Here is a 72,089-nt window from a genome sequence, read left to right as displayed (position 1 = left end):
TGTGCATTTACCGTTGTACTGGCAGAAATAGCAGACTGCCATTGAAACCCACCAGCAAACACTTGCAAGTCCTGACAACCACAGGCTTCAAGCCATGTCACGGTTGTTGGAAGCAGATGTCAGTCACAAGCACACATGACGTCTGTCTATGTTGTCGTTGGGTGAAATACAATTCTAAGTCCTGAGACAAATGCTTCAGACTTCACCCAAAGATGATCAGAAAATGGGAGGCCATGGCTGAACATAAGAAACAAAGCCCATCCCATTCTAGGTTGCCTTTGTTAGGTAAGTAAAAGTCGAAGGAGTAGTTAAAAAAAACAACAGAAGAAACACAAACAAGATTCCTTGACTTTTGGTGCTCCGATTTGTGGAGCTCTCTTCCATCTTCATCTTCTTCAGATCCCATTCAGAATCTCGAGCCAATCCGGGTTTCCTGAGCCATCTTCAGCTTTGCAGAAAATGGCGGCCTTGAAGGAGGCCATGCTGCCACTCTTTAACTTTGCTCTGGTTCTCTCTAATGCAACTTTTGGCCCCACAAAACCATCAGGACCTCCAGACACACCAGTGGGCCTGCACTCACTACCAACTGACCCGGATAGGAGTCAACCCGTTCCACTGCCAGTGCAAGGCCATGCTTCTACTCCTCTACTCAAGGCCCCACTGAACGTTCCTCCATCTGCACCACCACTGTCTGCACTGACGTCAATGATGATCAGTCTGTGATTCAGAACCTTTGTTTGCCTGCAAGAGTCTACCCCATACCTCTATATACAGTAACTACTGCACAGCCCTGTGCAGAAGATGACTAATCATTGGCTCCTTTTTGTGCAATGCCAGCGCTTTGCTTTGAAGGAAGCCATTTTTATTTCGGACTCCGATGCCATTCTGATGCATTACTTAGTTCTATAGGATGACAACTATGATGAGGAGGCAGACAACTTAATCCCTCTGCATAATACTGATGCTTGCCTTTATCTGGACTTACAGAATGTCGGTGGCCTTGACACATTTTCTAATGTAGCACTTGCTTGTCATATGGGTCACCTACAGAGGAGAGTGCTTTATCCATTATTTAGTCCATTATCGGAGACTCAGTTTAGTTCGTTATGGATATTCTCTACCCGGGGCCTTTATTTGAGTGTATCTTTTGCTTTTCAGTGAGCTATTGGTTGATAATTTCTTGCCTGCATGCTAAGGCCTTTTCAACCCTGGCTGTTTATTTTATTTATTTATTACATTTATATGGCGCAACAGCTACCCTGGGGGTTTCCCAGCGCCTTGGATCTGAGTTGGATTAAGATGGATAAAAATTGCAATAGGAGTGTGGAATCTATTGATTAAATAGCCAAGTTTGGATACCCTTTCGGAATTGAGGGTAGCTAGATTCAAGACTTAGTTCGAGCGGCAGTGAGTTCCACAGAACCGGGGCCAGGTAGGCAAATGAGCGCCCGCCCAATCGTGCGCATTTGAATCTAGGGACAGAAAATCTGGCCTGATGCATTTCTAGAGGGTAGGTATTTATTTATTTATTTATTTTTTATGTGCCAGTTTACATAGATAGGCAGGAGCTTCCCCTGTGCCAATCCTGAACATGTAGCACAAGGCTTTGAATTTAACTCTATTGGCTATCTTCAGCCAATGCAATTTCTTAAGATGTTCCGTAACACTTGTTTGCCTCGGAAGATGGAGAAGCAGCCTTGCGGCTGCATTTTGAACGACCTGGAGTCGATTGATGATGGCTTTATTGGCTCCTACATATAAAATATTTCCATAGTCAAGTCTGGAGCCAATACGGGCCTGTAAAATTGTTCTCTGCGCCCCTTCTGGAAGTTGCCAGAGGATTTTCCGCAGCCATTTAAGGATGGCAAGACAAGTTGAGGCAGTTTTAGCTGTTTGGGCAGACATAGACAGTTTTTCATCAATTATCACCCCCAAGTTACAAGCGGATTAGACCGCTACCGGGGTAGGGCTCAATCCCGTCGGCCAATGAGTAGAACCCTAGAGTTCTTTATGTTCCCCAAAAATAATGAGCTCCGTTTTGTCCCCATTAAGTGTCAGTTTCTTGGTATACAGTCATTCTGCCATTCTCAGTAGCCCGCTGCGAAGGGAGAAGGTGTTAGACTTATCGGTGGTCGATAGGGAGAACACTAATTGCTCATCATCCGCATAGGAATACATAATGAGACCCATTTCTTCTGCTATTTTGGCCAGCGGGGTCACATAAATATTAAACAGCAGCTGGCTCAGTATGGAACCCTGTGGGACCCCCATAAGGGGAGTTCAAGACATCGGAGGTATTGTTTTTAGAAAAGACCTGGAAGGTACGATGGGAAAGAAATTGTTTCAACCATTCCAGTGCAATGCCTCTTACCCCTATGTCCTCCAGGGCCTGAGCCAGGGCTTTATGTGAGATGGTGTCGAATGCGGCACTCAAATCTAAAAGAATGAGTGCCACCATGCCACCACTGTCCAATCCCTTGCGGATCGCTTCAGTTACCCCTAGTAGGGTAGACTCAGTAGAGTGGCCCCTTCTAAAACCCAATTGAGAGGGGTGTATTAACTTGTTGCTGTTAACAAAATTCGCTAGCAGTTTGTTTACATGTTTTTCCAGGATTTTGGAAAGAATTGGCAGAAGCTATATTGGGCGAAAGTTGGAAAAAACCTCTGGGTCTCCATTAGCCTTTTTCAGCAGAGGTACCACCATAGCATGCTTCCAGTCCCCTGGCACATCTGCTTCCGTTAGGGAAGTATTCAGCAGGGTTCTAATTATATCCAGAATGTAAGGATCTAGCTTTTTCAGGACGCGTGCTGGCATTGGGTCCAGAGGAGAACCTGAGGTGATGCTGTTTAGGATTTCCCTAAAAGTAGTGGTGTCTAATGGTGGCCAGGCAGTGAGTAAACACTCAGGGGTATTGTCCCTATTGTCAGATTCCCTTGGATTGGGGGTTGACCATGGGGTGGCTGTATCATCACAACCTGCATTGAAATTAGAATAGATCTTGTCTATTTTCTCATTAAAAAAGTTAGCAACAAGATTGCATTGTGTGGTAGACAGTGTTGGGGGTTCAGGTTGGAGTGCAGCTCCTGCCAGGTCCTTTAGGACTTTAAAAAGAGTGCTGGGGTTACCTTGGGTTTCTAAAATTGTATTTTTAGTGTGTTCTCCTTTAGCTATTTTACAAGACAAGTGATAAGCATTGAGCGCCAGCTTATAGACTTCCTTGCTGGCTATGTCGTACTTTCTCCTCCACTGCCTCTCTAGCTTCTTGCAGTTGCATTTCTCTTCCTTTAGTTTATCCGTAAACCACGGGACTGGAGGATTGCAAGATTTCCATTGACTCAAGGTGAGCGCAATAGCCATTTAATAATCTCTTTGTGGTCACTAATTTTGAGCTCACTGAGGTTAATATCAGGTTTAGACTGTATTAGTTGCGAATTGAGCTCAGTTATATCCAATTTTTTCCAATTCCTGAACCAGGCTGCAGTTCTATTCACATGATCTTTTGTAAAGGGCACCCAGATTTTAAAATGTATTATATACTGGTCAGACCAGGGAATAGGAGATGCGGGCTCGCACCTTAAATTGTTAAAATGTGCAAAGATCGGATCCAGTAGGTGACCTGCTACGTGTGTATGGCCTTCGTTCCATAACTGGATGTTAAGTGCTTCTAAGTCTGAAAGAAGGTTAAGGATCATGGGGCAATTACGATCCTCCAGGTGCAAGTTGAGGTCACTGTTGGCCAAAATGGTTTGCCACCCCATTGCCAGATGCCACGAATTGACACCTGGGGGCCTAAAGTTCCTGATTCAGACATATGCCTGAGAGACTGGTAATGCAAACCTCTACTTGTAAAGATAACAAAAACTCATTTTCTTCCACTCCTCTGGACAAGGAGCCGAAATGAATTGATGTTTTGGGCAAGAAAGTCTTGTCTTCTAGCATCTTGGCGCTGCATTGCTTGAATGTTTATTTTCTTCAGGCTCGCTATTGACACAACCATTGGGAGATCAAGCAATCAACCAATCAACATTTGTACGGCGCAGCAATGACACCCCTAGGGGTTTCTGGGTGCTGAGCATGCCAGGTCTAAGTCGAAAAGCCAGGTCTTGAGTTTATTTCTGAAGACCACAAGGGAAGATTCTGTTTGGAGGTGGAGTGACAGGGCCTTCTAGGTCTTGGCAGCGATGTAGGAGAAGGAGCAGCTCCTGTTGCAGGTGTGTCGGATGCAAGGGTGTGTGTGAGGGCGAGAGTGGAGGAGCGCTAGTGTCTTGTGGGTAGGTGGAAGTTCATTTGATGGTTGATGTAGGATGGTCTTTGGTTGTGTAGAGCTTTGTAGGCGTGTGTGAAGATCATGAACTGGCATCTCTTCTGGATGGAGAGTCATTGGAGGTTTCTGAGGTGGCAGGTGATATGGGTTAATTTGGGGAGGCCCAGGATGAGTCTGGCTGCCACATTCTGTCTGGTATGGAGTCTTTAGAGGAGCTAGGAGGAGATATCTGAGTAGAGAGCGTTGCCGTAATCGAGGTGGCTGGTGACGAGGGCCTGGGTGATGGCTTTTCTGGGGTTGACTGGGATCCATCCGAAGATTCTGCAGAGCAAGCAAAGGGTGTGGAAGTAGGAGGAGGCGACTGCGTTCACTTGTCATTTTATGGTTAGTTCGCTGTTGAGGATGATGCAAAGGTTTCATATTTCATATGGGTGTGGGAGTTGGTCCGAGTTCTGATGGCCACCATCTGTAGTCCCAAGCAAAGGGGCCAGGGCCGGACTGGGAACCACCACCGGCCCTGGCAAAGTGCTCGGCCGCCCCCCCTTCCCAATCGGGGGGGGCGAGAGGGGGTTGGGGGTGCAGCCGAGCTCTTTGCCGGGGCCGGCAGCGGCTCTAAACCGGCCCCCACCTGTGCAGCGCACCGGGGGATTGCCCGGTGCCTGCTATGGCCTGTCTGGCCCTGAAAGGGGCTATCCCCAACAAGCAGTACTTCTGTCTTGTCGGAGTTGAGTTTGAGGCAATTGTCTCTCAGTTGGTTATGGCGTCGGAGGGGTCCCCAGTGAGTGAGAGGATTAGTTGAGTATTGTCAGCATAGGAGATTTTGTTGAGTCCTGAGTTCAGATGATGTCTGAGAGGGGGGATCATGTAGGAGATGAACAGGGTGGGGCTGGGGGAGTATCCTTGGGGTATGCTGCATATGATCTCCTTGGGTTCGGAGGTGAAGGGAGGCCGCCGGATCATCTGAGTGCGTCCTGAGAGGAAGGAAGTGATCCACTTGAGGGTGTTTTGCTGTATGCCGATGTTGTAGAGACTGTCAATGAGGGTGTGGTGTGAGAGGGTGTCAAATGGAGTGGAGAGGTTGAGGCGGATAAGGGCCATAATTTCGCCATGGTCAAGGAGGGACCTGATGTCGTCTGTGGCAGCGGTCAGCGGTGTGGTTGGCCCGAGAACTGATTTTGAGGCATTAAGGTAGGTGGTTTTGTTCCAGGTGTTCGGTAAGTTGTAGGTTGATGGCTTTCTCGAGTGCTTTGGCTGGGTAGGGGGAGCAGGGTAATCGGTCAATCATTTTTAAGATCGCTGGAGTCAGTGGAGGGTACTTTGGGAGGGGTCTGACTTCTACATTAATGTTTCTGCTGGAGTTACTAAAGTATTTAACAACAAGGGGTGGTGATGGACAGAGTTTCTGAATTAAGCAGAATACTCTCACCCAGTCAAGTGATCAGGGCTAGATCCAACACCGTTTTTTAGCTCACTGCACCATCCCATCTCAGAACCTGGCTATATGCAAACTAGTCTGTTCCTGTCCCAGTGCATGATGGGAACAGGGCAAACCAAACTACCAAGCCAATTCTTACACTGGGAAGGAAACAAGCTTCCGGGGACCAGTTTCTGGCATTTCAGCCGTCGTCGGCCCGGCTTGCTTGAATCCTGATGGTGCAATGAGCAAGGGACTCACATCTGAGTATACCCTGCCACGCTTATGGTGGACAAAATATTTAACAACAAGGGGTGGTGATGGACAGAGTTTCTGAATTAAGCAGAATACTCTCACCCAGTCAAGAGATCAGCGCTAGATCCAACACCGTTTTTTAGTTCACTGCACCATCCCAGCTCAGAACCTGGCTATATGCAAATTAGTCTGTTCCTGTCCCAGTGCATGATGGGAACAGGGCAAACCAAACTACCAAGCCAATTCTTACACTGGGAAGGAAACAAGCTTCCGGGGACCGGTTTCTGGCATTTCAGCCGTCGTCGGCCCGGCTTGCTTGAATCCTGATGGTGCAATGAGCAAGGGACTTACATCTGAGTATACCCTTCCACGCTTATGGTGGACAAAATATTTAACAACAAGGGGTTGTGATGGACAGAGTTTCTGAATTAGGCAGAATACTCTCACCCAGTCAAGAGATCAGGGCTAGCTCCAACACCGTTTTTTAGCTCACTGCACCATCCCAGCTCAGAACCAGGCTATATGCAAATTTGTCTGTTCCTGCCCCAGTGCATGATGGGAACAGGGCAAACCAAACTACCAAGCCAATTCTTACACTGGGAAGGAAACAAGCTTCCGGGGACCGGTTTCTGGCATTTCAGCCGTCGTCGGCCCGGCTTGCTTGAATCCTGATGGTGCAATGAGCAAGGGACTCACATCTGAGTATACCCTTCCACGCTTATGGTGGACAAAATATTTAACAACAAGGGGTGGTGATGTACAGAGTTTCTGAATTAAGCAGAATACTCTCACCCAGTCAAGAGATCAGGGCTAGATCCAACACTGTTTTTTGGCTCACTGCACCATCCCAGCTCAGAACCTGGCTATATGCAAATTAGTCTGTTCCTGTCCCAGTGCATGATGGGAACAGGGCAAACCAAACTACCAAGCCAATTCTTACACTGGGAAGGAAACAAGCTTCCGGGGACCGGTTTCTGGCATTTCAGCCGTCGTCGGCCCGGCTTGCTTGAATCCTGAGGTGCAATGAGCAAGGGACTCACATCTGAGTATACCCTTCCACACTTATGGTGGACAAAATATTTAACAACAAGGGGTGGTGATGGACAGAGTTTCTGAATTAAGCAGAATACTCTCGCCCAGTCAAGTGATCAGGGCTAGATCCAACACCGTTTTTTAGCTCACTGCACCATCCCAGCTCAGAACCTGGCTATATGCAAATTAGTCTGTTCCTGTCCCAGTGCATGATGGGAACAGGGCAAACCAAACTACCAAGCCAATTCTTACACTGGGAAGGAAACAAGCTTCCGGGGACCGGTTTCTGGCATTTCAGCCGTCGTCGGCCCGGCTTGCTTGAATCCTGATGGTGCAATGAGCAAGGGACTCACATCTGAGTATACCCTTCCACGCTTATGGTGGACAAAATATTTAACAACAAGGGGTGGTGATGGACAGAGTTTCTGAATTAAGCAGAATACTCTCACCCAGTCAAGAGATCAGGGCTAGATCCAACACGTTTTTTAGCTCACTGCACCATCCCAGCTCAGAACCTGGCTATATGCAAATTAGGCTGTTCCTGTCCCAGTGCATGATGGGAACAGGGCAAACCAAACTACCAAGCCAATTCTTACACTGGGAAGGAAACAAGCTTCCGGGGACCGGTTACTGGCATTTCAGCCGTCGTCGGCCCGGCTTGCTTGAATACTGATGGTGCAATGAGCAAGGGACTCGCATCTGAGTATACCCTTCCACGCTTATGGTCGACAAAATATTTAACAACAAGGGGTGGTGATGGACAGAGTTTCTGAATTAAGCAGAATACTCTCACCCAGTCAAGAGATCAGGGCTAGATCCAACACAGTTTTTTAGCTCACTGCACCATCCCAGCTCAGAACCTGGCTATATGCAAATTAGTCTGTTCCTGTCCCAGTGCATGATGGGAACAGGGTAAACCAAACTACCAAGCCAATTCTTACACTGGGAAGGAAACAAGCTTCCGGGGACCGGTTTCTGGCATTACAGCCGTCGTCGGCCCGGCTTGCTTGAATCCTGATGGTGCAATGAGCAAGGGACTCACATCTGAGTATACCCTTCCACACTTATGGTGGACAACATTTTTAACAACAAGGGGTGGTGATGGACAGAGTTTCTGAATTAAGCAGAATACTCTCACCCAGTCAAGAGATCAGGGCTAGATCCAACACCGATTTTTAGCTTACTGCACCATCCCAGCTCAGAACCTGGCTATATGGAAACTAGTCTGTTCCTGTCCCAGTGCATGATGGGAACAGGGCAAACCAAACTACCAAGCCAATTCTTACACTGGGTAGGAAACAAGCTTCCGGGGACCGGTTTCTGGCATTTCAGCCGTCGTCGGCCCGGCTTGCTTGAATCCTGATGGTGCAATGAGCAAGGGACTCACATCTGAGTATACCCTTCCACGCTTATGGTGGACAAAATATTTAACAACAAGGGGTGGTGATGGACAGAGTTTCTGAATTAGGCAGAATACTCTCACCCAGTCAAGAGATCAGGGCTAGATCCAACACCGTTTTTTAGCTCACTGCACCATCCCAGCTCAGAACCAGGCTATATGCAAATTTGTCTGTTCCTGCCCCAGTGCATGATGGGAACAGGGCAAACCAAACTACCAAGCCAATTCTTACACTGGGAAGGAAACAAGCTTCCGGGGACCGGTTTCTGGCATTTCAGCCGTCGTCGGCCAGGCTTGCTTGAATCCTGATGGTGCAATGAGCAAGGGACTCACATCTGAGTATACCCTTCCACGCTTATGGTGGACAAAATATTTAACAACAAGGGGTGGTGATGTACAGAGTTTCTGAATTAAGCAGAATACTCTCACCCAGTCAAGAGATCAGGGCTAGATCCAACACCGTTTTTTAGCTCACTGCACCATCCCAGCTCAGAACCTGGCTATATGCAAATTAGTCTGTTCCTGTCCCAGTGCATGATGGGAACAGGGCAAACCAAACTACCAAGCCAATTCTTACACTGGGAAGGAAACAAGCTTCCGGGGACCGGTTTCTGGCATTTCAGCCGTCGTCGGCCCGGCTTGCTTGAATCCTGAGGTGCAATGAGCAAGGGACTCACATCTGAGTATACCCTTCCACACTTATGGTGGACAAAATATTTAACAACAAGGGGTGGTGATGGACAGAGTTTCTGAATTAAGCAGAATACTCTCGCCCAGTCAAGTGATCAGGGCTAGATCCAACACCGTTTTTTAGCTCACTGCACCATCCCAGCTCAGAACCTGGCTATATGCAAATTAGTCTGTTCCTGTCCCAGTGCATGATGGGAACAGGGCAAACCAAACTACCAAGCCAATTCTTACACTGGGAAGGAAACAAGCTTCCGGGGACCGGTTTCTGGCATTTCAGCCGTCGTCGGCCCGGCTTGCTTGAATCCTGATGGTGCAATGAGCAAGGGACTCACATCTGAGTATACCCTTCCACGCTTATGGTGGACAAAATATTTAACAACAAGGGGTGGTGATGGACAGAGTTTCTGAATTAAGCAGAATACTCTCACCCAGTCAAGAGATCAGGGCTAGATCCAACACGTTTTTTAGCTCACTGCACCATCCCAGCTCAGAACCTGGCTATATGCAAATTAGGCTGTTCCTGTCCCAGTGCATGATGGGAACAGGGCAAACCAAACTACCAAGCCAATTCTTACACTGGGAAGGAAACAAGCTTCCGGGGACCGGTTACTGGCATTTCAGCCGTCGTCGGCCCGGCTTGCTTGAATACTGATGGTGCAATGAGCAAGGGACTCACATCTGAGTATACCCTTCCACGCTTATGGTCGACAAAATATTTAACAACAAGGGGTGGTGATGGACAGAGTTTCTGAATTAAGCAGAATACTCTCACCCAGTCAAGAGATCAGGGCTAGATCCAACACAGTTTTTTAGCTCACTGCACCATCCCAGCTCAGAACCTGGCTATATGCAAATTAGTCTGTTCCTGTCCCAGTGCATGATGGGAACAGGGCAAACCAAACTACCAAGCCAATTCTTACACTGGGAAGGAAACAAGCTTCCGGGGACCGGTTTCTGGCATTACAGCCGTCGTCGGCCCGGCTTGCTTGAATCCTGATGGTGCAATGAGCAAGGGACTCACATCTGAGTATACCCTTCCACACTTATGGTGGACAAAATTTTTAACAACAAGGGGTGGTGATGGACAGAGTTTCTGAATTAAGCAGAATACTCTCACCCAGTCAAGAGATCAGGGCTAGATCCAACACCGATTTTTAGCTTACTGCACCATCCCAGCTCAGAACCTGGCTATATGGAAACTAGTCTGTTCCTGTCCCAGTGCATGATGGGAACAGGGCAAACCAAACTACCAAGCCAATTCTTACACTGGGTAGGAAACAAGCTTCCGGGGACTGGTTTCTGGCATTTCAGCCGTCGTCGGCCCGGCTTGCTTGAATCCTGATGGTGCAATGAGCAAGGGACTCACATCTGAGTATACCCTTCCACGCTTATGGTGGACAAAATATTTAACAACAAGGGGTGGTGATGGACAGAGTTTCTGAATTAGGCAGAATACTCTCACCCAGTCAAGAGATCAGGGCTAGATCCAACACCGTTTTTTAGCTCACTGCACCATCCCAGCTCAGAACCAGGCTATATGCAAATTTGTCTGTTCCTGCCCCAGTGCATGATGGGAACAGGGCAAACCAAACTACCAAGCCAATTCTTACACTGGGAAGGAAACAAGCTTCCGGGGACCGGTTTCTGGCATTTCAGCCGTCGTCGGCCAGGCTTGCTTGAATCCTGATGGTGCAATGAGCAAGGGACTCACATCTGAGTATACCCTTCCACGCTTATGGTGGACAAAATATTTAACAACAAGGGGTGGTGATGTACAGAGTTTCTGAATTAAGCAGAATACTCTCACCCAGTCAAGAGATCAGGGCTAGATCCAACACCGTTTTTTAGCTCACTGCACCATCCCAGCTCAGAACCTGGCTATATGCAAATTAGTCTGTTCCTGTCCCAGTGCATGATGGGAACAGGGCAAACCAAACTACCAAGCCAATTCTTACACTGGGAAGGAAACAAGCTTCCGGGGACCGGTTTCTGGCATTTCAGCCGTCGTCGGCCCGGCTTGCTTGAATCCTGATGGTGCAATGAGCAAGGGACACACATCTGAGTATACCCTTCCACACTTATGGTGGACAAAATATTTAACAACAAGGGGTGGTGATGGACAGAGTTTCTGAATTAAGCAGAATACTCTCACCCAGTCAAGTGATCAGGGCTAGATCCAATACCGTTTTTTAGCTCACTGCACCATCCCAGCTCAGAACCTGGCTATATGCAAATTAGTCTGTTCCTGTCCCAGTGCATGATGGGAACAGGGCAAACCAAACTACCAAGCCAATTCTTACACTGGGAAGGAAACAAGCTTCCGGGGACCGGTTTCTGGCATTTCAGCCGTCGTCGGCCCGGCTTGCTTGAATCCTGATGGTGCAATGAGCAAGGGACTCACATCTGAGTATACCCTTCCTCGCTTATGGTGGACAAAATATTTAACAACAAGGGGTGGTGATGGACAGAGTTTCTGAATTAAGCAGAATACTCTCACCCAGTCAAGTGATCAGGGCTAGATCCAACACCGTTTTTTAGCTCACTGCACCATCCCAGCTCAGAACCTGGCTATATGCAAATTAGTCTGTTCCTGTCCCAGTGCATGATGGGAACAGGGCAAACCAAACTACCAAGCCAATTCTTACACTGGGAAGGAAACAAGCTTCCGGGGACCGGTTTCTGGCATTTCAGCCGTCGTCGGCCCGGCTTGCTTGAATCCTGATGGTGCAATGAGCAAGGGACTCACATCTGAGTATACCCTTCCTCGCTTATGGTGGACAAAATATTTAACAACAAGGGGTGGTGATGGACAGAGTTTCTGAATTAAGCAGAATACTCTCACCCAGTCAAGAGATCAGGGCTAGATCCAACACCGTTTTTTAGCTCACTGCACCATCCCAGCTCAGAACCTGGCTATATGCAAATTAGGCTGTTCCTGTCCCAGTGCATGATGGGAACAGGGCAAACCAAACTACCAAGCCAATTCTTACACTGGGAAGGAAACAAGCTTCCGGGGACCGGTTTCTGGCATTTCAGCCGTCGTCGGCCCGGCTTGCTTGAATCCTGATGGTGCAATGAGCAAGGGACTCACATCTGAGTATACCCTTCCACGCTTATGGTGGACAAAATATTTAACAACAAGGGGTGGTGATGGACAGAGTTTCTGAATTAAGCAGAATACTCTCACCCAGTCAAGAGATCAGGGCTAGATCCAACACGTTTTTTAGCTCACTGCACCATCCCAGCTCAGAACCTGGCTATATGCAAATTAGGCTGTTCCTGTCCCAGTGCATGATGGGAACAGGGCAAACCAAACTACCAAGCCAATTCTTACACTGGGAAGGAAACAAGCTTCCGGGGACCGGTTACTGGCATTTCAGCCGTCGTCGGCCCGGCTTGCTTGAATACTGATGGTGCAATGAGCAAGGGACTCGCATCTGAGTATACCCTTCCACGCTTATGGTCGACAAAATATTTAACAACAAGGGGTGGTGATGGACAGAGTTTCTGAATTAAGCAGAATACTCTCACCCAGTCAAGAGATCAGGGCTAGATCCAACACAGTTTTTTAGCTCACTGCACCATCCCAGCTCAGAACCTGGCTATATGCAAATTAGTCTGTTCCTGTCCCAGTGCATGATGGGAACAGGGCAAACCAAACTACCAAGCCAATTCTTACACTGGGAAGGAAACAAGCTTCCGGGGACCGGTTTCTGGCATTACAGCCGTCGTTGGCCCGGCTTGCTTGAATCCTGATGGTGCAATGAGCAAGGGACTCACATCTGAGTATACCCTTCCACACTTATGGTGGACAACATTTTTAACAACAAGGGGTGGTGATGGACAGAGTTTCTGAATTAAGCAGAATACTCTCACCCAGTCAAGAGATCAGGGCTAGATCCAACACCGATTTTTAGCTTACTGCACCATCCCAGCTCAGAACCTGGCTATATGGAAACTAGTCTGTTCCTGTCCCAGTGCATGATGGGAACAGGGCAAACCAAACTACCAAGCCAATTCTTACACTGGGTAGGAAACAAGCTTCCGGGGACCGGTTTCTGGCATTTCAGCCGTCGTCGGCCCGGCTTGCTTGAATCCTGATGGTGCAATGAGCAAGGGACTCACATCTGAGTATACCCTTCCACGCTTATGGTGGACAAAATATTTAACAACAAGGGGTGGTGATGGACAGAGTTTCTGAATTAGGCAGAATACTCTCACCCAGTCAAGAGATCAGGGCTAGATCCAACACCGTTTTTTAGCTCACTGCACCATCCCAGCTCAGAACCAGGCTATATGCAAATTTGTCTGTTCCTGCCCCAGTGCATGATGGGAACAGGGCAAACCAAACTACCAAGCCAATTCTTACACTGGGAAGGAAACAAGCTTCCGGGGACCGGTTTCTGGCATTTCAGCCGTCGTCGGCCAGGCTTGCTTGAATCCTGATGGTGCAATGAGCAAGGGACTCACATCTGAGTATACCCTTCCACGCTTATGGTGGACAAAATATTTAACAACAAGGGGTGGTGATGTACAGAGTTTCTGAATTAAGCAGAATACTCTCACCCAGTCAAGAGATCAGGGCTAGATCCAACACCGTTTTTTAGCTCACTGCACCATCCCAGCTCAGAACCTGGCTATATGCAAATTAGTCTGTTCCTGTCCCAGTGCATGATGGGAACAGGGCAAACCAAACTACCAAGCCAATTCTTACACTGGGAAGGAAACAAGCTTCCGGGGACCGGTTTCTGGCATTTCAGCCGTCGTCGGCCCGGCTTGCTTGAATCCTGAGGTGCAATGAGCAAGGGACTCACATCTGAGTATACCCTTCCACACTTATGGTGGACAAAATATTTAACAACAAGGGGTGGTGATGGACAGAGTTTCTGAATTAAGCAGAATACTCTCGCCCAGTCAAGTGATCAGGGCTAGATCCAACACCGTTTTTTAGCTCACTGCACCATCCCAGCTCAGAACCTGGCTATATGCAAATTAGTCTGTTCCTGTCCCAGTGCATGATGGGAACAGGGCAAACCAAACTACCAAGCCAATTCTTACACTGGGAAGGAAACAAGCTTCCGGGGACCGGTTTCTGGCATTTCAGCCGTCGTCGGCCAGGCTTGCTTGAATCCTGATGGTGCAATGAGCAAGGGACTCACATCTGAGTATACCCTTCCACGCTTATGGTGGACAAAATATTTAACAACAAGGGGTGGTGATGGACAGAGTTTCTGAATTAAGCAGAATACTCTCACCCAGTCAAGAGATCAGGGCTAGATCCAACACGTTTTTTAGCTCACTGCACCATCCCAGCTCAGAACCTGGCTATATGCAAATTAGGCTGTTCCTGTCCCAGTGCATGATGGGAACAGGGCAAACCAAACTACCAAGCCAATTCTTACACTGGGAAGGAAACAAGCTTCCGGGGACCGGTTACTGGCATTTCAGCCGTCGTCGGCCCGGCTTGCTTGAATACTGATGGTGCAATGAGCAAGGGACTCACATCTGAGTATACCCTTCCACGCTTATGGTCGACAAAATATTTAACAACAAGGGGTGGTGATGGACAGAGTTTCTGAATTAAGCAGAATACTCTCACCCAGTCAAGAGATCAGGGCTAGATCCAACACAGTTTTTTAGCTCACTGCACCATCCCAGCTCAGAACCTGGCTATATGCAAATTAGTCTGTTCCTGTCCCAGTGCATGATGGGAACAGGGCAAACCAAACTACCAAGCCAATTCTTACACTGGGAAGGAAACAAGCTTCCGGGGACCGGTTTCTGGCATTACAGCCGTCGTCGGCCCGGCTTGCTTGAATCCTGATGGTGCAATGAGCAAGGGACTCACATCTGAGTATACCCTTCCACACTTATGGTGGACAAAATTTTTAACAACAAGGGGTGGTGATGGACAGAGTTTCTGAATTAAGCAGAATACTCTCACCCAGTCAAGAGATCAGGGCTAGATCCAACACCGATTTTTAGCTTACTGCACCATCCCAGCTCAGAACCTGGCTATATGGAAACTAGTCTGTTCCTGTCCCAGTGCATGATGGGAACAGGGCAAACCAAACTACCAAGCCAATTCTTACACTGGGTAGGAAACAAGCTTCCGGGGACTGGTTTCTGGCATTTCAGCCGTCGTCGGCCCGGCTTGCTTGAATCCTGATGGTGCAATGAGCAAGGGACTCACATCTGAGTATACCCTTCCACGCTTATGGTGGACAAAATATTTAACAACAAGGGGTGGTGATGGACAGAGTTTCTGAATTAGGCAGAATACTCTCACCCAGTCAAGAGATCAGGGCTAGATCCAACACCGTTTTTTAGCTCACTGCACCATCCCAGCTCAGAACCAGGCTATATGCAAATTTGTCTGTTCCTGCCCCAGTGCATGATGGGAACAGGGCAAACCAAACTACCAAGCCAATTCTTACACTGGGAAGGAAACAAGCTTCCGGGGACCGGTTTCTGGCATTTCAGCCGTCGTCGGCCAGGCTTGCTTGAATCCTGATGGTGCAATGAGCAAGGGACTCACATCTGAGTATACCCTTCCACGCTTATGGTGGACAAAATATTTAACAACAAGGGGTGGTGATGTACAGAGTTTCTGAATTAAGCAGAATACTCTCACCCAGTCAAGAGATCAGGGCTAGATCCAACACCGTTTTTTAGCTCACTGCACCATCCCAGCTCAGAACCTGGCTATATGCAAATTAGTCTGTTCCTGTCCCAGTGCATGATGGGAACAGGGCAAACCAAACTACCAAGCCAATTCTTACACTGGGAAGGAAACAAGCTTCCGGGGACCGGTTTCTGGCATTTCAGCCGTCGTCGGCCCGGCTTGCTTGAATCCTGATGGTGCAATGAGCAAGGGACACACATCTGAGTATACCCTTCCACACTTATGGTGGACAAAATATTTAACAACAAGGGGTGGTGATGGACAGAGTTTCTGAATTAAGCAGAATACTCTCACCCAGTCAAGTGATCAGGGCTAGATCCAATACCGTTTTTTAGCTCACTGCACCATCCCAGCTCAGAACCTGGCTATATGCAAATTAGTCTGTTCCTGTCCCAGTGCATGATGGGAACAGGGCAAACCAAACTACCAAGCCAATTCTTACACTGGGAAGGAAACAAGCTTCCGGGGACCGGTTTCTGGCATTTCAGCCGTCGTCGGCCCGGCTTGCTTGAATCCTGATGGTGCAATGAGCAAGGGACTCACATCTGAGTATACCCTTCCTCGCTTATGGTGGACAAAATATTTAACAACAAGGGGTGGTGATGGACAGAGTTTCTGAATTAAGCAGAATACTCTCACCCAGTCAAGTGATCAGGGCTAGATCCAACACCGTTTTTTAGCTCACTGCACCATCCCAGCTCAGAACCTGGCTATATGCAAATTAGTCTGTTCCTGTCCCAGTGCATGATGGGAACAGGGCAAACCAAACTACCAAGCCAATTCTTACACTGGGAAGGAAACAAGCTTCCGGGGACCGGTTTCTGGCATTTCAGCCGTCGTCGGCCCGGCTTGCTTGAATCCTGATGGTGCAATGAGCAAGGGACTCACATCTGAGTATACCCTTCCTCGCTTATGGTGGACAAAATATTTAACAACAAGGGGTGGTGATGGACAGAGTTTCTGAATTAAGCAGAATACTCTCACCCAGTCAAGAGATCAGGGCTAGATCCAACACCGTTTTTTAGCTCACTGCACCATCCCAGCTCAGAACCTGGCTATATGCAAATTAGGCTGTTCCTGTCCCAGTGCATGATGGGAACAGGGCAAACCAAACTACCAAGCCAATTCTTACACTGGGAAGGAAACAAGCTTCCGGGGACCGGTTTCTGGCATTTCAGCCGTCGTCGGCCCGGCTTGCTTGAATCCTGATGGTGCAATGAGCAAGGGACTTACATCTGAGTATACCCTTCCACGCTTATGGTGGACAAAATATTTAACAACAAGGGGTGGTGATGGACAGAGTTTCTGAATTAGGCAGAATACTCTTACCCAGTCAAGAGATCAGGGCTAGATCCAACACCGTTTTTTAGCTCACTGCACCATCCCAGCTCAGAACCAGGCTACATGCAAATTTGTCTGTTCCTGCCCCAGTGCATGATGGGAACAGGGCAAACCAAACTACCAAGCCAATTCTTACACTGGGAAGGAAACAAGCTTCCGGGGACCGGTTACTGGCATTTCAGCCGTCGTCGGCCCGGCTTGCTTGAATACTGATGGTGCAATGAGCAAGGGACTCACATCTGAGTATACCCTTCCACGCTTATGGTCGACAAAATATTTAACAACAAGGGGTGGTGATGGACAGAGTTTCTGAATTAAGCAGAATACTCTCACCCAGTCAAGAGATCAGGGCTAGATCCAACACAGTTTTTTAGCTCACTGCACCATCCCAGCTCAGAACCTGGCTATATGCAAATTAGTCTGTTCCTGTCCCAGTGCATGATGGGAACAGGGCAAACCAAACTACCAAGCCAATTCTTACACTGGGAAGGAAACAAGCTTCCGGGGACCGGTTTCTGGCATTACAGCCGTCGTCGGCCCGGCTTGCTTGAATCCTGATGGTGCAATGAGCAAGGGACTCACATCTGAGTATACCCTTCCACGCTTATGGTGGACAAAATATTTAACAACAAGGGGTGGTGATGGACAGAGTTTCTGAATTAGGCAGAATACTCTCACCCAGTCAAGAGATCAGGGCTAGATCCAACACCGTTTTTTAGCTCACTGCACCATCCCAGCTCAGAACCAGGCTATATGCAAATTTGTCTGTTCCTGCCCCAGTGCATGATGGGAACAGGGCAAACCAAACTACCAAGCCAATTCTTACACTGGGAAGGAAACAAGCTTCCGGGGACCGGTTTCTGGCATTTCAGCCGTCGTCGGCCAGGCTTGCTTGAATCCTGATGGTGCAATGAGCAAGGGACTCACATCTGAGTATACCCTTCCACGCTTATGGTGGACAAAATATTTAACAACAAGGGGTGGTGATGTACAGAGTTTCTGAATTAAGCAGAATACTCTCACCCAGTCAAGAGATCAGGGCTAGATCCAACACCGTTTTTTAGCTCACTGCACCATCCCAGCTCAGAACCTAGCTATATGCAAATTAGTCTGTTCCTGTCCCAGTGCATGATGGGAACAGGGCAAACCAAACTACCAAGCCAATTCTTACACTGGGAAGGAAACAAGCTTCCGGGGACCGGTTTCTGGCATTTCAGCCGTCGTCGGCCCGGCTTGCTTGAATCCTGATGGTGCAATGAGCAAGGGACACACATCTGAGTATACCCTTCCACACTTATGGTGGACAAAATATTTAACAACAAGGGGTGGTGATGGACAGAGTTTCTGAATTAAGCAGAATACTCTCACCCAGTCAAGTGATCAGGGCTAGATCCAATACCGTTTTTTAGCTCACTGCACCATCCCAGCTCAGAACCTGGCTATATGCAAATTAGTCTGTTCCTGTCCCAGTGCATGATGGGAACAGGGCAAACCAAACTACCAAGCCAATTCTTACACTGGGAAGGAAACAAGCTTCCGGGGACCGGTTTCTGGCATTTCAGCCGTCGTCGGCCCGGCTTGCTTGAATCCTGATGGTGCAATGAGCAAGGGACTCACATCTGAGTATACCCTTCCTCGCTTATGGTGGACAAAATATTTAACAACAAGGGGTGGTGATGGACAGAGTTTCTGAATTAAGCAGAATACTCTCACCCAGTCAAGTGATCAGGGCTAGATCCAACACCGTTTTTTAGCTCACTGCACCATCCCAGCTCAGAACCTGGCTATATGCAAATTAGTCTGTTCCTGTCCCAGTGCATGATGGGAACAGGGCAAACCAAACTACCAAGCCAATTCTTACACTGGGAAGGAAACAAGCTTCCGGGGACCGGTTTCTGGCATTTCAGCCGTCGTCGGCCCGGCTTGCTTGAATCCTGATGGTGCAATGAGCAAGGGACTCACATCTGAGTATACCCTTCCTCGCTTATGGTGGACAAAATATTTAACAACAAGGGGTGGTGATGGACAGAGTTTCTGAATTAAGCAGAATACTCTCACCCAGTCAAGAGATCAGGGCTAGATCCAACACCGTTTTTTAGCTCACTGCACCATCCCAGCTCAGAACCTGGCTATATGCAAATTAGGCTGTTCCTGTCCCAGTGCATGATGGGAACAGGGCAAACCAAACTACCAAGCCAATTCTTACACTGGGAAGGAAACAAGCTTCCGGGGACCGGTTTCTGGCATTTCAGCCGTCGTCGGCCCGGCTTGCTTGAATCCTGATGGTGCAATGAGCAAGGGACTCACATCTGAGTATACCCTTCCACGCTTATGGTGGACAAAATATTTAACAACAAGGGGTGGTGATGGACAGAGTTTCTGAATTAAGCAGAATACTCTCACCCAGTCAAGAGATCAGGGCTAGATCCAACACGTTTTTTAGCTCACTGCACCATCCCAGCTCAGAACCTGGCTATATGCAAATTAGGCTGTTCCTGTCCCAGTGCATGATGGGAACAGGGCAAACCAAACTACCAAGCCAATTCTTACACTGGGAAGGAAACAAGCTTCCGGGGACCGGTTACTGGCATTTCAGCCGTCGTCGGCCCGGCTTGCTTGAATACTGATGGTGCAATGAGCAAGGGACTCGCATCTGAGTATACCCTTCCACGCTTATGGTCGACAAAATATTTAACAACAAGGGGTGGTGATGGACAGAGTTTCTGAATTAAGCAGAATACTCTCACCCAGTCAAGAGATCAGGGCTAGATCCAACACAGTTTTTTAGCTCACTGCACCATCCCAGCTCAGAACCTGGCTATATGCAAATTAGTCTGTTCCTGTCCCAGTGCATGATGGGAACAGGGCAAACCAAACTACCAAGCCAATTCTTACACTGGGAAGGAAACAAGCTTCCGGGGACCGGTTTCTGGCATTACAGCCGTCGTTGGCCCGGCTTGCTTGAATCCTGATGGTGCAATGAGCAAGGGACTCACATCTGAGTATACCCTTCCACACTTATGGTGGACAACATTTTTAACAACAAGGGGTGGTGATGGACAGAGTTTCTGAATTAAGCAGAATACTCTCACCCAGTCAAGAGATCAGGGCTAGATCCAACACCGATTTTTAGCTTACTGCACCATCCCAGCTCAGAACCTGGCTATATGGAAACTAGTCTGTTCCTGTCCCAGTGCATGATGGGAACAGGGCAAACCAAACTACCAAGCCAATTCTTACACTGGGTAGGAAACAAGCTTCCGGGGACCGGTTTCTGGCATTTCAGCCGTCGTCGGCCCGGCTTGCTTGAATCCTGATGGTGCAATGAGCAAGGGACTCACATCTGAGTATACCCTTCCACGCTTATGGTGGACAAAATATTTAACAACAAGGGGTGGTGATGGACAGAGTTTCTGAATTAGGCAGAATACTCTCACCCAGTCAAGAGATCAGGGCTAGATCCAACACCGTTTTTTAGCTCACTGCACCATCCCAGCTCAGAACCAGGCTATATGCAAATTTGTCTGTTCCTGCCCCAGTGCATGATGGGAACAGGGCAAACCAAACTACCAAGCCAATTCTTACACTGGGAAGGAAACAAGCTTCCGGGGACCGGTTTCTGGCATTTCAGCCGTCGTCGGCCAGGCTTGCTTGAATCCTGATGGTGCAATGAGCAAGGGACTCACATCTGAGTATACCCTTCCACGCTTATGGTGGACAAAATATTTAACAACAAGGGGTGGTGATGTACAGAGTTTCTGAATTAAGCAGAATACTCTCACCCAGTCAAGAGATCAGGGCTAGATCCAACACCGTTTTTTAGCTCACTGCACCATCCCAGCTCAGAACCTGGCTATATGCAAATTAGTCTGTTCCTGTCCCAGTGCATGATGGGAACAGGGCAAACCAAACTACCAAGCCAATTCTTACACTGGGAAGGAAACAAGCTTCCGGGGACCGGTTTCTGGCATTTCAGCCGTCGTCGGCCCGGCTTGCTTGAATCCTGAGGTGCAATGAGCAAGGGACTCACATCTGAGTATACCCTTCCACACTTATGGTGGACAAAATATTTAACAACAAGGGGTGGTGATGGACAGAGTTTCTGAATTAAGCAGAATACTCTCGCCCAGTCAAGTGATCAGGGCTAGATCCAACACCGTTTTTTAGCTCACTGCACCATCCCAGCTCAGAACCTGGCTATATGCAAATTAGTCTGTTCCTGTCCCAGTGCATGATGGGAACAGGGCAAACCAAACTACCAAGCCAATTCTTACACTGGGAAGGAAACAAGCTTCCGGGGACCGGTTTCTGGCATTTCAGCCGTCGTCGGCCAGGCTTGCTTGAATCCTGATGGTGCAATGAGCAAGGGACTCACATCTGAGTATACCCTTCCACGCTTATGGTGGACAAAATATTTAACAACAAGGGGTGGTGATGGACAGAGTTTCTGAATTAAGCAGAATACTCTCACCCAGTCAAGAGATCAGGGCTAGATCCAACACGTTTTTTAGCTCACTGCACCATCCCAGCTCAGAACCTGGCTATATGCAAATTAGGCTGTTCCTGTCCCAGTGCATGATGGGAACAGGGCAAACCAAACTACCAAGCCAATTCTTACACTGGGAAGGAAACAAGCTTCCGGGGACCGGTTACTGGCATTTCAGCCGTCGTCGGCCCGGCTTGCTTGAATACTGATGGTGCAATGAGCAAGGGACTCACATCTGAGTATACCCTTCCACGCTTATGGTCGACAAAATATTTAACAACAAGGGGTGGTGATGGACAGAGTTTCTGAATTAAGCAGAATACTCTCACCCAGTCAAGAGATCAGGGCTAGATCCAACACAGTTTTTTAGCTCACTGCACCATCCCAGCTCAGAACCTGGCTATATGCAAATTAGTCTGTTCCTGTCCCAGTGCATGATGGGAACAGGGCAAACCAAACTACCAAGCCAATTCTTACACTGGGAAGGAAACAAGCTTCCGGGGACCGGTTTCTGGCATTACAGCCGTCGTCGGCCCGGCTTGCTTGAATCCTGATGGTGCAATGAGCAAGGGACTCACATCTGAGTATACCCTTCCACACTTATGGTGGACAAAATTTTTAACAACAAGGGGTGGTGATGGACAGAGTTTCTGAATTAAGCAGAATACTCTCACCCAGTCAAGAGATCAGGGCTAGATCCAACACCGATTTTTAGCTTACTGCACCATCCCAGCTCAGAACCTGGCTATATGGAAACTAGTCTGTTCCTGTCCCAGTGCATGATGGGAACAGGGCAAACCAAACTACCAAGCCAATTCTTACACTGGGTAGGAAACAAGCTTCCGGGGACTGGTTTCTGGCATTTCAGCCGTCGTCGGCCCGGCTTGCTTGAATCCTGATGGTGCAATGAGCAAGGGACTCACATCTGAGTATACCCTTCCACGCTTATGGTGGACAAAATATTTAACAACAAGGGGTGGTGATGGACAGAGTTTCTGAATTAGGCAGAATACTCTCACCCAGTCAAGAGATCAGGGCTAGATCCAACACCGTTTTTTAGCTCACTGCACCATCCCAGCTCAGAACCAGGCTATATGCAAATTTGTCTGTTCCTGCCCCAGTGCATGATGGGAACAGGGCAAACCAAACTACCAAGCCAATTCTTACACTGGGAAGGAAACAAGCTTCCGGGGACCGGTTTCTGGCATTTCAGCCGTCGTCGGCCAGGCTTGCTTGAATCCTGATGGTGCAATGAGCAAGGGACTCACATCTGAGTATACCCTTCCACGCTTATGGTGGACAAAATATTTAACAACAAGGGGTGGTGATGTACAGAGTTTCTGAATTAAGCAGAATACTCTCACCCAGTCAAGAGATCAGGGCTAGATCCAACACCGTTTTTTAGCTCACTGCACCATCCCAGCTCAGAACCTGGCTATATGCAAATTAGTCTGTTCCTGTCCCAGTGCATGATGGGAACAGGGCAAACCAAACTACCAAGCCAATTCTTACACTGGGAAGGAAACAAGCTTCCGGGGACCGGTTTCTGGCATTTCAGCCGTCGTCGGCCCGGCTTGCTTGAATCCTGATGGTGCAATGAGCAAGGGACACACATCTGAGTATACCCTTCCACACTTATGGTGGACAAAATATTTAACAACAAGGGGTGGTGATGGACAGAGTTTCTGAATTAAGCAGAATACTCTCACCCAGTCAAGTGATCAGGGCTAGATCCAATACCGTTTTTTAGCTCACTGCACCATCCCAGCTCAGAACCTGGCTATATGCAAATTAGTCTGTTCCTGTCCCAGTGCATGATGGGAACAGGGCAAACCAAACTACCAAGCCAATTCTTACACTGGGAAGGAAACAAGCTTCCGGGGACCGGTTTCTGGCATTTCAGCCGTCGTCGGCCCGGCTTGCTTGAATCCTGATGGTGCAATGAGCAAGGGACTCACATCTGAGTATACCCTTCCTCGCTTATGGTGGACAAAATATTTAACAACAAGGGGTGGTGATGGACAGAGTTTCTGAATTAAGCAGAATACTCTCACCCAGTCAAGTGATCAGGGCTAGATCCAACACCGTTTTTTAGCTCACTGCACCATCCCAGCTCAGAACCTGGCTATATGCAAATTAGTCTGTTCCTGTCCCAGTGCATGATGGGAACAGGGCAAACCAAACTACCAAGCCAATTCTTACACTGGGAAGGAAACAAGCTTCCGGGGACCGGTTTCTGGCATTTCAGCCGTCGTCGGCCCGGCTTGCTTGAATCCTGATGGTGCAATGAGCAAGGGACTCACATCTGAGTATACCCTTCCTCGCTTATGGTGGACAAAATATTTAACAACAAGGGGTGGTGATGGACAGAGTTTCTGAATTAAGCAGAATACTCTCACCCAGTCAAGAGATCAGGGCTAGATCCAACACCGTTTTTTAGCTCACTGCACCATCCCAGCTCAGAACCTGGCTATATGCAAATTAGGCTGTTCCTGTCCCAGTGCATGATGGGAACAGGGCAAACCAAACTACCAAGCCAATTCTTACACTGGGAAGGAAACAAGCTTCCGGGGACCGGTTTCTGGCATTTCAGCCGTCGTCGGCCCGGCTTGCTTGAATCCTGATGGTGCAATGAGCAAGGGACTTACATCTGAGTATACCCTTCCACGCTTATGGTGGACAAAATATTTAACAACAAGGGGTGGTGATGGACAGAGTTTCTGAATTAGGCAGAATACTCTTACCCAGTCAAGAGATCAGGGCTAGATCCAACACCGTTTTTTAGCTCACTGCACCATCCCAGCTCAGAACCAGGCTACATGCAAATTTGTCTGTTCCTGCCCCAGTGCATGATGGGAACAGGGCAAACCAAACTACCAAGCCAATTCTTACACTGGGAAGGAAACAAGCTTCCGGGGACCGGTTACTGGCATTTCAGCCGTCGTCGGCCCGGCTTGCTTGAATACTGATGGTGCAATGAGCAAGGGACTCACATCTGAGTATACCCTTCCACGCTTATGGTCGACAAAATATTTAACAACAAGGGGTGGTGATGGACAGAGTTTCTGAATTAAGCAGAATACTCTCACCCAGTCAAGAGATCAGGGCTAGATCCAACACAGTTTTTTAGCTCACTGCACCATCCCAGCTCAGAACCTGGCTATATGCAAATTAGTCTGTTCCTGTCCCAGTGCATGATGGGAACAGGGCAAACCAAACTACCAAGCCAATTCTTACACTGGGAAGGAAACAAGCTTCCGGGGACCGGTTTCTGGCATTACAGCCGTCGTCGGCCCGGCTTGCTTGAATCCTGATGGTGCAATGAGCAAGGGACTCACATCTGAGTATACCCTTCCACGCTTATGGTGGACAAAATATTTAACAACAAGGGGTGGTGATGGACAGAGTTTCTGAATTAGGCAGAATACTCTCACCCAGTCAAGAGATCAGGGCTAGATCCAACACCGTTTTTTAGCTCACTGCACCATCCCAGCTCAGAACCAGGCTATATGCAAATTTGTCTGTTCCTGCCCCAGTGCATGATGGGAACAGGGCAAACCAAACTACCAAGCCAATTCTTACACTGGGAAGGAAACAAGCTTCCGGGGACCGGTTTCTGGCATTTCAGCCGTCGTCGGCCAGGCTTGCTTGAATCCTGATGGTGCAATGAGCAAGGGACTCACATCTGAGTATACCCTTCCACGCTTATGGTGGACAAAATATTTAACAACAAGGGGTGGTGATGTACAGAGTTTCTGAATTAAGCAGAATACTCTCACCCAGTCAAGAGATCAGGGCTAGATCCAACACCGTTTTTTAGCTCACTGCACCATCCCAGCTCAGAACCTAGCTATATGCAAATTAGTCTGTTCCTGTCCCAGTGCATGATGGGAACAGGGCAAACCAAACTACCAAGCCAATTCTTACACTGGGAAGGAAACAAGCTTCCGGGGACCGGTTTCTGGCATTTCAGCCGTCGTCGGCCCGGCTTGCTTGAATCCTGATGGTGCAATGAGCAAGGGACACACATCTGAGTATACCCTTCCACACTTATGGTGGACAAAATATTTAACAACAAGGGGTGGTGATGGACAGAGTTTCTGAATTAAGCAGAATACTCTCACCCAGTCAAGTGATCAGGGCTAGATCCAATACCGTTTTTTAGCTCACTGCACCATCCCAGCTCAGAACCTGGCTATATGCAAATTAGTCTGTTCCTGTCCCAGTGCATGATGGGAACAGGGCAAACCAAACTACCAAGCCAATTCTTACACTGGGAAGGAAACAAGCTTCCGGGGACCGGTTTCTGGCATTTCAGCCGTCGTCGGCCCGGCTTGCTTGAATCCTGATGGTGCAATGAGCAAGGGACTCACATCTGAGTATACCCTTCCTCGCTTATGGTGGACAAAATATTTAACAACAAGGGGTGGTGATGGACAGAGTTTCTGAATTAAGCAGAATACTCTCACCCAGTCAAGTGATCAGGGCTAGATCCAACACCGTTTTTTAGCTCACTGCACCATCCCAGCTCAGAACCTGGCTATATGCAAATTAGTCTGTTCCTGTCCCAGTGCATGATGGGAACAGGGCAAACCAAACTACCAAGCCAATTCTTACACTGGGAAGGAAACAAGCTTCCGGGGACCGGTTTCTGGCATTTCAGCCGTCGTCGGCCCGGCTTGCTTGAATCCTGATGGTGCAATGAGCAAGGGACTCACATCTGAGTATACCCTTCCTCGCTTATGGTGGACAAAATATTTAACAACAAGGGGTGGTGATGGACAGAGTTTCTGAATTAAGCAGAATACTCTCACCCAGTCAAGAGATCAGGGCTAGATCCAACACCGTTTTTTAGCTCACTGCACCATCCCAGCTCAGAACCTGGCTATATGCAAATTAGGCTGTTCCTGTCCCAGTGCATGATGGGAACAGGGCAAACCAAACTACCAAGCCAATTCTTACACTGGGAAGGAAACAAGCTTCCGGGGACCGGTTTCTGGCATTTCAGCCGTCGTCGGCCCGGCTTGCTTGAATCCTGATGGTGCAATGAGCAAGGGACATACATCTGAGTATACCCTTCCACGCTTATGGTGGACAAAATATTTAACAACAAGGGGTGGTGATGGACAGAGTTTCTGAATTAGGCAGAATACTCTTACCCAGTCAAGAGATCAGGGCTAGATCCAACACCGTTTTTTAGCTCACTGCACCATCCCAGCTCAGAACCAGGCTACATGCAAATTAGTCTGTTCCTGCCCCAGTGCATGATGGGAACAGGGCAAACCAAACTACCAAGCCAATTCTTACACTGGGAAGGAAACAAGCTTCCGGGGACCGGTTTCTGGCATTTCAGCTGTCGTCGGCCCGGCGTGCTTGAATCCTGATGGTGCAATGAGCAAGGGACTCACATCTGAGTATACCCTTCCACGCTTATGGTGGACAAAATATTTAACAACAAGGGGTGGTGATGTACAGAGTTTCTGAATTAAGCAGAATACTCTCACCCAGTCAAGAGATCAGGGCTAGATCCAACACCGTTTTTTGGCTCACTGCACCATCCCAGCTCAGAACCTGGCTATATGCAAATTAGTCTGTTCCTGTCCCAGTGCATGATGGGAACAGGGCAAACCAAACTACCAAGCCAATTCTTACACTGGGAAGGAAACAAGCTTCCGGGGACCGGTTTCTGGCATTTCAGCCGTCGTCGGCCCGGCTTATTTGAATCCTGAGGTGCAATGAGCAAGGGACTCACATCTGAGTATACCCTTCCACGCTTATGGTGGACAAAATATTAAACAACAAGGGGTGGTGATGGACAGAGTTTCTGAATTAAGCAGAATACTCTCACCCAGTCAAGTGATCAGGGCTAGATCCAACACCGTTTTTTAGCTCACTGCACCATCCCAGCTCAGAACCTGGCTATATGCAAATTAGTCTGTTCCTGTCCCAGTGCATGATGGGAACAGGGCAAACCAAACTACCAAGCCAATTCTTACACTGGGAAGGAAACAAGCTTCCGGGGACCGGTTTCTGGCATTTCAGCCGTCGTCAGCCCGGCTTGCTTGAATCCTGATGGTGCAATGAGCAAGGGACTCACATCTGAGTATACCCTTCCACGCTTATGGTGGACAAAATATTTAACAGCAAGGGGTGGTGATGGACAGAGTTTCTGAATTAAGCAGAATACTCTCACCCAGTCAAGAGATCAGGGCTAGATCCAACACGTTTTTTAGCTCACTGCACCATCCCAGCTCAGAACCTGGCTATATGCAAATTAGGCTGTTCCTGTCCCAGTGCATGATGGGAACAGGGCAAACCAAACTACCAAGCCAATTCTTACACTGGGAAGGAAACAAGCTTCTGGGGACCGGTTACTGGCATTTCAGCCGTCGTCGGCCCGGCTTGCTTGAATACTGATGGTGCAATGAGCAAGGGACTCACATCTGAGTATACCCTTCCACGCTTATGGTCGACAAAATATTTAACAACAAGGGGTGGTGATGGACAGAGTTTCTGAATTAAGCAGAATACTCTCACCCAGTCAAGAGATCAGGGCTAGATCCAACACAGTTTTTTAGCTCACTGCACCATCCCAGCTCAGAACCTGGCTATATGCAAATTAGTCTGTTCCTGTCCCAGTGCATGATGGGAACAGGGCAAACCAAACTACCAAGCCAATTCTTACACTGGGAAGGAAACAAGCTTCCGGGGACCGGTTTCTGGCATTACAGCCGTCGTCGGCCCGGCTTGCTTGAATCCTGATGGTGCAATGAGCAAGGGACTCACATCTGAGTATACCCTTCCACGCTTATGGTGGACAAAATATTTAAAAACAAGGGGTGGTGATGGACAGAGTTTCTGAATTAAGCAGAATACTCTCACCCAGTCAAAAGATCAGGGCTAGATCCAACACCGATTTTTAGCTTACTGCACCATCCCAGCTCAGAACCTGGCTATATGGAAATTAGTCTGTTCCTGTCCCAGTGCATGATGGGAACAGGGCAAACCAAACTACCAAGCCAATTCTTACACTGGGTAGGAAACAAGCTTCCGGGGACCGGTTTCTGGCATTTCAGCCGTCGTCGGCCTGGCTTGCTTGAATCCTGATGGTGCAATGAGCAAGGGACTCACATCTGAGTATACCCTTCCACGCTTATGGTGGACAAAATATTTAACAACAAGGGGTGGTGATGGACAGAGTTTCTGAATTAGGCAGAATACTCTCACCCAGTCAAGAGATCAGGGCTAGATCCAACACCGTTTTTTAGCTCACTGCACCATCCCAGCTCAGAACCAGGCTATATGCAAATTTGTCTGTTCCTGCCCCAGTGCATGATGGGAACACGGCAAACCAAACTACCAAGCCAATTCTTACACTGGGAAGGAAACAAGCTTCCGGGGACCGGTTTCTGGCATTTCAGCCGTCGTCGGCCCGGCTTGCTTGAATCCTGATGGTGCAATGAGCAAGGGACTCACATCTGAGTATACCCTTCCACGCTTATGGTGGACAAAATATTTAACAACAAGGGGTGGTGATGTACAGAGTTTCTGAATTAAGCAGAATACTCTCACCCAGTCAAGAGATCAGGGCTAGATCCAACACCGTTTTTTAGCTCACTGCACCATCCCAGCTCAGAACCTGGTTATATGCAAATTAGTCTGTTCCTGTCCCAGTGCATGATAGGAACAGGGCAAACCAAACTACCAAGCCAATTCTTACACTGGGAAGGAAACAAGCTTCCGGGGACCGGTTTCTGGCATTTCAGCCGTCGTCGGCCCGGCTTGCTTGAATCCTGATGGTGCAATGAGCAAGGGACTCACATCTGAGTATACCCTTCCACACTTATGGTGGACAAAATATTTAACAACAAGGGGTGGTGATGGACAGAGTTTCTGAATTAAGCAGAATACTCTCACCCAGTCAAGTGATCAGGGCTAGATCCAACACCGTTTTTTTAGCTCACTGCACCATCCCAGCTCAGAACCTGGCTATATGCAAATTAGTCTGTTCCTGTCCCAGTGCATGATGGGAACAGGGCAAACCAAACTACCAAGCCAATTCTTACACTGGGAAGGAAACAAGCTTCCGGGGACCGGTTTCTGGCATTTCAGCCGTCGTCGGCCCGGCGTGCTTGAATCCTGATGGTGCAATGAGCAAGGGACTCACATCTGAGTATACCCTTCCACGCTTATGGTGGACAAAATATTTAACAACAAGGGGTGGTGATGTACAGAGTTTCTGAATTAAGCAGAATACTCTCACCCAGTCAAGAGATCAGGGCTAGATCCAACACCGTTTTTTGGCTCACTGCACCATCCCAGCTCAGAACCTGGCTATATGCAAATTAGTCTGTTCCTGTCCCAGTGCATGATGGGAACAGGGCAAACCAAACTACCAAGCCAATTCTTACACTGGGAAGGAAACAAGCTTCCGGGGACCGGTTTCTGGCATTTCAGCCGTCGTCGGCCCGGCTTGCTTGAATCCTGAGGTGCAATGAGCAAGGGACTCACATCTGAGTATACCCTTCCACACTTATGGTGGACAAAATATTTAACAACAAGGGGTGGTGATGGACAGAGTTGCTGAATTAAGCAGAATACTCTCACCCAGTCAAGTGATCAGGGCTAGATCCAACACCGTTTTTTAGCTCACTGCACCATCCCAGCTCAGAACCTGGCTATATGCAAATTAGTCTGTTCCTGTCCCAGTGCATGATGGGAACAGGGCAAACCAAACTACCAAGCCAATTCTTACACTGGGAAGGAAACAAGCTTCCGGGGACCGGTTTCTGGCATTTCAGCCGTCGTCAGCCCGGCTTGCTTGAATCCTGATGGTGCAATGAGCAAGGGACTCACATCTGAGTATACCCTTCCACGCTTATGGTGGACAAAATATTTAACAACAAGGGGTGGTGATGGACAGAGTTTCTGAATTAAGCAGAATACTCTCACCCAGTCAAGAGATCAGGGCTAGATCCAACACGTTTTTTAGCTCACTGCACCATCCCAGCTCAGAACCTGGCTGTATGCAAATTAGGCTGTTCCTGTCCCAGTGCATGATGGGAACAGGGCAAACCAAACTACCAAGCCAATTCTTACACTGGGAAGGAAACAAGCTTCCGGGGACCGGTTACTGGCATTTCAGCCGTCGTCGGCCCGGCTTGCTTGAATACTGATGGTGCAATGAGCAAGGGACTCACATATGAGTATACCCTTCCACGCTTATGGTCGACAAAATATTTAACAACAAGGGGTGGTGATGGACAGAGTTTCTGAATTAAGCAGAATACTCTCACCCAGTCAATAGATCAGGGCTAGATCCAACACCGTTTTTTAGCTCACTGCACCATCCCAGCTCAGAACCTGGCTATATGCAAATTAGTCTGTTCCTGTCCCAGTGCATGATGGGAACAGGGCAAACCAAACTACCAAGCCAATTCTTACACTGGGAAGGAAACAAGCTTCCGGGGACCGGTTTCTGGCATTACAGCCGTCGTCGGCCCGGCTTGCTTGAATCCTGATGGTGCAATGAGCAAGGGACTCACATCTGAGTATACCCTTCCACGCTTATGGTGGACAAAATATTTAAAAACAAGGGGTGGTGATGGACAGAGTTTCTGAATTAAGCAGAATACTCTCACCCAGTCAAGAGATCAGGGCTAGATCCAACACCGATTTTTAGCTTACTGCACCATCCCAGCTCAGAACCTGGCTATATGGAAATTAGTCTGTTCCTGTCCCAGTGCATGATGGGAACAGGGCAAACCAAACTACCAAGCCAATTCTTACACTGGGTAGGAAACAAGCTTCCGGGGACCGGTTTCTGGCATTTCAGCCGTCGTCGGCCTGGCTTGCTTGAATCCTGATGGTGCAATGAGCAAGGGACTCACATCTGAGTATACCCTTCCACGCTTATGGTGGACAAAATATTTAACAACAAGGGGTGGTGATGGACAGAGTTTCTGAATTAGGCAGAATACTCTCACCCAGTCAAGAGATCAGGGCTAGATCCAACACCGTTTTTTAGCTCACTGCACCATCCCAGCTCAGAACCAGGCTATATGCAAATTTGTCTGTTCCTGCCCCAGTGCATGATGGGAACACGGCAAACCAAACTACCAAGCCAATTCTTACACTGGGAAGGAAACAAGCTTCCGGGGACCGGTTTCTGGCATTTCAGCCGTCGTCGGCCCGGCTTGCTTGAATCCTGATGGTGCAATGAGCAAGGGACTCACATCTGAGTATACCCTTCCACGCTTATGGTGGACAAAATATTTAACAACAAGGGGTGGTGATGTACAGAGTTTCTGAATTAAGCAGAATACTCTCACCCAGTCAAGAGATCAGGGCTAGATCCAACACCGTTTTTTAGCTCACTGCACCATCCCAGCTCAGAACCTGGTTATATGCAAATTAGTCTGTTCCTGTCCCAGTGCATGATGGGAACAGGACAAACCAAACTACCAAGCCAATTCTTACACTGGGAAGGAAACAAGCTTCCGGGGACCGGTTTCTGGCATTTCAGCCGTCGTCGGCCCGGCTTGCTTGAATCCTGATGGTGCAATGAGCAAGGGACTCACATCTGAGTATACCCTTCCACACTTATGGTGGACAAAATATTTAACAACAAGGGGTGGTGATGGACAGAGTTTCTGAATTAAGCAGAATACTCTCACCCAGTCAAGTGATCAGGGCTAGATCCAACACCGTTTTTTTAGCTCACTGCACCATCCCAGCTCAGAACCTGGCTATATGCAAATTAGTCTGTTCCTGTCCCAGTGCATGATGGGAACAGGGCAAACCAAACTACCAAGCCAATTCTTACACTGGGAAGGAAACAAGCTTCCGGGGACCGGTTTCTGGCATTTCAGCCGTCGTCGGCCCGGCTTGCTTGAATCCTGATGGTGCAATGAGCAAGGGACTCACATCTGAGTATACCCTTCCTCGCTTATGGTGGACAAAATATTTAACAACAAGGGGTGGTGATGGACAGAGTTTCTCAATTAAGCAGAATACTCTCACCCAGTCAAGTGATCAGGGCTAGATCCAACACCGTTTTTTAGCTCACTGCACCATCCCAGCTCAGAACCTGGCTATATGCAAATTAGTCTGTTCCTGTCCCAGTGCATGATGGGAACAGGGCAAACCAAACTACCAAGCCAATTCTTACACTGGGAAGGAAACAAGCTTCCGGGGACCGGTTTCTGGCATTTCAGCCGTCGTCGGCCCGGCTTGCTTGAATCCTGATGGTGCAATGAGCAAGGGACTCACATCTGAGTATACCCTTCCTCGCTTATGGTGGACAAAATATTTAACAACAAGGGGTGGTGATGGACAGAGTTTCTGAATTAAGCAGAATACTCTCACCCAGTCAAGAGATCAGGGCTAGATCCAACACGTTTTTTAGCTCACTGCACCATCCCAGCTCAGAACCTGGCTATATGCAAATTAGGCTGTTCCTGTCCCAGTGCATGATGGGAACAGGGCAAACCAAACTACCAAGCCAATTCTTACACTGGGAAGGAAACAAGCTTCCGGGGACCGGTTTCTGGCATTACAGCCGTCGTTGGCCCGGCTTGCTTGAATCCTGATGGTGCAATGAGCAAGGGACTCACATCTGAGTATACCCTTCCACGCTTATGGTGGACAAAATATTTAACAACAAGGGGTGGTGATGGACAGAGTTTCTGAATTAAGCAGAATACTCTCACCCAGTCAAGAGATCAGGGCTAGATCCAACACCGTTTTTTAGCTTACTGCACCATCCCAGCTCAGAACCTGGCTATATGGAAATTAGTCTGTTCCTGTCCCAGTGCATGATGGGAACAGGGTAAACCAAACTACCAAGCCAATTCTTACACTGGGTAGGAAACAAGCTTCCGGGGACCGGTTTCTGGCATTTCAGCCGTCGTCGGCCCGGCTTGCTTGAATCCTGATGGTGCAATGAGCAAGGGACTCACATCTGAGTATACTCTTCCACGCTTATGGTGGACAAAATATTTAACAACAAGGGGTGGTGATGGACAGAGTTTCTGAATTAAGCAGAATACTCTCACCCAGTCAAGAGATCAGGGCTAGATCCAACACAGTTTTTTAGCTCACTGCACCATCCCAGCTCAGAACCTGGCTATATGCAAATTAGTCTGTTCCTGTCCCAGTGCATGATGGGAACAGGGCAAACCAAACTACCAAGCCAATTCTTACACTGGGTAGGAAACAAGCTTCCGGGGACCGGTTTCTGGCATTTCAGCCGTCGTCGGCCCGGCTTGCTTGAATCCTGATGGTGCAATGAGCAAGGGACTCACATCTGAGTATACCCTTCCACGCTTATGGTGGACAAAATATTTAACAACAAGGGGTGGTGATGGACAGAGTTTCTGAATTAAGCAGAATACTCTCACCCAGTCAAAAGATCAGGGCTAGATCCAACACCGTGTGCACCATCCTGCTCAGAACCTGGCTATATGCAAATTAGTCTGTTCCTGTCCCAGTGCATTATGGGAACAGGGCAAACCAAACTACCAAGCCAATTCTTACACTGGGTAGGAAACACGCTTCCGGGGACCGGTTTCTGGCATTTCAGCCGTCGTCGGCCCGGCTTGCTTGAATCCTGATGGTGCAATGAGCAAGGGACTCACATCTGAGTATACTCTTCCACGCTTATGGTGGACAAAATATTTAACAACAAGGGGTGGTGATGGACAGAGTTTCTGAATTAAGCAGAATACTCTCACCCAGTCACCCAGTCCAACACCGTTTTTAGCTCACTGCACCATCCCAGCTCAGAACCTGGCTATATGCAAATTAGTCTGTTCCTGTCCCAGTGCATGATGTGAACAGTGCAAACCAAACTACCAAGCCAATTCTTACACTGGGAAGGAAACAAGCTTCCGGGGACCGGTTTCTGGCATTTCAGCCGTCGTCGGCCCGGCGTGCTTGAATCCTGATGGTGCAATGAGCAAGGGACTCACATCTGAGTATACCCTTCCACGCTTATGGTGGACAAAATATGCATGATGCACTGGGCCAGGGACAGACTAATTTGCATGTAGCCAGGTTCTGAGCTGGGATGGTGCAGTGAGCTAAAAAATCGGTGATGGATCAAGCCCTGATCTGTTGACTGGGTAGGAGTGTTCTGCTTAATTCAGAGACTCTGTCCATCACCACCCCCCTTTTCTGAATCTTTTTGTCCACCATAAGCGTGGAAGGGTATGCTCAGACATGAGTCCCTTGCTCACTGCACCATCAGGATTCAAGCAAGCCGGGCCGAAGACGGCTGTAATGCCAGAAACCGGTCCCCGGAAGCTTGTTTCCTTTCCAGTAAAAGAATTGGCTTGGTAGTTTGGTCTGCACTGTTCCCATGATGCACTGGGCCAGGGACAGACTAATTTGCATGTAGCCAGGTTCTGAGCTGGGATGGTGTAGTGAGCTAAAAAACGGTGATGGATCAAGCCCTGATCTGTTGACTGGGTAGGAGTGTTCTGCTTAATTCAGAGACTCTGTCCATCACCACCCCCCTTTTCTGAATCTTTTTGTCCACCATAAGCGTGGAAGGGTATGCTCAGACATGAGTCCCTTGCTCACTGCACCATCAGGATTCAAGCAAGCCGTGCCGAAGACGGCTGTAATGCCAGAAACCGGTCCCCGGAAGCTTGTTTCCTTTCCAGTAAAAGAACTGGGTTGGTAGTTTGGCGTGCCCTGTTCCCATGATGCACTGGGCCAGGGACAGACTAATTTGCATGTAGCCAGGTTCTGAGCTGGGATGGTGCAGTGAGCTAAAAAAACGGTGATGGATCAAGCGCTGATCTGTTGACTGGGTAGGAGTGTTCTGCTTAATTCAGAGACTTTGTCCATCACCACCTCCCTTTTCTGAATCTTTTTGTCCACCATAAGCGTGGAAGGGTATGCTCAGACATGAGTCCCTTGCTCACTGCACCATCAGGATTCAAGCAAGCCGAGCCGAAGACGGCTGTAATGCCAGAAACCGGTCCCCGGAAGCTTTTTTCCTTTCCAGTAAAAGAATTGGCTTGGTAGTTTGGTCTGCCCTGTTCCCATGATGCACTGGGCCAGGGACAGACTAATTTGCATGTAGCCAGGTTCTGAGCTGGGATGGTGCAGTGAGCTAAAAAACGGTGATGGATCAAGCCCTGATCTGTTGACTGGGTAGGAGTGTTCTGCTTAATTCAGAGACTCTGTCCATCACCACCCCCCTTTTCTGAATCTTTTTGTCCACTATAAGCGTGGAAGGGTATGCTCAGACATGAGTCCCTTGCTCACTGCACCATCAGGATTCAAGCAAGCCGGGCCGAAGACGGCTGTAATGCCAGAAACCGGTCCCCGGAAGCTTGTTTTCTTTCCAGTAAAAGAATTGGCTTGGTAGTTTGGTCTGCCCTGTTCCCATGATGCACTGGGCCAGGGACAGACTAATTTGCATGTAGCCAGGTTCTGAGCTGGGATGGTGCAGTGAGCTAAAAAACGGTGATGGATCAAGCCCTGATCTGTTGACTGGGTAGGAGTGTTCTGCTTAATTCAGAGACTCTGTCCATCACCACCCCCCTTTTCTGAATCTTTTTGTCCACCATAAGCGTGGAAGGGTATGCTCAGACATGAGTCCCTTGCTCACTGCACCATCAGGATTCAAGCAAGCCGGGCCGAAGACGGCTGTAATGCCAGAAACCGGTCCCCGGAAGCTTGTTTTCTTTCCAGTAAAAGAATTGGCTTGGTAGTTTGGTCTGCCCTGTTCCCATGATGCACTGGGCCAGGGACAGACTAATTTGCATGTAGCCAGGTTCTGAGCTGGGATGGTGCAGTGAGCTAAAAAACGGTGATGGATCAAGCCCTGATCTGTTGACTGGGTAGGAGTGTTCTGCTTAATTCAGAGACTCTGTCCATCACCACCCCCCTTTTCTGAATCTTTTTGTCCACTATAAGCGTGGAAGGGTATGCTCAGACATGAGTCCCTTGCTCACTGCACCATCAGGATTCAAGCAAGCCGGGCCGAAGACGGCTGTAATGCCAGAAACCGGTCCCCGGAAGCTTGTTTTCTTTCCAGTAAAAGAATTGGCTTGGTAGTTTGGTCTGCCCTGTTCCCATGATGCACTGGGCCAGGGACAGACTAATTTGCATGTAGCCAGGTTCTGAGCTGGGATGGTGCAGTGAGCTAAAAAACGGTGATGGATCAAGCCCTGATCTGTTGACTGGGTAGGAGTGTTCTGCTTAATTCAGAGACTCTGTCCATCACCACCCCCCTTTTCTGAATCTTTTTGTCCACCATAAGCGTGGAAGGGTATGCTCAGACATGAGTCCCTTGCTCACTGCACCATCAGGATTCAAGCAAGCCGGGCCGAAGACGGCTGTAATGCCAGAAATCGGTCCCCGGAAGCTTGTTTCCTTTCCAGTAAAAGAATTGGCTTGGTAGTTTGGTCTGCCCTGTTCCCATGATGCACTGGGCCAGGGACAGACTAATTTGCATGTAGCCAGGTTCTGAGCTGGGATGGTGCAGTGAGCTAAAAAACGGTGATGGATCAAGCCCTGATCTGTTGACTGGGTAGGAGTGTTCTGCTTAATTCAGAGACTCTGTCCATCACCACCCCCCTTTTCTGAATCTTTTTGTCCACTATAAGCGTGGAAGGGTATGCTCAGACATGAGTCCCTTGCTCACTGCACCATCAGGATTCAAGCAAGCCGGGCCGAAGACGGCTGTAATGCCAGAAACCGGTCCCCGGAAGCTTGTTTTCTTTCCAGTAAAAGAATTGGCTTGGTAGTTTGGTCTGCCCTGTTCCCATGATGCACTGGGCCAGGGACAGACTAATTTGCATGTAGCCAGGTTCTGAGCTGGGATGGTGCAGTGAGCTAAAAAACGGTGATGGATCAAGCCCTGATCTGTTGACTGGGTAGGAGTGTTCTGCTTAATTCAGAGACTCTGTCCATCACCACCCCCCTTTTCTGAATCTTTTTGTCCACCATAAGCGTGGAAGGGTATGCTCAGACATGAGTCCCTTGCTCACTGCACCATCAGGATTCAAGCAAGCCGGGCCGAAGACGGCTGTAATGCCAGAAATCGGTCCCCGGAAGCTTGTTTCCTTTCCAGTAAAAGAATTGGCTTGGTAGTTTGGTCTGCCCTGTTCCCATGATGCACTGGGCCAGGGACAGACTAATTTGCATGTAGCCAGGTTCTGAGCTGGGATGGTGCAGTGAGCTAAAAAACGGTGATGGATCAAGCCCTGATCTGTTGAATGGGTAGGAGTGTTCTGCTTAATTCAGAGTCTCTGTCCATCACCACCCCCCTTTTCTGGAGTTACTAAAGGGCCTTAGAACATTGTTTGCCCAAACAGTGTAAGATGTACAAGACACAGGCAGAAAATGTTTTAAATGTTTTCATTCTAGCCTAGGTTCCACAGACTTGGTTGCCCATACTAAGAGAACCTGTGTCATCTTGCTGGTTCCTAACTTTAAGAAGAAAAGACTGGGTGGCATCAGTTATTCAGTTATCTCCCCCAGACTTTTCCATAGAGATAAGATCTGCAGTGTGCTACCCAGCATTTAGGAAATTATTAAAGACTTGGTTATTCAGACAAGCAAAGCAAACACAAGGAGATGATGGACGGAGTGCTGAAACTTTTTAGACACTCACCCCCAGTCACAGATCTGGGTTGAATCGATCATCGTTCTTTAGCTCACTTCACCCCCCAGTTCAGTCACAGCTATATGCAAATCAGGCTTGACCCTGTGCCTCATGGGAACAGTCCAGCCGGAACTGCCAAGCCATGTCTTTCCTGGACCGGAAACAAGCCTCCTGGGACCTTTTCCGGGCTAACAGCCCTCATCAGTTAGGATAGATTGAATACAGTGGGCATACCCAGACAAGCATACAACTAAAATACTGCTTATCCTTACCTAACCTCTGTGTTCCCACCATCGTGCCATGAAACTATGATGTAAGAGCACTTTATAAACTCAGTAACATAACATATCATAACATAACATACTTCTCAGAAATGCCTGGATGCACTGTACGGGATATTCTGGTGTTTTCCAGGCACCCTTGATGGATATGCTTTTCCACAGGGCCTGGCTCTCTGGCAAGAAAGCCAACTTTTCCTAGGAGACATTCAAGAATATCCCTGCAATGGTGCATTCTCTAGGTTGAGCTTCTCCAGTCCATCAAATCCACAAGTAGTATCAAAGTATTAAGGTTATTCAATGCCCTAGTTTTCTCTCAACAATTAAAACCCATCCAGCATCACATGTGACATTTTTGGGCCTTTAGAGGCAGAGGTGGTGCTCAGGATGGAGGTCAAACAAACCACACTAGTTTACCCCCAAGCAGACATAAGCATCCAGTATGAGGTTGGAATCCACATTTCATGTCCCAGTGATGTTCTTTAGCCTCTGACCAGTGGGTCCTGCAAGCTGCCCTAGCTTGCTTATCCCCATAGTAGCCATGGCACAGAAAAGACAAGTTTAACTTGCAGCAATGTGTGAAATATTTATGCAGTACTAAAACAGTAATAAAGTTGAAATGCAAAACAATAAAAACACCAAATCAAATTAGACGAATATAGTAACATTTAAAAAACAAAATGGCAAAAATTCAATAAAGGGAAACCAAGATATGAATTTAAAAAAAAATAGGAATAGGACCAAGAAGCACAAAATGCTAATGCAACTCAAAGGTCATAGTAGACTGGTAACAAGGGCAATTCAGCATATGACCCTTGGAGTCCACCTCCTTGTCCTAGGTGCAAGGGCGAGCAGTTCCAGTTTTTTAGGGCTGCTCTCAGGTCACAGGTCGAGAAAGTGTTCTGAAGTGGGTGCCTGGAGGTGCCACAATTATGCCTGACATGAGCTATTGGGTGGGTATAATTCCTGGACATGTCCTAACCTAAGGGATAAAAGTTCCCAGAGTAAACCCTACACTCTTTAGGCATTTTCAAGAAAGCAAATGTTTTCGGCTGCACTAAACTTGGGCTTTGATAACTAGGGGTGTGTGTGGGGAGAATACTAGGGTAATTGTGGTGCCCCCACCGCCACATCTAACACTAAAATCCAGTTTGGGGCAGCCACCTTCCCCACAAGAAACCCAGAGACAGAAATCTGGCAGAACAAAAGTAAAGGTTTCCAGCAACCAGTCAGTGGATACACAAGAATTGTTTTGGCATCCTGTTTCTCTTCCTTTCAACTGCTCCTCAAAGTGTTAAATGTAACCGAGGGGACCTATCAAGATGGATTTGACATTGAAGCAGAATATGACACTGTAGTGTCAAAAAGGATTCTGACAACCCTCACTCTTCAAATTTTGGAAGGTTCAGATGAATTATCTCTCCCCATTCAGGTCAGCTTATTGTTTGCTCTTGCAAGGCATTTCAGACCTTTTCACACGTATCTAAATGCTAATTACTGGCTAGCAGAAGTGGGAGAGTAACTGCACATTTAGCCTCCAGGAACTTCAGACAGGGAAAAGGTAACTGTAAATGTTGCTTTTGGTATCTATTAAAAATCTGACTTCACCATTGATTGTTAACAACTATTAGGAATAATTGTTTAGTCCCATTTCCGAGATACAGTATTAGGGTTTAAATCTGTTTTCTAGTTTTCTATATTGGACAGATAGGCCTGCCACAGTGAAAACTAGCTTTAGGGTGCTAGACATTATAAGAGCATGCTAACATAACATTTTTACATTTGCCTCTTTTAAATACCATTGAAAACAATGGGGTGAACCCAAATAATCAATAGGACCTGGGTAACAGTAGTTATGTAGAAAAGGTGGTCCTAGATATAAGTTTTAGACACGGCTAGTGATGTAGATGCTATTACTTCATAATCAACAAAGGATCAGAATGAATCTGAATATACAACCACATGGAGATGTAATGCAAGCTTAATTCAATTCAAAAAATGCAATGCATGCAAGTAACCCAACACAACCAATAAATTCAACAAATGCGACTGCAGTTTATTTACAAATTTATAAAATTCAGCAAAGGGAAAAATTGAAAGGAAAAGAAGTTGGTGCTCAAGTGAAGGAAAGTAAAGGGATAGATTTAAGGGTGATTGAGTGCAACAGAAGGATTATTTATACATTGCACACGTAAAGCCTACCCATTTACAATCTATATACAATTTTATATACAGGGGGACAGGGAATTGCCGGTGTAGGCTTGGAAGAAATAATGGGGGGGGGGGATCGTCGACGTTTCGACCCTGGCGCAATATGGGGGAAGTCACGACCTCTGCTGCGGGTCTTCTTCAGGACGGTAGTGGGGGCAAGGGACAGGGAAGCACCAAATAAAATTAGAACGGTGTCACGATTCCAGGTCAGTTGGGCGGTACACCTCTGAATAGTAAATTCAGCTCAGGATTGGGGTTCAGTCAAGAGACAATATGTCCTCAATGGGCACTCGAATTCCTTCGTGCCTAGTCCGATATCATGATGGACATTGTACCAGGTGACTGCAGGCGAATTATAATTCAAGTAAATCTTTGGTATTCGGCTTTCGCTCCAAAAAATTCTCGGGGACAAGAGCAGCAATTTTTTCAGTCGCTCAGACTCGCCCGGCAGCTTCCGTGTCACGCGACCGGTTAACCCCCGGAAGCTGCCGGGCGAGTCTGAGCGACTGAAAAAATTGCTGCTCTTGTCCCCGAGAATTTTTTGGAGCGAAAGCCGAATACCAAAGATTTACTTGAATTATAATTCGCCTGCAGTCACCTGGTACAATGTCCATCATGATATCGGACTAGGCACGAAGGAATTCGAGTGCCCATTGAGGACATATTGTCTCTTGACTGAACCCCAATCCTGAGCTGAATTTACTATTCAGAGGTGTACCGCCCAACTGACCTGGAATCGTGACACCGTTCTAATTTTATTTGGTGCTTCCCTGTCCCTTGCCCCCACTACCGTCCTGAAGAAGACCCGCAGCAGAGGTCGTGACTTCCCCCATATTGCGCCAGGGTCGAAACGTCGACGATCCCCCCCCCCCCATTATTTCTTCCAAGCCTACACCGGCAATTCCCTGTCCCCCTGTATATAAAATTGTATATAGATTGTAAATGGGTAGGCTTTACGTGTGCAATGTATAAATAATCCTTCTGTTGCACTCAATCACCCTTAAATCTATCCCTTTACTTTCCTTCACTTGAGCACCAACTTCTTTTCCTTTCAATTTTTCCCTTTGCTGAATTTTATAAATTTGTAAATAAACTGCAGTCGCATTTGTTGAATTTATTGGTTGTGTTGGGTTACTTGCATGCATTGCATTTTTTGAATTGAATTAAGCTTGCATTACATCTCCATGTGGTTGTATATTCAGATTCATTCTGATCCTTTGTTGATTATGAAGTAATAGCATCTACATCACTAGCCGTGTCTAAAACTTATATCTAGGACCACCTTTTCTACATAACTTCTTTTAAATACCATGCACCCTGGCTGGTGGACCTCAAGGCCTATATAGAGCTGACATGTTAATATTTAAAAGGGAGTTTTTGATATGTTAAAAGGATTTAGTTTCACAGGCTGAATTGCAGTTTTTACATTATTGCAGTCAGGCTACACTGGTAGGTCTGAAACCATGTTTTACTTTGTCATTGTAGTGATGGATCAATAGGTGCTGCAGTCCATGGGTGGCCTTAAATTACAGGGCCGGGGCACATTTTGTTCCTTAAACTAGGGACATATATGTAAGTTAAATGCCAATTAGGAATATGCCAATTTGACCATGTTTAAAGGGGGAGCACAGACACTTTATTGCTGGTTAGCAGGGGTAAAGTGCTAATGCCAGCAAACATATAGGGTCAAGCAAAATGCAAAAAATACGGGGTGACAACGCAGAAAAGGTGGATTTCCTACAGTCACACAACAGGCTATCATGATTTTTCCCAAGTTCATGTCTGTGGTTGCAGCATGCCGTTGTGGGTCAGGAGTACATGTCTTCCCAGACTTCGGTGACTAGTTGTTGAAAGCAAGTTCATGTCAGCTAGTCTTGGACCACCTGCAATACACAATGCCACTGCTGCTTAATTTAGTGATTTCCATCAACAATTCCTAATGCCACCTCTGACACACACAGAGGCTACCCTTTGTTGGAGCCACTTTGTACTTGGTTGCTCTAAAGCCTGTCTGCCTCAGATTCCAGTCCAAGACATTCAGGCTCTGAAACTAATATTTTGTCTGAAAGCTGTTCTTGCAGCCTGTATAGGTGTGAGGCTGCTATGCCAATTAGCTTCCTGCATCCTACTTGTGGCTTTTGCTCACATGGAGTGTATGCAGTGAAATGTACACCTAAAATGAGCCCAGCATTGGGTGTGCCTGTCGGACAAGATCCATATTTTCAAGCAGGTCTCTTTGGATTTCTGCTGGATGTCAGACATCAATCTGACAGGCCACAAACCGCTTTACCCTTCCCCATTAAAGTCAACAGGGTTAAGCATGGGTGGAAAATCCGTTCCGCTCGCGGATTTTGCGGATTTTCGGTAAATTCGCAATCCGCGAACTCTCGCGAATTTACCAAAAATCCGCAAATTTGCACGCAGCGGATTTTTTTTTGGGTGATACAATATTGCGGCGTGCGGCGTTCACTTACTGTCGTTCAGCGTTTGCCGAGTTATTTTTCTCGATATTTTGCGAGTGCTGCGCCATTTTGGATCTTTCTGCGGGATCCCGCGGGAGTTTGGCGACGCATCGCGAGAGTTCGCAATTGCGAACATGTAGGTGCGGCGGGCAGCAACAATCTCGCACTCGCGAAATTACAAAATTTGCAATTCTGCACAAGAAATCCACTAGCAAGCAGCATAGACCTTCTGAAAATGATGATTTTTATCAGAATAACTCCTCAGGTTGACATTTGCCTCCACTTTTTTGGATTTGAGGCCTTTTGACTTTCTTTGGATCACTTTTGGATTAGAAATCAACTTTCATAAGTAAGTTTGTTTGGGGCATTACAGTTGCTGTTCTGCAGAAAAACGAGTTTTGCGAAACTGAAAGCACTCAGCAGGTGCAAAAGTTCACTCATCATTAGTAACCATTCCCTGTAGTACTTCCTGAGGGGCCCCTCCAGAGTTCAGTTGCTAGTTGCAACAATTCTATGACCCTGCTCTGACCCTCACAGCAGGCTCATAGAAAAGTTACAAGTAGTCCACAAAGGTCCTGGAAAATAAATTGCACTGCAACAGAAAGCAAATTACAGATAAGGAAGCAGGTGCCAGACTGGAATTTTGAAACAGTGACACATTAATAAATCAACCCCAAATTAATTCATGTCAGTTGAAGCAGGGCAGGTGTGCTTGCTTTTCCCCCCCATAATCTACAGTGATGAACCAGAGGGTGGCATGGATGTACCAGAGGGTGGCATGGGTGAAACAGGGTGGCAGTGGTGAAACATAGTTGCGACTGTTGCAAGCCGACAAGTAAGTTCGCAATTGCGAACTGGTACAAAACCCTCGCCAACTGGCAGAAACCCTTGCGAACACAAAAAAAAATCCGCAAATTCGCGAGAATTCGCGGATTTTGCGGATTGCGAGTTCACAAATACGCAAATTCGCGAACGCCAGATTCGCAAAATTCACCCATGCTTAAACAGGGTCACTATGGTAACAGATGCATTGTTCCTCAACTGGGGAAGTCATCAGGACAACGCGGAAATCTGTGAATTCTGGTCCTAACGGAACAGTGTCATCAAAAATGTCGATGAGCTGCATGCAGTTTGACTGACCCGCAAGCTGTTTCCGCGATCAGTCAGAGGCAGGTCAATCCAGGTGCTCAGGGACAACACAGCCACCATGTGGTACTGCAACACACAGGGTGATGTAGGCTCTGGTACTCAATGTCTGGAGGTGTTGAGGTTGTGTTGCTGGGTAGATCTCAATGGGACTATGGTGATGGTGACGCACTTAGTCGGATCAGAGCCAGCAAACTCAGCAGTCATCATCTTACTGACGATTGCCGTCTGCATCCAGATGTGGCGCAGGATATTTGTGCCCCATGGGGTACTCCTCTATAAATGCCCAGGGCATGATTCATAAACTACTTTTTTAGTAGGTAAAATAGTACTGCAGTAGTACTACTAACTACAAATGCAATTCACACAGCTACAACTGGAGATCCACCTGTCCTATGTTTTACATGGGGATGATTCCATACACGTAAGTTTACCACTTTTCAGTAAATTTGTAAAGGACCAGGGTAAATGGTAGAAAAATGAGAAATATACCAAATGGGTGGGGTTAGGGAAAGTAAGGACTGGTTTAGAGAAGGATAGGCTATTACAATCACCTACAAAAAAGAAAGCCTATTACAATTTGCAAACAACACTTCTAAAGTTACTACAGAAGTAAAAGTGGTAAACCAGTAATAAATCTACTACAACCCAGCAGTGGGGTGAGATGAGATATATTTATTTTAATTTTCAAATGTTATATAATTATTTTAAAAATCACTTTTATTAAAATGTAATAAACTTAATTTATTTTTTGGTTTCGGCTGCGTTCAAATCAATGACTTTTTGTTGGAAGGATGCTACTTCTCTTTTCCCTTCTATCAAATACCCCTGCCCTGAACCCTAAAAACAGACCCCTACTCGACCAAACCCCATCCCTTAAATCAATTTTATTTATAAACTAAAATCCGCCTTATCTCTCCTCGATGTCTCTTCTCCAAGCTCTTCTAAGGCACAGCGCACGTCATAAAGAGGAAGCGGAAGGATCTTTTTTTTCCTCTAACGACGCCGATAGCCTCCACATCTCTTACAAATAAATGTTTTGTGTCTCTGTGCAAGACATTCCGGTCTCCAAACGAGAGCACCACGCATTCCTTTACAGCGAGTTAAGTTGTAAAAGCATGCTTGATAAAGGCTTTGTGAGGTAAGGTGTTTACCCATCACACACATATCTTTACTACTCATACCTTTACAACTTAATTTGTTGTAAAGGTATGCGTGGTAAAGGCTATGCGTTTTAACCATGCATGCATTGTAATGCATGCATGGTTATGGGTAAGCGTGGAAACAGCTGCGTTGTAGTGGCTGTTTCCTCTTAAATCTACATATATGTACCATGACAATATATGTATCTTCAATGTACATAGATGTGCAGTTAAGAATACTAAATCTATACTTACCTATTTGCACTGACATTCTGAATATCTTGGTTCTTGATATTTTTGACACAATATTCTGTACACATATTTTTTTAATCAGACAACCATAAATTTACACTCAGAAATGGTGAATAGGAAAATGGTGAAGATTTATACCTTGTATATGAATAGAGTTACACATGAGTAAATCTGCACATGTACCGGATCGGGCCACATCAGGTTCTGGTGTTACGTGATCTTCTGATACCACTTTGAGAATCACTGGGTGATTCATTCCGTCTTCAGTGCGGCTTTGGTCTTCTCTGTATGCATGTCCACCATTCCCTCTGATTCCATGTATTCTGAGGAAAATTGAGCAAGATTGGGTACAGGTAATTCCGGATTTGGCTCAGAGGGTCTGCTACTCTGAACTTCTGACACTAATCATTTGCCCTTTGAGCTGGCATTCCCTTCCAGAGGATCTTCTGTCCCAGCTAAGCGGGAAGTTTCTTCATATGAACTTCTAGAATCTACTCCTTTGTGCACTGAGATTGAGTGGAACCGCCTGAGAGGTATTGACCTTCCATTGGAAGTGGGGAATGCCATTTGGGCTGCTAGTTGCCATTTGAAAAGGACCATATATTTAGGTCTTTGGGACTTATTTATCTCCCAGTGTGAGTAGATGCTTGTTAAACAACTCCATGCAAAGTTATCTATTGTTTGTTTTATATATGGCCTGCCAAGGCTTTGCTGAGGGTTGGGTTAAAGCTTATTTACCCCCTCCTTCGACCTTTCTGACTTCGAAAACTGTGTTCCTAAAGGCAATTACTTCAGTTTGTCCTCCTAATGAGCTTGAGGCTTGGTTGGTTGAAATGCCATCTATGAGTTTCTACCTTGACTTCATCTTAGAACATGTGCATTCTTCTCTTTAGAAAGTGGTCACCTTTCCATATTCGGAGTCAGTTAAGCTTTCCACTTTCTCCTCTCTCCTACACTCACCCAAGGAAGAGGAGAGATTACACAAGTTGGATCCATGTCCAGCTATTAGTTTCTCTATTGATAGCACTAAAGTGCAAATAGAACTAAAGTGCACCACATTGAGGACCAGCTGTTCTGGGCTTCATCGGTGCAAAGAAGGGAAATGTACCTCATCCCATTGGACTGTCCTCACCTTTAGCTTTATTATGCTTTCGACAAAAAGGATGCTCCTGAGGGCCTCAGTGCTCATTCCACCACAGTGAAGGCTACATATGGCTGTGGGTTCAGGTGTTCCTTTTTTGCACATCTTGAGGGATAAAATCGATTTCCTACATTTATAATAAACTTTTGTGTTAGCACAATGTATCTATATTCACATGTATATTATAAAATACACTAATTAGTTATGTCAATGCAGGACCTTCCTTTTCGCATTTGCATTATATTTCCTTTGTACACAGACTGAGAACCATACAGACTCCATTTTGCCTGAACATGTATTAGACTCGAACGGTGGTCACGTGCCACCCTCCAGCAGCCGAGTAAGCTCTGTTAGTTGAGTTATACAGACAGCTGAATTCATACTATTCTTTCTTGTTCTGAGATCCAAGGTCGCATCTGGTTTAAGAGGTGATAAGCGCATTCCTGGAGGCGCCGTACCCATGATCCCAGGAACCGAGATGAAAGGGAGTCACCCCTCCTGACCCTCCCCAATAATAGCAGAAGCAGACTTCTAAATGAGCTTTGTGTGCCATATATGGTCTTTCCTTTAAGCTACTGTGCCTACCAGTAATTTTCCATGTACGGTGATCTCATGTAACGCAATGGAAGTATATATGCCATGTAATGAGTGTGAATCTGCAGTCTTCTCCATGCACTGGCTGGGCGACATCGGATGGGCTCCTCTATAGAGTATTGGTTGTCTAATAAACGATTGACTTTTCTTCACTGCCAACTGATTGATTATTTGGTAAGACAATAAGTGGGGGGCTATTGGTAGGTATAGCTCCTTAGATTATTTTTGTAATACGTCAATCTGCATAACCCGTACATGGACTTCTGTACATACATTCACCAGGCACTACTGAATGGACTCTTAGGTTCACAGGGAGGGCCATTTTGACTCTTTGTCTCTGTAGTACTTCCTGATGCAGGACCATTACCATTCCTCATGCACACCTGATTTGTGGGAGTGAGGACTGCTTTGGTTCTTATTCAAAGGTTGAGGAGTTTGGGGCTGGAATTATCCATCAGGCGAAATACGTTCTTTACCTTGTTCTGGAGGACACTACCCTCACATCCCTCACTGTTGCTTGCTAGTCTATTCAATAGAGGGGGCTTTAGGCTCAAATCAGGTTCCAAGTTTGAATTTCTCACTGCCAGTAGCGGCATCTACCTCGTAAGCAGTACTCCATGTCTAAGGGCATGGAAAAAAAGAGAAAAACAGGTGTGATCAGGGTGACATCTATATATGGCTTAGTGTCATCATGTTCTTGGTGGTTCAGAGTTACAATGAAGGATGATGGGGCCACCTTTCTGTGCGCAGGAACTCTTACAAGATGTTTCCTAATCTAGTTTGGCAATTGGGAGGATTCAAAAGTTGAGAAATGTGTGTTTAGGAGAATACACCAGAAAGAGTGTTACTGAAGGTAAGCAACTTACTATTAACCACAGCCCATTGTTTCTATGCCAACTACATGCCCACATTCCAGTTCATGTTCTTGTGCTCACTATGTAACTCTGGACTGAGACCAGACATGTAAATTAGCCTTGGTTCCATTTCAGTAGGAAGAGCACAGCTTGAACTGCCAAACCAGGTCCTGACCAGACAGAAACACACTCACTTTGTTTATTTAGTGCAATTCAGGGCATTATAAGAGGTCTATAGAGGTCTCAGTAGTGAGAAAGTTGCACTTGGTGCAGAGGTCAATACAGAGGTGTATTGAGGAAGCCATGTGAACGTTATAGTATGCCAGTGCTGGTTACAGGCAGGTCAGCCCTGGCAAAATCAGTCCTAGATTGGCACAGGCTTCAACTAAAAGAGGGCTGCCGTGGTTGTGGCATGGCAGCACATCCAGCCGCATGGTAGCCTACCAAGAAAAGGGCAGGGTGGCAGAAAGGCCATTCCGGCCATGCAGGTCAGGGTATAGAGATACATCATGAGAGCCTTCTTCTCTACAGTGAGGAATATTGTAATAGATGACCATGGGTACTTTTGTGGTACCAATGAGTTTGCCTTCTTTGTTCCAAGTATATTCTGACAGGAGGAGAATTGTTACAGGCACATGGATCAGTTGTGGCCACCACAATAAAGAGGTGGTGGGTGGGTGTTAGGGTTGCGGGGGAGAATGTTTCCCGCCTTCCACCTCGCACCCGGCATTGTCCTTCCTTGTACCAGCAAGCAGTGGGGCCGCGTCACAGGCTCCCTGCAATCCCCGCGGGAGAGCAGCATGGTGATTGTCTGGGTTGGCAGGTAAGAAGCCCTACTCAGACCAGGGAGTCTGTGGGGTTTCTCCAGCCTGGCTGCTCAATGCTGCCGGCCTGGAGAAACCTAAGTGAGCATGGGTGTTTGGATGGCCGAGGACGGCCGGCCAGACACATATGCGCACTTGATTGATTGATTGATTGATTGATTTTGGAGCTTGTAAGGAGTACACATAGCACTCCTACTCCCCATGCCCCGCCCCTCCCTTCACAAGCTGGCTCAGAGCCAGAAAATGACAAATAAAACAATTACATTGTTTTGTTTTTCATTTACAGGCTCAGAGCCAGACAGGGGGCGACCCTCCAACAGAGGAGCCGCCACTGACATGGATGAATTCCTGCTATTGAACGGCTCAACAGCCTCCAACTAAACTACCCAGACCCCACCAACGACCTCATCAACACCAATGACTGGATAGCCACCTGCGCCAATATCCTTGCTCCCCTCAAAAACATACATTGGAAAAGATCCAACAAGCAAGCTAGCTGGTACTATGCCGACATCAGAGAATCCAAAAGAGTTCGCAAACAACTCTAAAGGAAATGAAGAACCACCTGAGTAACTACCGTAAGAAACACCTACAAGGCCATACTTCATTATCACCATCCAGTAAAAGACACCAAGAAGAAGGCCCTGACCCTGAGAATCAAATCTAGCAACAACAGCTGCAAGGAACCTTTTGCCATTGCCAATTCACCCACCCAACAGCTGCAACCAACGCCATCACCCCTACAAAAGAACTCTGCAATGAGCTCTCTGACTTTTTCCATGAATAAATCACCAAGATCTATGGCAACTTCGAACCCCAGCCACCTCTATAGAACTTTCCAGACTGCTAATCTCATCAACCAAAGATTACCAACTGACAGCATGGAACCCTAGATCAATCGTGGACACTGTAGTAATAATGAAGACAGTCCACTCAGGTGCACCCAAAGACCCCTGACCTTACTATATCTAGAACTCGGGAAGAGCCCCGATCAGGACTGCACTCGCTTCCATCTTCATCACCTCCTTCAAGACAGTCACCTTCCTAGATAGCTAGAAACACGCCAAAGTCCCCACCCTTCTCAAAAAACCGCAGCCGACCCCGAAGTACTCAGCAACTACTGACCCATCTTGCTGCTCCCCTTACCAGACAGAGTCATTGAGAAGACCATCAACAGACAACTCTCTGATCACCTAGAATGGCAAAAACTCCTTGATGACTCTCACTCAGGATTCTGAAACAACCCCAGCACGGAAACAGCACTCATTGCTGACACAGACAACAGATGCACCGTAATCGACCGTTGAGAGACCCCCGCCCTCATCCTCCTCAACCTCTTCTTTCAAAATTGACTCCCACCACACACTCATCGCCAGACTAAACGCAGTGGGAATGGAAGGACCGGATCACTGACAAAATATCGACCAACAAAATATCGACCTACAGGAATATCGAGTCAAAAATATTGAGTGCAAGAATATCGACATCCTATCTACAACATGGTAAGTACAAAAATATCGAAAAATGAATAAACAGCCTGATTCATGTACGGGCCGTTTTGCGTGGCCCTAATAGCGAATCATAGCGACTCGCTATTGAGGACACGCAAAACGGCATTCATGTAGGAATTGCTAAATCAATAGCGATTCCTACATGTTCTCTATTTGCGAGTAGCAATTTGCTACTCGCAAAAAAAGGAATTTCTCCCCATTCAATCCTATGGGCCAAAAGGCCCATAGGAATGAATGGGGAGTATCCCTTATTTGCGAGTAGCAATTTGCTACTCGCAAATCAGATAGCGATTTTAAGGGTGCCAGGGGTGTCCAAAGGACACCCTGTAGCACCCCTAAAATGCACATTTGAACAGGTGTTGCGCACACACATGTCCAAAGGACATGTGTGTGTGCAACATGCAACTTAGAAAAATGCTTTTAAAAGCATTTTTCTATGTTTTTGCTATTTACCGAGAGGTCTGACCTCTCGGTAAATAGCGGCCCAATTTTGCTAAATCGCAATTTTTGCAAGTGTCATGAATAGCATTTAAGGAATCTCTAATAGAGATTCCTTAAATGCTAATCCTCGCATATTTGGTAATTCCTCATTAGCGATTTTAGCATTTGGGATTGTGAATCCCAAATGCCAAAATTGCACTCGCAAAAGGCAAGATTCTGAGAATCTTGCCCTTTGCGAGTGCAATTTTGCTTCATGAATCAGGCGGATAGATGTTAAAAATATCGATGTTAAAAATATCGTTTTTTTCTTTTAAAATATAAATGTAAACTAAAGTAAATAACATTAATAAATAAAATGCACATAGTTAAAAGTATCTAATAATGTTTAAAATTAATAAATAGTACATATATAATAATAATACATTAATTAAATATATACAGTAAATATATAATATATATGTACTGAACAATAGGTAGTAATAATTATTTTACTAATTTATAAATTAATAAAATATATTCTAATTTACCAATACATTTACAAACATAAAACAATAACATAAATTGTAAAAAATATAAATAATTAAATATACTTATAATATTTTTAACATTAATTATTTAAAACGTTTGATAGCGTAAGGGTAATAATTACTATTCCCACTCCAGAGAGTGCAACAGTAGGGAAAGCGTTGCATAGCGTAGGGGTAAAAATTACTATTCCCACTCCAGAGACTGCAACAGTAGGGAAAGCGTTGGATAGCGCAGGGGTAAAAATTACTATTCCGACTCCACAGAGTGCAACAGTAGGGAAAGCGTTGGATAGCGTAAGGGTAAAAATTACTATTCCCACTCCAGAGAGTGCAACAGTAGGGAAAACGTTGGATAGCATAGGAGTAAAAATTACTATTCCTACTCCAGAGAGTGCAACAGTAGGGAAAGCGTTGGATAGCGTAGGGGTAACAATTACTTATCCCACTCCAGAGAGTGCAACAGTAGGGTAAGCGTTGGATAGTGTAGAGGTAAAAATTACTATTCCCACTCCAGAGAGTGCAACAGTAGGGAAAGCTTTGGATAGCGTAGGGGTAAAAATTACTATTCCCACTTCAGAGAGTGCAACAGTAGGGTAAGCGTTGGATAGCATAGGGGTAAAAATTACTATTCCCACTCCAGAGAGTGCAACAGTAGGGAAAGCGTTGGATAGCGTAGGAGTATAAATTACTATTCCCACTCCAGAGAGTGCAACAGTAGGGAAAGCGTTGGATAGCGTAGGGGTAAAAATTACTAATCCCACTCCAGAGAGTACAACACTCGGGAAAGCGTTGGATAGCGTAGGAGTACAAATTACTATTTCCACTCCAGAGACTGCAACAGTAGGGAAAGCGTTGGATAGCGTAGGGGTAAAAATTACTATTCCGACTCCACAGAGTGCAACAGTAGGGAAGGCGTTGCATAGCGTAAGGGTAAAAATTACTATTCCCACTCCAAAGAGTGCAACAGTAGGGAAAGCTTTGGATAGCGTAGGGGTAAAAATTACTATTCCCACTCCAGAGAGTGCAACAGTAGCGAAAGCTTTGGATAGCGTAGGGGTAAAAATTACTATTCCCACTCCAGAGAGTGCAACAGTAGGAAAAGCTTTGGATAGCGTGGGGTAAAAATTACTATTTCCACTCCAGAGACTGCAACAGTAGGGAAAGCGTTGGATAGCGTAGGGGTAAAAATTACTATTCCGACTCCACAGAGTGCAACAGTAGGGAAAGCGTTGGATACAGTAAGGGTAAAAATTACTATTCCCACTCCAGAGAGTGCAACAGTAGGGAAAGCTTTGGATAGCGTAGGGGTAAAAATTACTATTCCCACTCCAGAGAGTGCAACAGTAGGGAAAGCTTTGGATAGCGTAGGGGTAAAAATTACTATTCCCACTCCAGAGAGTGTAACAGTAGGGAAAGCGTTGGATAGTGTAGGGGTAAAAATAACATACTTATAAATAAAAGCTTTTTTTAGTAATAAAAATAAAAACTATTAAATAAATATACACCATACACAATACCTATACATAATTATTAAAGACATGATTATCAAAATATATTTAACCAAAAATAAATATTTAAAAATACCATTTTATAATATTTCATTACCAATTAATAATTAATTATCTATTATATTATTAGAAACACAATTAATTCAAAAACATTATTACTTAATTACATTTAAATTACTTCCCACCATATTCCCATATAAACCCACTACCCACAACAGAACACATTTATCTATTTATGAATTAATTAAAATTATTTACCAATTAATTCAAATTAATTACCAAATAATTAAAATTAACTATCAATTGATTGAAATTAATTAGCAATTAATTACAAATAATTTATAATTCCTTCTTATTAATAATTAATTAAACATAATTAAATTACTTCCCACCCTATTTCCCTATAAACCCACAACTCGCTACAGAACATATATATCAATTAATCAATTAATTAAAATAAATTACCAATTAATTAAATTTATTTACCAATGATTTAAAATGATTTATTAATAACTACTAATTAATAATAAATGTTTTCATAATTAAATTACTTCCCACCCTATTCCCCTATAAACCCACAACCCGCTACAGAGCATCTTTATCAATTAATTAAAATTATTTTCTAATTATTTAAAATAATTAGCAATTAATTAAAATTAATTTATAATTCCTATTAATTAATAATTAATTAAACATAATTAAATTACTTCCCACCCTAATCCCCTATAAACTCACAACCCGCTCCGGTACTAAAACATATAATTTGCTTATAAATAATTGTTTTAATATATTAAATTAATACACATATAATATTATTTATTTTAAATGCTTAAGTAAAACATATAACACATACATAATAAAAAACAAAAAAATTATACAAATATCGATATTAGTGTCATCGAAATTAGTGACATCAATATATATGCTATCGATATTACTAACTTCGATATTACTTCCATCGATATAAAGAATTTCGATATTACTTACCTTAGGGTCGATATTCTGTCCAACCATATTCTTGACATCGATATTCTACACCTTCGAAATTTCATACACGATATTTTGGTAGGTCGATATTTACAACTCGATATTTTGACTGTGTACCGGAAGGACCAGCAGTCAAATGGATATCTCCTTTCCTCTCCAGAAGAACACGAGTCAGGATCACGCCATTCACATCAAAACCCAAGGACATCATCTGCGGAATCCCACAGGGATGATCACTCAACCCCATACTTTTCTACATGTACATGATTCTACTGAGTCACATCATCAGAACCCACTTAATTAACATCATGTTCTATGTTGATGACACCCATCTCATTTTTTCCCTCTCAGACGACACCGATATGACCAAGACAATTTTCAAACTATGCATGTTAAGCGTGGCCAATTGGATGAAAGAGAACTTCCACAAGCGCAACGCAGACAATACTGAAGTGCTGATCTTTGGAAATGAGAGCTCACCTTGGAACTCCACCTGGCGCCCGCTGACCTTGGACCCACAACCAATCCAACCAACCCAGCTAGGAACCTAGGCCTCATCCTGGATGCCAACCTCACCATGAAGTTCCAGGTAAATGCCGTCACCTACTCATCTTTTCACATCCTGCACATGTTATCTAAAATCTTCAAATGGCTCCCACTGGACACCAGATGCACCATCATGCAGGTCCTAATCACAAGCAGATTGAACTACCGCACCCCACATTACGCCTGCAACCCAACCCATCTTCTTTCTTTCGTTACTGACTTCTAAACATCGAAAAAGCCGCACCAGACTCTTCCTTGACCGCCCCCACTGAACCCACACCACACCACTTCTCAGAGAGCTCCACTGGCTCCCCATCCAGAAGTGCTGCCACTTCAGTCTTTTCACACACACATTGAAGTCATTACACAATACGGGACCTTCATACCTCAATTACCACCAACCCACCAGACAAGTTCACTCAGCACCACTCTCACTCGCACACACACCGCCATCTACAGAAGCAGAACAGGAGGTCGATCATTGTACTACCAAGCTGCCAAATCCTGGCACGATCGCCCCTAACATATCAGAGCCTCCTCCTCACTTCTTGAATTCCACAAGAAGCTGAAGACCCGGCTTTTCAATTAGTGCTCTTAAGGGACCATCAAGAAGGCCGGGTACTCAGGCCCAGCCTCATCATAAGGCCTACTCTCCCTTACTCAGCACCTGGGGACCTTCACAGGTGACAAGCAGCCCTCTAGAAAACCATCTTACATTACATTGTACCCACGTAGTACTACTTCACATATAAATGGCTTTGTAAATCTGCCTCACACTTTCCATGATGTCTGAATTTCATTTACCTTTGGTTTTTGTTTACTATAATGGAAAAAAGTATTTGCCCCATTGTTAGACATGGCACCTTTAGGGTGGTCTTCCCCCAATTTTTTAGATTTTTTACTGCCACAGTTTGCTGTATCTCTTTGTTGGCCTTAGGTCTCTGAGCACTTTACCACTGCTAATCAGTGCTAAAGTGCCTGTGCTTCTTCCCTAAACATGTGTGTAATTGGTGTATACAAGATTGACATATTTAATTTACTTATAAGCCCCTCGTAAAGTGGTAAACCTATACCCAGGACCTGTAAGTTAAATGCTACTAATGGGCTGTAGCACAGATTGTGCTACCACAGAAGTAGCCTTTCAAACCTGTCTGAGGCCTGCCTGTGTTCGCAGGTTACTGCCACTTCAACTTGGCATTTAAAACATGCTTTCCAAGCCTTAAACTCCCCTTTTTATTATCTATGTCACCCCTCAGGTAGGCCCTAGGTAGCCCTAAAAGCAAGGTGCTATGTAAGTAAAAATGTTGGACATTTACCTTTCTATTTTACCCAAGTCCTGGTAGTGACAACCAGCCTATTTAATTTTTCACTACTGTCAGCCCTACCCCTCTCATAGGTTAGTATTGGGAATTCCTTAATAATCTGTTAAGCTGTAATTGCTGATCAGAAAGGAGTAGCTTCTTGATGTTTCATATGTGTGGAATGGTATTAATAAATCATACTTACTGGTGAGGTTGGATTTAACTTTACTATTTTAGAAATGCCCCTTTTAGAAAGTGGATATTTCTCTGCACTTTCTGTTCTGTGTGCTGATTTGGATCATCGCCGGGCAATGCTGGGCCCCGCCAACCCTTCAGAAGGGAGACTGCTGCAGCGCCGCACGGGCACCAACTCAGCGCAGCCCCAGGCAGAGGACCGCTGTATCAAGAGCCTCGTCTAGGAGGGCCCCCAGTCAGCTGTTCGTCTTGCTGGAGTAGTGCACCTGGAGAAGGTACTCTGTACAAAGGACCAGTGCGGTCCCCTGGGACTCACTAAGGATGTCCCATGGTTGTGCCTGTTGGGCACGACTTGCACCACTTCTTGCCAGCCGCATAACTACCGAGCCTCTGCTTTGGGAGGTCGAACTCATTGGAACCCTGTCAGAGTGACAGAGCATAACCTGCGAAAATACGAGTGTTCTCCCAACACTCAAGACCACAATACAGTGTGATTTGTTTGTACTTTTGTATGCTCATAACCTAAGAAAGGCTTATTTTACCTGCATGTTAAGGCTTGCATATCTTGCAAAGTATTCACAGTATTTTTATCGTTTTGCTCTCGTTTTGATCAGATAAATATTCCCTATTTTTCTAAACCCTGTGTGGAGTCTTTTTGTGGTGTATTCATTTGTGTTACTGACTGTGTGTGTGTTTCACAACTACTTTACACATTGCCTCTTTTGATAAGCATGCCTGCTCTGTGCCAAGCTATCAGAAGGTGAGCACATGTAACTTCAGTTGTTAATCTAGCTTCCCTGACTAGAGTGGGAGTTCCAGCCTCAATTGAGGATCTTTACACCTGAGCATAATTATCACCTCTTGAAATGCCTGCATTTGGCAATCAACAGCTGAAGTATGACCAGTTTACTTTGGTAAAGCTAAGGTGTTTTGCTACAACCCTTTTCAGTTACATAAACATTATGCAAGAGTTCGTGGATAATGTCGTAAGTCTGGCAAATGTATATTTATGTGGAAACAAGTTGCATTTCATATAGTTCATTTATTCACTAGCCTGAGGACTAACTAATGTGCATTAAAGAAGAGGGGAAAGGAAGATAAACTAAAATCTCTTCGAGACCAACAGTCCTCACTCAACTGATCAGAGAATAAAGTCCCACATTTGGTACCAAATTTCACTGAATTGCTCTTTTTCACAAATTCTGAAATGAAAGCCTCAATTATCTATTAACTATTATTAAATGGTGTTGACTTAGGTCCATTTATGGAAAATGACACGGCTGATTGGAGGCTGGAGTTAGGAACAGAGGTGGCTTTGGAATCATCTGTGTGTTATTGCCCTGAAATTCAGAGGCTGGCACCTTTGCCTGAGTCTGATGCAGCAAATAGGTAGCTGAAACACAGTGAAGTCTAATAAGTTGTCATTTGGATTTGAATACTTTTTTGGAGATATGTGAGAAGGTTCCTCTTCTATTGCGATCTTGTGCTGTGGTCCTGGAAAAATATATTTTTTAGAATTATTATTAACTTACTTTGCGATTGTAAGCATTAGGATGGTGACAACGTGATTCTTGTCAATGATGTATGTATGTATGTATGTATAACACACTTATAAAGCGCATTCTGTCACCCGACGGGCATCCTGGCGCTGAGATCAAGACAGGTCCTGATATTTTTCCACATTGAGAAAGTGAGGTTGGAAGTGAGACTATGGATTAGGAAAGCACTGGTGGGCGGAAAGGGCGTGGCATAAGAACAATAAATGGAGTTACATCAGGACTTCGTTGAACACCACTAGAGTAGGTAGAAGCATCTAAAGAACTGTGGTCAATATTACTGAATTGGATTCTGCATGTGTTTTGTCTTGCTTCTATGGAGAATTTGTGAATTTGGAAAATTTGTTCCATAAATCAATACAAAATGACTCTTCATTCGAGCAATGGAAGAAATGATTTAAGGAAGAACGCTATTGACCAGCCTCAGTGAAAGAATCCACCTGCAAACTGATCCTTGTTGATTTGTTTGAGTACACAACCCTATTAGTGTGCTAATGTTATTTTGAACCTATACATGTTTCAGTTTCCAGTCAACATGATTAGGTGTACAGCATCAAGAGCCCAGGTTATTGGAATGGGGAGAATTGACGAGCTTTAATTAGCACAGGTAGATTCAATACTCATACTAACAATGTTTCCTGTTATTGCTCCTTGAAAGACTGAATGCTGAAGTAATACTCTTGGAATAGACCTCTGTGCTCAAGGAAATCTTCTAAATAAAATGTTTACAGACTCATCAAATTTGCTTTTCTGCATTTCAGCAATATTGATTGAAAATGAAGTAGTCCTATCTTGGAATATTTTACTTTAAACACAAATTGTGGGTTCTTGTAAAAACTGCTCCATTCCCCGTTTTTCACATAGATGCTGTCATTCGCTACATAGGAAATCTAATATTTGTTTGCTAGAGTCGGGAACCAGCCTTTTGTGCTTTGAATTATCATCTCATAAGGTATCCCTTGGCTCTCCTTTGATTATGTGGACCAAGCAACACAGATGTACGCCACGAAAAGCAAGAATGCAAGTGGTGCATGTAATACATTCAGACCGCAATAGAGAATGGGTCGAATACAGGGACCAGGTTAGTCTCACTAAAAAGTTACCTTCCCTGCCCCGTGCAAAGAGTTCCATTCGCGATGGAGGAGGCTGCGGGGAGTAGGGAAGTATCACGGACGGTTGTCAAAGTAGCACGAAAAGCTGCCCTGTGTGGTGGACGATCGTCACTGTAGAGCAAAAGATCCTGTTATCGTTGCAAACGGTTAGGCCAAAGATTTGTGGTAGCCCTCCCTGTGAGTGGTCGTTGCTGTAGCGTGAAGGTTTGGGTTGGCAGAACTTTGCCTTAGAGCGGAGTGCGAGCAACAAAGATTTGGTACCAATGGGCATAAAGCTGGTCTCGAAGTGCTCAAAATCTTAAATTCGGCTCTACTGAGGCCACACCAAGGGTCCAGGAACTGAGGGGCACCACTTGGAGGTCATAGGTTCAGGTGCAGGTCCAATCCCTCAGACTCAGGCAGCAGGCCAGCAATCCAGCAGTCCAGCAAGGCAGTTGTCAAGCAGGGTAGCAGTCCAGCAGAGTGGCAGCCCTTTTCAGCAGCACAACAGTCCTTATTCCTGGCAGAGTTTCCACAGGTCCAGAAATGTGCAGAAGAGCTGGTGCCTGAGGGCCAATATTTATACCAGGCGCCTCATTTGAAGTGAGAGAAGCTTCTTTGGGTTTCTAGGGGTGGGCGTTAAACCCCACTCCACCAGCGGAGTTCATGGAGTTTTGCCCACTCTGCCCGCGGCCTGGAGCAATGACTTCCAAAAAGACTCGCCAACTGCCGAGTGGTGGAGTTTTTCTTGTGCGCAGCTTACCAATGTTAAGTTGGCAAGCGAGAAAACCAAGCGCTAGGACAATATCAGTGCGATATTTCAACGCAGATAGTCACAGCAGGTCACAACAGCTCAAATTGACAAAAGTCGCTTCGAGTGGCAATAAGAAGCAGCGTCATGGGGTGCTGTTTGCGCTGATTTGACAGCCCGGGACAAACAGCCGGCAGAAACATCAGTGCAAGCAGTGCAATGTACTGAAATTCTGCCACTCGCAGAACTCTGCGGAATCTCGCAGTGTTTTTTGGTAACTCCGTGTAATTCTAGAGGTTTCCCTTGGACTGCACAGGTTTCCTTCCTCCCCGGCCCTGGCTCCAGACTAACTACAGCGTGAATGCATCCCTTTGTGTGGAGGCAGGCCGTACCCAGCTCCACACTTCTATCCTGCCAGTGATGGCCCATCCAGGCACACATAAGACTTCTAATGTGTGTAGGAGGAATACACTAAGACCAACTGTCAACTACACCCACTCATGTGACCCAATGACAGTCTGCAGGCACTAAATGGTGAAAGCAGGAAACTGCCAACTTTCTGAAAATTGCAATTTAAAAATTGTAATTTAAAATCCGACTTTACCTTTTTTTTATGTTTTGTCATTTTCAACAATTTCTACCAATGTAATGCTTTGACAATAGTACGTTCAGTATTACACATATGTTTACAAATATAACTTGGTAGGATGCCAGACAAAGACACTAATATATATCAAGCATCAGTATTATAACTCGATACTGCAAATCCATTATTTCCATCATTTATGAACATTAACTAAGAGAACTCTCTGTTATATACCCGCTCGGGTCCTAACACGTATTTCTAATGCGTGTCCCACATGGCAAAATCAGGAGCATGTCTGAGCATACATGAATGTCTACACAACAACACTAAATGTGGGAAGGGGCCGAGCTCGGGGTCGAAACATAGGATTCCCCCATCATTAAGCCTATGATGGGCCTAACATGCATATGGTAAGTTTTTTGGGCATCTCGCCCCACCATATTTAAATGTTGCTGGATGCTGCTGGTCAGCAGAGAAGGTTGGTGCCCTCCATGCACCACAGAGGCCACACAGGCCTGGGTTAGACACCAGTCTTGAACTGGTTTCTGGTCTCAGTCCATATCCAACATGCGATGAGTTGTCAAAATTTGTTGCACATGGTGTGATGAAAGGAAGTCTCAAGTTTAAATTGTCAACAGCAGAACCAAGAACTGCGAGGTCTAATCTTGACCACATTGAGTGATCCCGAACAAATCAATGTACCTCATGGATCACATTTCCCTAATCTGTACTGTTGCAAAGTCATCCTGTGCCCTAGGCAGCCCCCAGCTTTTTGCTGACTGGGACTGGTGGTAATTGACTCTCACTGACCCAGGGCTCTGCCTGAACAGGCCCAGGGCCAGTGCTATGCTGAAAACACTTAGAATACAGTGAGAACACCTACATACACTAATGTACACTAAGGCTTGGGATATCCCTGTGATTAGCATGACCTACCCATAGGGCCCTAGTAAATGATAGGGCAGGGGGGTTGAAATTACCTCTCAGTACCTAGTATATAATAGGGCATGGTAGTTTAGAGGCCAGCAGCCCTTTCCTGCACTTGCAAGTGTGCCCTGCTTGGCCTGAGGTCAGTTTAAAAGTAGCCCTGTTCTGCAGGACTGCTTTTAAAAAGTGAATTGTTGCCAAACTCGCATTTTGTGTTTGGAGCTCTTAAAATGGTTAACCTGTAATGTTCTGGCATATTAGGTACCCACACGGTCTCCCCTAGGTGTCCCAGGGGTGGGGGGGCCAGGTATCTATAAGGTAGACCCTTATAAAATGAGGTTTGTATGCCCTGGGTAAAGTGGAATTGCACATTTCAATCCCCACATTGTGATAAAGTGCTGCCCAAAATCGAATTTGGTAGTAGGAGCATTGTGGAGGGAGGATCTGCAATATTTCCGCATATTGAGAACCCCTAAAGCCTTCCCTAGATAAACCAGAGGTGGGGGTCCTGTAGATATAGGCAGGGTACTTATAAAATAAGTTTTTATAAACGCTGGTGCTGGAAAAATGTCCCAAGTCATTTTTCCCATTGCAAACCCCCTGCCACGTAGGTTAACATGGGAGAAAGTTATCAACTAATACCTCTTGATAGGAGAATGCTAGAAGTACCATTCAAAGACTTCCCAGAAAGGTATTAATAAATCTAACAATATGATATTGTTGGATTTCTCCTAAAATGTACATACAAGAAGTTATAAGACTTTCTTATTTGTAAGTCCAAATTCAGCCTTCCAGTGGTTTGTCCTGATTGGTCAGAGTTAAGGAGATTAGTCAGCCTTCTTTGAAGATTTGATAAAGAGCCCCTGGGGTTGAGCAGCTCTGCTGGGAGGGCAGTGTCCTGTTGCACAGGAATGCCAGGCCAGGGGGAGGAGTCGTAAACAATGGACTTCAAGGGAAAGGGAGGACCCCAGTGTCATTTACAACTCTATCCTTATGAACCCAAGCCAGATGCTAGGATTAAGGAAGGAATGAGCAGATGCAAGGGGGCGAGACTATGGAGATTAGCTATTGTAGGGGTGTGTTTAGCCAGCTCTTCTCTCCCTGCTGGAAAATCAGCCATTATGAATTTGGAAGAATTGGTGCATTCTGGGACAAAATAGTGCCACACTCTGCAGGAAGTGGCCAGACCTTCGGGTGGAACCTTGAAGCCCATTGGACAAGAGTGAACTCCTGCTTGACACAGAGAAGTTGTAATAAGTATCTGAGATGGGCAGAGCCCCTCAAATCTGCTGCTTGAAACCTAAGAAAGCAAGACAGCCATGTTGGAAGTTTGATGTGCATTTCCAAAGGCCTGCACTCTGAACACTGCACCTTCTGCACCATCTGCAACTAAAGCCTGAGGATTACTTTGCTGTAAAAGGACTAAAGAGTGGATTCCTTGCAAGCTACAGGTTAACAGCGCTCAACTGGAACATCACCACCAAGGATCCTCAACCTGGAGAGCTACCAGTGGATTTGTAAGGGGTTTGTCCAAGAGGATTCTGGGAACTGAAGGTCCTCAACTTTCAAGGACCATCTTGGAGCTTCCAAACCCTTGGAGTGAATTTGAGACACTTCAGGACCCTTTGGGGAACTTCAGGAAGAAGTTTCAGGAGTTTGGAAAACTTTGGAGCAACTTTGGAAAAAAGCTCATTAAGGGGACCGACAACCTGGCAAGCTCAGCCGCCAGCCTTCAACGCGAGCCGGCCTGCCGTCCAGGTTCGTCCCACTGAAAAGCTCCATAGGTCTCACTTCAGAGTTTGACTGGGAGTATCTGAAATGCAAGGCTAGCGAACCCTCGCCGAATCTGGCCTGGTGAAGAGCACCGAGGGACCCCGCGAGAAAAAGCTCCAGAAAAGTTTCTAAGTCCGAAGGTGAAAACTGTGACCGGGACCTACCATGAGTGGTAGCTGAGCAGGGCTCCATCGCGGTCGGCCTGAAACTTTGACCCAATATATTGCGACTAGATGTCCCGATACGGTGCTATAGGTTTCTATGTGCTAGAAATTGCTAAATCTTTGAAAATGTATATCTCCAGTTCACTACATGGGGTTTGTGTCATTTTGGTGTCACTTTAAAGATAAAAATATCTCCTATTTTTATAAGTTGGTGTTGGATTTTTATTATGAATTGTCTTTTAATTATTTACTGAATTGGTGTTTTTAAATGCTTTACTTACCTGTCTTTGAAGTTAAGTCTGCCTGCTGGTTGCCAAGCTACCAAGGGTTGAGCATAGAAATAATTTTTTAAGACCTATTCTGAGCCCTATACTGTGTTAGGGGCCTTATTGCCAGTGGCAGATCTACATTTGCCCCTAATAATCCACTTTCCAACATGTACAAATTGAGAACTTACTGAGTTGAATAAGCACTGATAATGCTTGATAAATGGTTACCATAAAGAAACAATGTAAAAAATAGGTGAACAGGATAAGAAAGTTTTCTGTTCCATACTAGCTTTTCGAGCACTGAAAGCTAAGAAGGTGATAGGTAGAAAGAACAAAAGCAAACATAACAAAGAATTCAAGAAAAAGCAGATTTTGGCACAGGAGTTAAAAAGCACATTTGATGCACCCCAGCAAGAAAATGGTCCCCAGTGGCACACCAATCTATGCTGCTTTGCAGAACTGCAGGCCTGCTGGAGGAAGGCCCACAGATGCCCTGCTTGATCTTGGTGCCACATGCCTGCTTCATTACTACAGCATGCAGCCAGCACCATCTTAATCACAGCAGCTACTCTCCCCCTAATCTCCTGCTTCAGAAGAAGGTTAAATGTAATCTGACCTAGATTCTGATACAGATGGTTCGCTTTTTAAATACTTGAGAAGAATTTGGTTTATCTTTAATTCTGTAATCTGGGAAACAAAACAGGCCCTGAGTGCAAACACTATGTTTACTTTAAACGTGCCTTTAACCCCTTCACTGCGGCGGCTATTCCGCCGCAGTGCTAAGGGGGCGGGGCGGAAATGCGGCGGGCGCATGCTGGTGACGGAACCGCTCCGTCACCAGCGTCGGTTGCGCTGTGCTTATGACGGAGCGGTTCCTTCATGGCCCCGCCCACTCAATAGAATGCTCAGCGCAGGCGCTGAATTCGTGCCGCGCATGAGCGGCGGGCGGGCCATGAAGGAACCACTCCGTCATCAGCACAGCGCCACTGCGGCTGATGACAGAGCGGTTCCGTCATCAGCAAGGGAGGGGCTAATTTATGACAGGGAAGGGAACTAAAAACAGCCCTGGTAAAAAAATATTCAAACCAGCTCCTGTCGCTCGTCACTCGTCTCTCTCTCTCTCACTCTCTCTCTTCTCTCTCTCTCTCTCTCTCTCTCTCTATCTCTCTCTCTCTCTCGCTTTCTCTCTCTCTCTCTCTCTCTCTCTCTCTCTCTCTCTCTCTCTCTCACTCTCTCTCTCCTCTCCCCCCCATAATCTCTCTCTCTCTCTCTCTCTCTCTCTCGCGCTCTCTCTCTCTCTCTCTCTCTCTCTCTCTCCCCCCCCTCTCTCTGTCTCTCCCCCCCCACCCCCCATATACCCCTCTCCCCCCCCCCCTTCCCCCCATATACCCAGGGAGCCTGAGACAGAGGCATCTGCCATGGACCTTTCAAAACCGGCCTCCAATGACTCCAGCCCACCAGGGAATGCCCGATGGAATAAATGGCCAGTCCAGCCGTGCCTTTAATTTGTATAAACTGGTGCATGAATATGATGAGCCGGATTCACAATGCATTGGGAATCTGCAGTTGCAGTTTCACAGTCTCGCATGCATGCAAATTACTTAATGTTTAAAGATTACATCTGTAAAATTATGACTTTTGAAGATTTCCAGAGATACACAGACACCCTTAGTGAATTTGTACTTATGACTATGTACAACGCTTTACACATGCAGAACTGTACATAGGCGGCACTGCACATCTGGTACCATCACATTTGAGGAAAAGCAATCTTTTGGCTTTTATTTATTTCTCCATTGGGTGAATATTATTCAATATGGAGAAACACCTGTGCGTTTACACCCACCAGTCTCCATCGCGTTGCTTCAGCTTTCCACACAGAAAAGGGATTTAATAAATCTCCAACTATGTCCAGGCTGGGAGTGGTTTGGAAAAAAGTTTGTGAATGGCCAGATACTCAAAACTTTGGGGATATTCACGCATTTTCATGGCCTTGCACACTCCCTGTTCCCAGAGTGGGATTTACTCATACGCAATATTTCACCTATCTTGGTGTATTATTAAAACATAAGAATAGATGTATGTGTGCAAGTTCACATTTGTGAAATTATTTTAGTAAATCAAGTTAATTAGAATGTAAGTTGAAAACTGACGCTCATTCCCACAAGCATTTGGTTTGGCTTGCAGACAGGCGCGGTTCGTCCATTGGGGCGTGGGGTCGTAGCCTCCCCCTGCCCAAAGCCGCCCGCAGCTCCCTCATGACAATCATGTCAATGAATCAACATGACGTCAGACCGCCGGGCGGGCGTCATGTTGATTCATTGACATGATTGTACAGACGGCAACACAAGTACACATGCGTGGGGACGGAGGGTGAACTTTTACCCGTGCCCACGTATGCGCACTTGTGTTTTGGCGGCGTTGCGCATGCCAATCAGGAGCCCTAATGGGCGTGCTGCGGGCGAGAGGGTACCTGTGCCCCTGGCGCCAGGATTGGCCAGGGGCGCTGTGAGCCTGTGACGTGTGCGGGACTGGCAGCAAGGTAAGAGTGTGTTTTTCGGTGTTTAGCTTGCACAAATGACTTGTGATAGTTCAGTGTGTTAAAGCATCTGCTGCAGAAATGTGTAAATACACGAATGATGGATGGATGCAGGGTGGGTGCATTAATGATTGTTCGGTGGATGGGTGGGTGGATGGGTCCATGGATGGATGCATGCATGATGGGTGGATGGATGCATGAATGATGGATGCAGGATGGATGGGTGGGTGGATGCCTGAATGAATGATGTATGCAGGGTGGGTGGGTGGATGGATGGGTGGATGCATGAATGATGTATGGATGGATGCAAGGTGGTTCGGGCTCGCTCACTGCGCTCGATCGCTGCGGTGCAATATGCAAATTAGTTTACGGCGCACCACTTTCAAATGTCACCAGCCGCCCCTGCTTGCAGAGTCAGTCTACTAGGAAGGCGCTAACTCCTGGTGGCTAATTGCAATTTGTTTTTAAAGAGCCCCCATGTCCGCCATAAAGCACCAACGTCTGAGGTGAAAAACCCCATCAAAGGCGCTTGCTGGTCCACGGAGGCTAGGTAGAGCGTGCCCTTTTTGGCCACCGTATATTTATTGCTCAGTAGCCAACATTCGCCAAGATATGATGTTCCTCTACCCACGATTCTAACCTCGCGACCAGTATATAACCCAAAACCTTGATATGTATTTATGTATTTAGCTGGGTGTGTTGTAAAGCGCTGGGTATCATCTTAGGCTAACTTCAGTGTGCTGAAGGGTATGTACAGAAGAGAAAAAGGGCAAAGCCAAAACAGAATGCAGGATAAAAAGCAGACAAGTGCAGCTTAGTGGGCGAAGACCAGTGCCCTGCATTCCAAAATCATGGGACAAGGAGAGGAGACTTCCGGTAAATGATTTAATGAAAGTTTGTTTTATGAATTTTGTAAGGGGGGCAATCAGAAGCTCTGGCAGAGGGAGACACTGAGGTAAGTGAGATTGTTTCCCCATTTCTTCACCAGGAGGAGAGAGGCTCCTCTTCTTTTTCAAAATTGATATCATATTATGTGTCTCCATGGCATAGGTATTTTAGAGTGAAGCACATTAAATGTAGTGGTGTCATTTATAAGCCAAATAAAGAGGTGAATGTTAGGTTCTGTCTAGGCTTGCTTTCCCAGGCTTTAACAACTGTGTGATGTGTACAGAGATACATCACATAGCAAAGTTCCTCCTATTTCAAAGTTGGTTTCATCTTCCACACCTCAAGTGAACTACTCATCTCTCTCTCTCTCTCTCTCTCTCTCTCTCTCTCTCTCTCTCTCTCTCTCCCTCTCTCTCTCTCTCTCTCTCTCGCATACGTCAAAGAAAAAAGCATCTATCAGTCAGAATCAAGGAACCCTCTGATGGTTTTGAAGTCAGTGCTACGAGCTAGTCCCTTTGAGTCCAATACCTGGGTCTTCTGGATTAAGGAATGGCTTGAGGGTCTTCATGTGTAAAACACCCTTGGGCCCACAGGTACCAGGCATGGAAATTATCATTTAGATGAATGTATGACATTAAAATGCATACATTTACAACACATGCCTTTACAATGCTGATTCAGAAAAGGGGGTGGTGATGAACAGAGTGTCTGAATTAAGCAGACCACTCTTACCCAGTCCAAAGATCAGGGCTTGATCCATCACCGTTTTTTAGCTCACTGCACCATCCCAGCTCAGAACTTGGCTATATGCAAATTAGTCTGACCCTGGCACAGTGCATCATGGGAACAGGGCAGACCAAACTACCAAGCCAATTCTTATAGTGGGAAGGAAACAAGCTTCCTGGGACCGGTTTCTGGCATTTCAGCCGTCTTCGGCCCGGCTTGCTTGAATCCTGATGGTGCAATGAGCAAGGGACTCACATCTGAGGATATCCTTCCACGCTTATGGTGGACAAAAATGATTCAGAAAAGGGGGTGGTGATGAACAGAGTGTCTGAATTAAGCAGACCACTCTTACCCAGTCCAAAGATCAGGGCTTGATTTTTGCCGTTTTTTAGCTCACTGCACCATCCCAGCTCAGAACTTGGCTATATGCAAATTAGTCTGACCCTGGCCCAGTGCATCATGGGAACAGGGCAGACCAAACTACCAATGCCCTGATCTTTGGACTGGGTAAGAGTGGTCTGCTTAATTCAGACACTCTGTTCATCACCACCCCCTTTTCTGAATCGTTTTTGGCCACTATAGGTGTGGCAGGGTATACTCAGACATGAGTCCCTTTCTCACTGCACCATCAGGATTCAAGCAAGCTGGGCCGACGACGGCTGAAATGCCAGAAAGCGGTCCCTGGTAGCTTTTCTCCTTTCTGGTGAAGAATTGGCTTGGTAGTTTAGTCTGCCCTGTTCCCATGATGCACTGGGCCAGGGACAGACTGATTTGCATATAGCCAGGTTCTGAGCTGGGATGGTGCAGTGAGATAAATAACGGTGATGGATCAAGCCCTGATCTTTGGACTGGAAAAGAGTGGTCTGCTTAATTCAGACACTCTGTTCATCACCACCCCCTTTTCTGAATCGTTTTTGGCTACTATAGGTGTGGCAGGGTATACTCAGACACGAGTCCCTTTCTCACTGCACCATCAGGATTCAAGCAAGCCGGGCCGACGACGGCTGAAATGCCAGAAACCAGTCCCCGGTAGCTTGTCTCCTTTCTGGTGAAGAATTGGCTTGGTAGTTTAGTCTGCCCTGTTCCCATGATGCACTGGGCCAGGGACAGACTGATTTGCATATAGCCAGGTTCTGAGCTGGGATGGTGCAGTGAGATAAATAACGGTGATGGATCAAGCCCTGATCTTTGGACTGGGTAAGAGTGGTCTGCTTAATTCAGGCACTCTGTTCATCACCACCCCCTTTTCTGAATCGTTTTTGGCCACTATAGGTATGGCAGGGTATACTCAGACATGAGTCCCTTTCTCACTGCACCATCAGGATTCAAGCAAGCCGGGCCGACGACGGCTGAAATGCCAGAAACCGGTCCCCGGTAGCTTGTCTCCTTTCTGGTGAAGAATTGGCTTGGTAGTTTAGTCTGCCCTGTTCCCATGATGCACTGGGCCAGGGACAGACTGATTTGCATATAGCCAGGTTCTGAGCTGGGATGGTGCAGTGAGATAAATAACGGTGATGGATCAAGCCCTGATCTTTGGACTGGGTAAGCGTGGTCTGCTTAATTCAGACACTCTGTTCATCTTCACCCCCTTTTCTGAATCGTTTTTGGCCACTATAGGTGTGGCAGGGTATACTCAGACATGAGTCCCTTTCTCACTGCACCATCAGGATTCAAGCAAGCCGGGCCGACGACGGCTGAAATGCCAGAAACCGGTCCCCGGTAGCTTGTCTCCTTTCTGGTGAAGAATTGGCTTGGTAGTTTAGTCTGCCCTGTTCCCATGCTGCACTGGGCCAGGGACAGACTGATTTGCATATAGCCAGGTTCTGAGCTGGGATGGTGCAGTGAAATAAATAACGGTGATGGATCAAGCCCTGATATTTGGACTGGGTAAGAGTGGTCTGCTTAATTCAGACACTCTGTTCATCACCACCCCCTTTTCTGAATCGTTTTTGGCCACTATAGGTGTGGCAGGGTATACTCAGACATGAGTCCCTTTCTCACTGCACCATCAGGATTCAAGCAAGCCGGGCCGACGACGGCTGAAATGCCAGAAACCGGTCCCCGGTAGCTTGTCTCCTTTCTGGTGAAGAATTGGCTTGGTAGTTTAGTCTGCCCTGTTCCCATGATGCACTGGGCCAGGGACAGACTGCTTTGCATATAGCCAGGTTCTGAGCTGGGATGGTGCAGTGAGATAAATAACGGTGATGGATCAAGCCCTGATCTTTGGACTGGGTGAGAGTGGTCTGCTTAATTCAGACACTCTGTTCATCACCACCCCCTTTTCTGAATCGTTTTTGGCCACTATAGGTGTGGCAGGGTATACTCAGACATGAGTCCCTTTCTCACTGCACCATCAGGATTCAAGCAAGCCGGGCCGACGACGGCTGAAATGCCAGAAACCGGTCCCCCCGTAGCTTGTCTCCTTTCTGGTGAAGAATTGGCTTGGTAGTTTAGTCTGCCCTGTTCCCATGATGCACTGGGCCAGGGACAGACTGATTTGCATATAGCCAGGTTCTGAGCTGGGATGGTGCAGTGAGATAAATAACGGTGATGGATCAAGCCCTGATCTTTGGACTGGGTAAGAGTGGTCTGCTTAATTCAGACACTCTGTTCATCACCACCCCTTTTCTGAATTGCCTTTACAATGCAGTTTTTACATTGCAACATCCTTTACAATGCATACATTTACATTGCATACCACTACAACACATTTTTTTAAACTACATTTACAACTCATTACAGACATCACATTATATGTTTACAAATATACCATTCCATTGCATTTAAGGTAAATGTTGGATAGTGTAGGGGTTAAAATTACTATTCTAACTCCAGGGGGTGCAACAGTAGGGTAAGTGTTGGATAGTGTAGGGGTAAAAATAACTATTCTAACTCCAGGGGGTGAAACAGTAGGGTATGTGTTGGATAGTGTAGGGGTTAAAATTACTATTCAAACTCCAGGGGGTGCAACAGTAGGGTAAGTGTTGGATAGTGTAGGGGTAAAAATAACTATTCTAACTATAGGGGGTGCAACAGGTGGGTAAGTGTTGGATAGTGTAGGGGTTAAAATTACTATTCTAACTCCAGGGGGTGCAACAGTAGGGTAAGTGTTGGATAGTGTAGGGGTAAAAATAACTATTCTAACTCCAGGGGGTGCAACAGTAGGGTAAGTGTTGGATAGTGTAGGGGTTAAAATTACTATTCAAACTCCAGGGGGTGCATAGGTGGGTAAGTGTTGGATAGTGTAGGGGTAAAAATAACTATTCTAACAACAGGGGGTGCAACAGTAGGGTAAGAGTTGGATAGTGTAGGGGTTAAAATTACTATTCTAACTCCAGGGGGTGCAACAGTAGGGTAAGTGTTGCATAGTGAAGGGGTAAAAATAACTATTCTAACTCCAGGGGGTGCAACAGTAGGGTAAGTGTTGGATGGTGTAGGGGTTAAAATTACTATTCTAACTCCAGGGGGTGCAACAGTAGGGTAAGTGTTGGATGGTGTAGGGGTTAAAATTACTATTCAAACTCCAGAGGGTGCAACAGTAGGGTAAGTGTTTTATAGTGTAGGGGTAGTATGCGTTGTAATGGTATGGGTTGTCATGACATGCAATGTAATGCCTGCGTTGTAGTGACATGCGATGTAGTGTCATGCGTTGCAGTGACATGCAATGTAATGGATGCGTTGTAGTGACATGAGTTGTAAAGGATGTTGCGATGTAATAACTGTGTTGTAAATGTTGTGCGATGTAATGGTTGCGTTGTAAAGGTTGTTTCCCCATTTAGATATTTTGGTTCTTTTCAGCGCAAGTCTAACCGAATGTGGATTGGCTAGGATGGCTGAAAAAACATGACCTTTTATACCTCTCATAACATATATCTGTATAATGAAAAGGTTATCACTAAAATAAATAAAAAGGAGTTGGATGACTTCCCAATTTTATGGCTGTTGGTGCGGCACCCTGATCTTCAATGACACTTCCATTGCTCGCAGGGGTGACCAGAGACTCTAGTCTGTAGGCATCTTTGGGTCTCCTTTCCTGGCACAGAAGTCAACAAACCCCTTCTCTGTACTTCATATCCCTCCATGACAGTGAGTGAGGCAGGCAGTGAGAAATGAACTTCTCAAACACTTTTTAAAAGTTGCCAAGTGTCAGGATGGAGCAGAAGTGAGAATCTCAACAAACTTAAACTCACCAACCCCTCTAACAAGTAGCCCTCCCTTTCTCTGCTCCCTCATTGTTTCTCTGAATTAACCCTTTAAATCCATCCATATGTTGCTCGGCTAATATCAGAGTGACTGTATTCCTCTAAAAACTACGGGATCCATATTAGCTCAAGGTAAATTTACCTACTATTACTATTGTTGTTATGTTAATTGAGACAATTACATCCGCCGACGTACACAATTGTAAAATAATTGTGTTCGCTGGTGTTACTGTCTATAAAACCTATGTCTCAGCAGCACTTTTGATCGGAGCATGTGTTCCTCTATCAAATGCCTCACCCAGTCACCTTCTTTACAAGCATTTCACAGCACACTGAACATTTCCGTGTGATGGGTTGGTGTCCCTTTGTTGTATGTTTTTGCTTTGGGTGTATAGGCTTTTTGATGTACCCCTGGACTAAAGTCATCCCACCACCAATAAAAATACATTTCACCCTCTGTAATGAGACACGTAACACGTGTCATTTAGAAAAGAACACGCGTGTCA

Source organism: Lissotriton vulgaris, chromosome 5 (genome assembly GCF_964263255.1).
Source record: "Lissotriton vulgaris chromosome 5, aLisVul1.2, whole genome shotgun sequence".
Taxonomy (NCBI): Eukaryota; Metazoa; Chordata; class Amphibia; order Caudata; family Salamandridae; genus Lissotriton; species Lissotriton vulgaris.
Note: the sequence above shows the minus strand (reverse complement) of the source record.